This window comes from Strix aluco, chromosome 5 (genome assembly GCF_031877795.1).
Source record: "Strix aluco isolate bStrAlu1 chromosome 5, bStrAlu1.hap1, whole genome shotgun sequence".
Classification (NCBI taxonomy): domain Eukaryota; kingdom Metazoa; phylum Chordata; class Aves; order Strigiformes; family Strigidae; genus Strix; species Strix aluco.
This window is the reverse complement of record NC_133935.1, coordinates 29,271,794-29,343,882: the sequence shown is the minus strand read 5'-3', so window position 1 is coordinate 29,343,882 and position 72,089 is coordinate 29,271,794. Positions and strand designations below refer to the sequence as shown.

The window sequence follows — 72,089 nt, the reverse complement described above, 5'->3', positions numbered from 1 at the left end:
GGGCTCTGAGCAGAGCTCAGAGCTCTCTGGCTTGCCACCAGCCCTGTGTGCCATCAGGCAGCTGCTGGTGTCCCTGAGCAGAAACTCTTGCCCTGAAAAGGGGCCTTTTCTGCTCACCCCTAAGAAGTAGTTTATACTTGAGATGGAGAAAAGCCGAGGCTTCTAGCAATCATTAGGAAAGCACTGAGGCATATAAGCTGTTGGGTTGTTGGTCATTTGGGCATTTGTGTGGATGGGAGGGTGAGAAATGTGCCTTACACAACATATGTAAATGGCAAACAATTTTTCTTTTTTTTTTTTCTTTTCCTGAGTGCAAAAGGCCTATAAAACAATTAGAGCTTAAAATTGGACTCCTGGCAGAGAATGAGAGAGGGAGTTTATGCCTTGTTAAGTGTAATCAGTCTGGTGATAAGGGGACAATTTCAGCTGTGTGAGATGTAATTACATCATAAACTCCACATTACAAACAGGGCAAGCAGAGGTGAAAAGGTAAAGAGGGAATAAACGATGATGCCCTTTGGGGACGTGGCAGAGGAGACTTTTCTGGACTCTGTTTCCCAGAGAAGCTTTTCCAGCTGGAATGGGAGCTGTGAGCATGCAGGAAGGGCATGCTGGCACCTCAGGGTTAGCACGTGCCCTCCTTCTGCTGGGAGGCTGGACAGGGTGCCTTGCCATGGCTACACCTGAGGTTTCACATCTGCCAGCTGGAGTGGGATGTTACTTTGGGCAAGTTAAATAAGAATCATGTCTCATAAAATAGACAAACATGTCTTTGTGGCCTGAAGCTGGAGAGTGTCTGCAGCCATGCTGCCAGCTGAATGTAGGATGACAGCCAGCTGCAAAGAAAAAGAAGGCACAAATAACCCTCCTAGGGCTGAGGACACATCTTGTCTGCAGGGAGAGGGGATGCAACATAGCTCAACACCACGCTGCAGAGGACATGGCTGCCTGAACAGGTGTGGGCATGCTGGTCTGGAGCCCACTGCACACAGGTCCTAAACCTTGAACAGGACCCTCAAGATGTCCCACCAAAGGGGTGGTGGTGCAGAGCTAAGCACCAGCTTGTCCCTCTCCCAGGCTACCTGTGGCAGCAGTGAGAAAGGGTCTCCTCCCTCCATGTAGGATACCCCACCAGGCACAGGGAAGGGGCCAGGCACATGCATGGGGCTGGCTTGCCCTGGGGACCAGCTCTGACCCGCTTCACCTGGGAACGCATTTCAGAAAAGCTGCTTAGAGCACATGTGGCTGCTTGGGTCTTACCAGGAAAAATGAGAAACAAATATCTGGAGGGGTTTAACATTTGCTACTTTAGGTAAATATTTTCAGATATGATGTTTTGAAATGAGCAGTAAAAGAGAAGAAACACACTGTGGTTTGTTCTTTGAGAACAGTTTTTTGAAATCCAAGATTTCTCAGCTTGGGGACTTGAATTATTGACAAAAGATTAAAATAATCTTGGGAAATTATTCTTCTATAGTTTTCTCTCTCAGAAATAGATGGACATTTTTTAAACGGTTGTTTCAGAAACTCTGGTCCCCATTTCTGGTTTTGCTGCTATAGACTGGTCTTACAGACTAGAGAACTGCATCTGGTTCTGGGATCAAGAGTGCTAGTCTTTTCTTGTCACTGACATGCTGCACGGTATTAGATAAGTCATTTAACCTTTCTATGACATACTTCCCCATCTGTAAAATGAGGTTGATAATCATATTTGCTTACTTCACAAAAGTGTTAGAAGAATGAATTATCGGTGTTTTTATAACCATTTATATCTCTCTCTCGGGCAAAGACTGCTTTTTTTTCTGTGCTCATGCAACAGCACAGGAGTCCTGCTCTGTAATGGATGTTCTTAAGTGCTATTATGATACAGAAAGATAAACATTAAATATAGCTTTTGACAATGCAGCAAACACAGTTTGTGAGTATAGCAAATACAGTGGGTTAGATTAAAAGAGCAAGGACTTTTTTGGTGCTGAAGAAATGATCAATTAATATTATAGTGATAGCATCCTGAAATATAACTCTACCTCAAATTGGGCAGTGTAACCCTCCTCTGGCAACCGCTGTTCTGTAAAGGACAGAGAAAAATTATTAATGTTTATACAGCTCCATGAATAGATTATTATTATTACTTAGATTAGAGTGCTTGGAGGCTTTAGACAAGATTAAGTTGTATTAAGAGCTTTACAAGCCTGAAGCTGAAGACAGTCCTCACTCTAAAGAGCTTGAAGTTAAAAGAGACAAAGTATGAATGTGTCTCTACTTCCCTTGGCAAACTATGTCAAGGGAAGTAGAGACACGTATGTCCAAAGACACACAACAGGTCACTGCCAGAGATGGGAATTCCCAGGCTGAATTATTTCAAGTCATTCATGCCACTGCCTCCACACGACTATTGCTCATGTTCTATTGTTCCTGTATTGCAGGTCACCTTCATTCACCCAGGTTTGGTGTTTTTACTAGGAACAGGCATGAAAATGCAGACTGGCCAATCTGGAGACTTAATGACCATGCAGGCAACTGAGGAAGGAGGGAATCAAGGAAGCTTGAACTGGCTTGTGGAGCAGGGATCATTACCAGCAATAGTCAGTGCAACCTCAGGTAGTGCCTGATGCTACTCTCATGGGAGAGACTTCCACGCATCTCTCAGGACTGATTCAGTTATAAGTAAGGAGCTCAGCTCTCACTGGCATACTACATTTAAAAAGACTGATTAGTCCCTCTTGCTGTCTACAAGGAAAGACTTAAGCTTAACACAATTTCACAGGATGGCAATGAAGCAGCCTGGATTGAAACTTGCTGTGAATCATTATTGCCACAGCTGCAGCATCATATAGGACTGATCACAAATACTCTATGTGAAGTCCAAGGCTGACATCATTAGGAATGTACTTGAGGCATCCCCCTTAAGACTGGCTCAGTCCTTCATACTCATGCATGTCTTTTTCTTCCAGCACAGAGGGAGGAAGCAAGGTCCATAGTTTATGGACAGAGAACTGCAGCAGGGGTAGCTTGAGGCTATGTCTGTGCTTTGGGACTCAGAAGTGCTTCCCAGCTTCTGGATTTAGTTTGTGGTGAGATCCTAAATGTATACATACCCTCCCCACTGCAGTTGGTTCCCAGTCATGGGGAGCCCTGGACTGGAGAGGAGCTCTGGTGTGCTTTGGTATAGCTCCTGACCAGACACCTGCAGGGCCATGGCTCTAAGAAAGGGCACCCACCCCCAAATCTGAATGTGACCTTGGTGGCTTCCCCAAAGACCTACCAAGAACACCCAGCTGTGTGAAAAGGAGAACTTGTGCAGAATTGCTGCTCTTGTGTCTAAGCTACCTTGTTACCCTCCCTTGCTTTAGGGAGGACAGTTTTTCTCATTTTCCTGAAATGGCAGGGCCATGATTTCCAGGATCTTTAGGGACCCTTCTCAGTTTGGCTTTCCAGAGTGTTTCAAGAAGATTCACACCCTGGAGGATAGGCCCTCTGCCTTCCCTGCCAAAGTCACCAGGGGTGGTAGGGAAGGGATGGAAATGAACAGCTAGGGTTGTGAGGAGAAGCACTAACCAGACAGGACCTCATGGAGTGGAGCACTGGACAAGCCTTGTCCAGTCTGAATGCAATCACCTCTGGACTGTGAGCTGTAGTGAGACCTGTAGGAAAATCCTTCGTGTTTGTTTGATAGACAGCCAAAACCCTGTTGGCCAGCCTCACAGTAATGAGCTATGTACCATCAGTGTTTCATGGCTAGAGAAATGTAAGCAGAGAGCAGGCTTAGAGGGCAATAGCCAGCACTGTTAGGGATGCCTGGTGTGGGATCCACAGTCTGTGAACAAGAGTGGGCAGTCCTCAGCATCACAGGCACTGTCAGCATCACAGCCACATTCTGCTCTGCCTTGGCCCCAGGTGCAATGCAGGGGCAGCCCACGGGATCCTCTCATCACCGAGGTCACTGCAGAGGACCTGGTGGCCACAGGATGATATGGCCTCAATGACAGCGTGATGAACCCTGCCCATGTCTTTCACCATCAGCAGGCGGGTGTGAGGGTGGAAGCCAAGCGTGAAGCTGTGAGGGGGAGAAGTGGAGATGGCAAGCAGCAATTGCACAGGTTGCCTGCAGTGCTGTCTGACCCTGAGGCAGGCTCCAGCTGCCAGATGAGGAGGAGTGGGTGCTGCAGGACCACATGGGTTTTCCAGTCATGCCACCCACATACAAAGTATGCCTGTATGCAGAAAATTTAAATGGAAATATTTTTGGTTGCGTGCTTGCAAAAAACCCCAACAAACCCAGACCCAACGCCAGTGGAATTTCACTGTATTTTTGTCACTTATAGTTCTTGCCAAGCCTGGAGACATCTCAGCTTGGCAATGTGGTGATGTCCCTGGGACAGTGCTTGCATCAGGATTGGAGACCCCTGCTGTCTACACTTCCTCTGCTGTCCTTTTCCACAGGGGAAAAAAACAAAGAAATGTGTTTAAAAACCAAAGAAATCTGACAGCAGCTGGAAAAGAGCCCAAAAAGTTGAAATCTGCCATCAGCATGGAAAAGGAACAAAGAGAGAAGTTATGGCACGCAGTCCTGACAGCCATTTCTTGAGTGTCTGTGCATCTCAGATAACTTCCCAGTGAAAGTAAGTGCTCAGTGGAGAGGAATGAGGAGCTTGGAAACAAAGGCCCCATCTTTCTGCTGACCCTTGAGGGAAAACTGATGTCCTCGCCACCCAGACTGGTACATCTGACCAGCTTGCCTCCCCACACTTTCCAAACCTCCCCATTGGTGGATGGGGAGCTCTGTCTCTCCACCCTGCTGTCTCAGACAAAATCCGTGGCTGTAGGAGGCAATGCCTCCAGAAGCAGAACTGAATCTGACAGTGATGCCATTGCTTTGCTCCCAGCACAGCTATCTGATGGTGAGAAATCACAGGCTGATACAATTGATTTCAGCTGGATATGCAGCCCTACAGTTGGCTTTTCGTGATTTCTAAGTCCTTAGCCACATTATCTGAGCATACTTGGTGCTCACCTGATATGTGTGTGCCCAGGCCTTTTTCATCCTTGGGCATGGAAAAAGTTGACATATTGCTTTGACTATAACTGTTAAAAGGAATCTGCCTTTGGGCTGAAACAAAACACCAGGAAATCCTTAAAAAAACTCCCAGCAGTGTCAGAAAAATGACAAGAGACTGAAGCAAGGGCTTTATAATGGAGTGACTCTTCCAATCAATTGGTGTGAGTTAATGAATTAATTGCTGCAGTTGCAATGACATTCCCTCTGGCTGAGTAATCAGGAAATCAGCCACCTGAGGCTCTTAGGGAGTTAATTGCCTTAAACTTTGTTAAAGCAGAGTGATAATACCATTTTAAAAATGCCATCAATGCATATTTCTTGTCTTTTGGGACCTTGCAAACCAATTCTTCATTTTGCGGAGAAAAACCCTTTAGAGTTTTACTTGGAAAAATTGAGTAACGGAGATAGATGAAGTGGAGAAACAGGGAGCAAACTGTGAAATACAAATTCTGTATCATCCGAAACAGGAGCTGTGCTGGTGAATTTGAAATACCCTGAAGCAATCTCCAAACTTTCAGTGTCCATCCAGACTCCCATCCTTTCTTAAGTGTTTGTTGTCCAGCAGGGAGTGGAGTTTCTCTACTCTCTTGGAGTGACTCTCCTCTTTTCAGCCTCCTATGGAAGTCCTTTTCTTTTGTTCAATTTGACTTTATCTTAAAGAAGTGTTGGCAGAAATGAGAGAACTATTCTGGGAAGAGCAGAAACCCTCCTTCATCCCCTTTCACAGCTACCTATTTCTCAGGCTGATGTTGAGCTGCTCTGTGCTTTAGACCTTCCTCCCAGGTGAGCTCTTTGAGACCTTTGGATGTCAGTTGGCCCTCAGTCAGTGAAAGTGGGTATTTCTGGCTAAAGCCCCTGCAGGTGTCCTTTTAAGGAGGCAAAGTGGAGGCCTTTGAAACATGTCAGGCTGTCCTGAGGCAAAGATAGCCCCGTCCTAGCAGTGACAAAATCACTGTCAGATGAGCAAAGGCTAAACCTGTTGTACATCTGACTGTCTGCCTCTCAGGCCATCTCTTGTGCTTTCCTTGCACACCTTGCTTGTTTGTCTGTGGCTGCAACACCGCAGTTTGCTCCAGGTGGATGCTTTTGCTTCTCCTGCCCAGGGCTCCCATCTGTAGCCTGCAAGGTTTTAACTCCCTGCCAAATGACAGAGCCAGGGAAAGAAAATTGCTGCTCAGACTTCAGCACTCTAAGGACTCCCTAGTCAGAGCCTGCTAGAAAAATTCACCTTTTCTTGATATTTCTAGTTGGAAACAACCCACAAAAAATGAGCTGCAAGAAAGAAACCCAAGGAAGGAAACAGCTTTGTCCCTCCAAAGTTTATCATGAGAGAAAGTTGTTGCATATAGAAGAAACAGGCATTGAGGACCCGATATTGATTCCCATCATTTTTATCACAGTTGTTTTACAATATTTTTTTTCCTTATAAAGCCCTAGACCTTTGAGTCCTGCTATTATAGCATAATGTCAGGGTTTGTTAAAAATGAAAAGAGTCTAGCCCTTCAGATGGTGGAGGAAAGCCTGAAATTGTTAGCCCTACAGCCTCAGAAAAGAGAAAAAAACCAAAAGAGACTCATGTTTTAAATGATACTTTTAAAAATTCCAGAGATTTTATAGGGCCAGTTTCATAATTTTCTTACTGCTTGAGGCTGGCAAAACTGGTATTTCCTTCCTTTACCAGCACGAAGAATTCCTGGTCTCTGAGGGCCTTTTGGGCAGGTAACTAGGGGTTGGGTGTCTCAGATCTCCCTGCTGCAGCCCTGACATGGGATCCCAGCAAGGGACACCACAATTCTCAGATACAAACTGCCATTTGTCCTTTCTATCTTATCTATCAGTCACTTTGTGTGTGAGCGCATACACATATTATTAAATATAAATACAAACCCCAGGCACACATTTTTATCCTTAAGTAATAAAATCTAATGGAGGAATTTACAATCATGGGTTATAAAGCAATAATAGTTGTAAAATCATTTAGCAGGGTTCAAATACAGGTGAAAGGAGAAGTTCAGAAGTTCAGCATCTAAACACATTTCCTGTCAGTTTCCTATGATAAACAGCAAATCCCCTATTGACATGGTACCAGTAATGAAAGCCCAGAACTGTTCTCAGCTGCTCCACTTGTATTTTTGAGTTCATGGCTTGTTCAGTTTTATTACTTTTTAAGCTCACTTTCCACAGGTCAGGTTATTCAGAGGGGTAGTAGTGAGGACTGACGGAAGAGGTCACTGCATAGACAAGAAGAGTCCAAATTTCTGTATGGTGCCCCTCCAGCCCCATGAAGAGGGAATCAACTTTCTCCTTGAAACATAACACACACAGTACCTCACACATGGAGACCACTGGCATTACCTGGAGGGAAATGGGTGGTGCAAGGAGGCCTGGGCACTATTTTTGTTGGCACCTAGTGCCCCTTCAAGTAGACGTAGATGACATTATCATTAAAATGCTTATGTGTGTATGGCTTATATTGCAGTTTCTGCCATTTCTAGTAAGTAGCACTTTCTAGCAACTACTGCTTACTACATGTAGCCATTCTAAGTTGGGCAACAGCTTTGCTAAATGCCTTCACCATGCCAAAGCATAAAATACCTGCTCTGTCCTTAAGAGATTGAGCCTGTCTTCTTGTGTCTCTGTTGCTTACTAGTTTAAGAATGAAAGCAACTAAAATCAGGAATCACATGAAGCACATCAGGGAGCTGACTCAAAACTCCAGGTCCCTCTTGTCATGTGGTGCCAACCCAAAGCACCAAGACAGGAACCACATAGGAATCCCACAGCCTTTGTTCGCTCTGCTTCTGCTGCTGCTACATTACTTAACGTCCCACCTGAACTTTGCCCTAATGATGGAGGCAGATAGTAAGTTATAAGGTTATTCACTGGATAAGAAGATAACTTTGCCCTATGCTTCATTTCATAATTATTTTTTTAAAAAGAGATGATTAGAAGGTGTGAGAGGTACTAATAAACAATTTACTTTCTCTCAATAAAAAAGAACTCAATTTCTTCAGGGAGCGTTTCTCAGCGGACTAGGACAAAGGAAATAACTATGATACGTGCAACATTAGCATTTCTTGGTCCTTGACACTTTTTAACTTAATTAACCTTTCCAATCTAAACAATCAAGGCTGTGCTCCCAAATAAGACCCAGCTACTGGCGTATCTGAATAAATACTGCCACTTCCTCAAGACCAATCAAACACTCATGTTTTTCCTGAGAATTTAAGAGGTTCCCTGTCATAATAGTGTGCATAAAACTTATATAAATGGCCTATGTTGTCATTGAAAGAGGCTGCCATTTTGTTGTTGTGATATTTCCACACCCCGGGATGCCTGCTGTGCTGAATCAGGCAGCCAAACAGCTAATCCCTCAGCAAACATACAATTAGTCCTTCTGCGCATACAAATGCATTATTATTTCCTGTGTCGTCCTATGCACTAACATGGTGGTGGGGAGCGAACTGCCCAGAGCAGCTTTCTGATGGGCTGCCAGGCGGGTTTAGAGGACACCATAGCCAGGCAGCAGCTCAGAAAGCTGTGGAAACCTTTCACTGGCAAAAGTAAGGACGGCATCCCTGTTCTGCTTGGGGAAGGCTGGAAGAGGCGAGGGGTTTCTCACGTGGCCAGGCTGTCCTTTTTGGGTTTGTTTGGAAGCCATCAGAGAAAGCTTTAGTTCTGAAGGCAGTTAACACATTGGCCGTTTTACTTTCTTTTGCCTGCTTTTCTCCCTCTGACTTTCCTCTTTCTTTCTTACACTCTGTGCTATTTCTTTCTTTCTTTAGTCCTAACTCCTGGTGTGAGTTGTTTTTCCTCTGTCCAACCCTTTCCTCAAGGACAGGTCACAGAAACTAAGCAGAGGATCACTGGGTGGAGAAAAAGGGCATCTCTGGACTTCCCCCACGCTGCACCCAATAGAGATCTCTTCTGGGAGTTTATGCAGTCTTGCCTGCAGAGAAATGGTGCTAGACACAGAGTAAGCTTGCAAGGCCAGTTCTTTGGAAGGCAGGGAAAGTCACCATTTTGGCTGCCTGGAGGGCCTTGGTCCCTCCCTCTGTCTGCCATCCTCCATTACATGTCAGTGCTTCTGGCTGCAGCACCTATGAGCCTTGTCTGGAGAGGATTATTGGCTGAGAAACACACAGTCTGAGAATTGCTGCCTGCCTGGGATGGGAGGTTGATGGGTTGGGCTTCTGGTGCAACAGACAGGATTGTCTCCTGGGAAAAGATCCTGAGCCCAGTTTTCAGGAGCACAAGCAGACTGAACCGTGCTGGTGCTGACAGAACTGTGTCCTTGCAGAGCAACAGAGAGCCTGGCCCTGCATTCATTGGAGATCTGATTAACCCCATAACTACGTGCTTCCTGACATTAATTACCTACCTGTGTTTTTGCCCTCTTTTTCTCATATATGCCTTTACCCTCCTTCAGTAAAAGCTTCCAGCTGGCTATAAGATTTCTCAGTGCAGTCAGATGTCCTGAGACTGTACCCTGGGAGAAGAAGACAAGCAAAGCCATCCACAATTTGCATCCCCCCCAGGATCTCCAGGTAGCCTCATTTCCCTGGGGGAACAGCTCTGCTCTCTAAGCACTACTGCATGAGGCAACTGGACAAAACATCTACAGACAGCAAGAAGCACCACATGCACGATGGCTCATGCACTCAGGGCAAATGTTTATAGAATAAATTTAGGACTGACTCAAGCAGATTAACAATTGGTTGCAGTATTTTATCCACATCCTCATTGTCCCCCAGGACATCATGAGCCAGTGAGTGAGCTGTTGACAGCACAAGAGATCAGACCTTACCAGCTCAGCAGTAGCTCTTATCACTGTGGATGTCAGAATCTGTAAGTGAAGATCAGCGGTGCATGCTGGGGCTACTGACATTGTTGTAAAGGCTTGTGGGGGCTTGAATTCCTAGCCCGGGAGATGGCAGCTACAGGGGGACAACACACTGGCAAGGAGAAAATGAGAAAGCATTATAGGTGGGAGAGCAAATATCTAATCCCCTCATCTGCAAGGATCTTTGTGGTGGATTCCAAAGGAAGCAATTTTTGATGGGTCAGTTTAGCCTACAAAAATTAGCTCTCCCTGCAATCAGGAAAGACTCTGTATAGGGTGGTTTAGAGCAGCTAAAATGAAGCCCATGTCTTTGCAAAACCTGTTGAGAGAACTTAAAGTTGTACCTAATACATGAGGTTAAGTACCAGCCACAGCACCCCAAAGGGTCCTGGTGTCCCGATACTTTAAAAATACTAGGTAGATGGATGCAAATAGCATCACACTTACAGCAAATGCTAAGAATTTATAAGGTGCTGCTTCTTAGGGAACTGAAAAAATTGCCTCTTTCTTCATTAAGGAAGACAAGAAAACTTTTCTTATTGTATAGACACAGAAGCAGAAGTTGGAAAAGTTGGTCAGCTGCTCATGCTATATTTTTTGGTCTGGAAAGGGGATGGTAAGTGTGGTAATGTTTCTCACTTTTCCCTGAAATGGTATAGCAGTGGTTCCCATTGAGGCACTTGAGGGTTAAACCTTTTCATGTATTTTTCCTTATTTAGCTCCATGCTCCATTTCAGCCCTGCCAACACCCTGACTGGTTTATGACCTTCCTCAAAGGAACTCCAGAGCTGTTAGGAGATGTCATATAATTGTAAATGAGTTAAGCTGGTCTGGAGTCTAATTGCTAGTAAATGACTCAATTGTTTTGTACAGCTAGCAGGAAGGTGTATGGTGCAGCACTAGGGTCATGTAACAGGTAGCTGATAAAAAAAAAAAAAGGCAAAGGCTGCTGGCCTGCCTGGTCAGTCAGATACCTGTTTCCAGCCTGTGGAGCTAACTAAGCTTTTTAATAAGTTGGTGTTGCTCAGTGGATTTGGGAGGCACTTACCTTCAGGAGCAGGGCACAGATGCCAGGCACTCCCTTCAGCTCAGCCATGCTCCTCAGCCTCTGTGGAAATCCACATTATTTGTATTTTGCAACCTTTATTTTCTGATACCCTGCCACTGCCAAGGAGCTTTAAGTGCAGCTTCACAAGGAGTGTGTGGCACGTGCAGATCATTGCTAAATTGCACTTTCTAATTAGCACCTGCTCTGCTGGCTGCTCTGAGAGGGAGCTGGGATCCTCCCGAGCTGGTCCTGGGAAGTAAAGCCTATGCAATGATCAATTTGATGAAATGAGCTCCCTGTTCTCCATTTTCTCACCTAATGGGCAGAGAAGGGTAGTGCTGTCAGCTACAGGAGCAGACACCTCCTGGGGTACCAGTGGGGCAATTAGCTGTCCAGCTTCATGCACTGACCTGTGTATCTACCCTTTTCACTAGAGGAAAATGGTAAAAAATTGCAGGATTGATGCCAGGCTCTAAGGTAGCATCACAGCTTGTAAGTGGTGCTGCTCAGGGAACGTAAAAGCAAGGACTGGTGGGGTGTATATCATGCATAATGCTGTTCCTGGCAGGGCTCAGGGTATGTGATTTTGCACCAAACTTCCCCAATGACTGCCAGTTCCCTATAAGTGTTCTGCTTCACCAGCTGAGATACATAGGAACAGCGTCTGTTGAGAGGTAGGATCACTCTGGGCCAGTCTGTGTTTGGCATGTGTTTCTTGGCATGTGAGGAGACACAGATGCATTGCATACAATTTCTGCTTCCACTGAGGGGCAAATACCAGACTGAATGGCCTTTCAGATGGCAGGAAACTCAAGATGTGGGGCAACACATGGTAAAATATTTATTTTACAAAGGAAAATTCCATCAGTCAGAAGACAGTGGTTTTGTTTTATTTCTCCTTGGCATTTTTGTCTGGCATGTGAGCATTGCCACTGTGGTGGGCAATGCATCCATTGCTCAAAGCAAGTGTTAAAGTTATCAGGGTTTTTAGTTGAATTTTGGCACAGAGGGAAAAAAAAGTGATCTAAAAAGTAAGATAAAACTTTAGTCTGTAACAGAATCAATGGGGCGATGCTTAGATTAAACCATATTACCAAAACAGCATTGATTCTGGGTGGGAGAACTGCATGCACTTGCAGAGCTCCTCAGTAGGAAAGCAGCTGTGATGCCTTCAGTTAATGAACACATTCCTACTGTCATCAGCCCAGGCACTGCCTCTACACTACCTAAGTAATAAGGGAGAACAAGGTTGCATTGAGTTTTTATAGTTCCTACCTAATGTGTAGCTTCCACCTGAGTTTGTCTTTGAGCATCAGGCATTTTTCTAGCCTCAGAAGAAAACTCAGGGGTTTTGAAGCCATTCCTTCTTGGGGAAAAGAAGCCATTATCAGAGTTTTGTTCGGGAGCTAGCACTCACACAGGGTGGTTGCATTCTGCTCATTGTGATGCTGCGAGATGTTGCAAGATAAATCATTCTAATCACAGAGCCAGCAGAGAATGTTGCTTTCTCCCATCAGATTTCCAGATGACCCAGGTATAACAATGAAAGAAATAATCCCTTGAAAGGACTTGTAGCTGCTTCAGCAGCAAGATTTAGTACACCATAGGATGGAAATATATGGGAAGCATCTGTCATGTGTCAGCGTTTTAAAACAAAGAGAGGAAAAAAAAATAAACAACAAAAAAAGAAACCCCCAAGTGGACAAAATGGAGTCTGTCTGAGAAAGACCATCCAGAAAGGACATTGTTTTGCTTTTGCTTAGGTTTCTCAAGCCATAAACTTCCTTTGTTGTCTCCTTGTTCTGTGCTAACTCCTCAGTGCAGGAGACTCTGCCTGAAATGTTGGAGGTCAATTTACAGTAGGGCAATTCCAGGAGGCTTTGTAGGAAACCCTGAAAGTGCCCTGGTGGGTTTCAGGTACTTCATTTATTTTCCTAGGTGAGTCAGTTCTGTGGAGAAAAGCTGAGCTGAAGCAGTGATGTGTAAGAAGGCACAGAGGGGTGGGTGGTAGTCTGTGGCTGATGTGCCATACACCTCTGGGGACCCCAGGCGCTTGGCAAATACTGTCCCCCATTTTCAAGGATCCTTGCCCATGTAGTGGTGCCAGAGTGACATCACCAGGAAGGGAACCCAGAATCCGAATTGTGTAAAATATTTCCAAGTTTGTGTAGGTAGTTGAGTTTCTTGGTTGAATGTGGACTGCGTTTCTGTAGGAAAGAGCTGGTGGGGGAAAAACTTCCCAATATGCCCACCACTCCCTCTCTCAGCCTGGAGCTTGGATGTCTGGTGAAAGGTGTCCTTGAACAGGGGGATGATGTCCCATGAAAGTGAATACAAACCTGTTGAGAAGAAGTAGTTAATAGACCACAGTACAGCCAGTTACTTCTCCTTGGAGTATCTGCAAAGTAACTTGTAACCCTGTAATATCTATATACCAGATACTCATCTCTTGGGCACAGTGGTTGCTGGCATTTCTGAAGAAACTTTTGTTTTCCTAAGTTTATCTAGATGATTTCCTCTGAATCTTCACCCGTGAGCAGGATGCAGGTGACCAGCCTGGTGGCTGAGAAACAAGAGCCTTTGGGGATCAGCCAAGAAAAAGGACTTTGGTTTCTGTTCAGAACTTAGTGTGGTCTGGACACCACCGGAAGGTTTTCTGCTTGTGTTGTGTTTAGGCAGCAAAACTCATCGTTGTCAACAGAGAAACTCTGAGGCCTGCCTGACCTTCCCAGAGTTTTCTCAAGTCAATCTTTATAGGCACATAGATCTCAGAATTGATGGCCTGTGCAAGGAGAGATTTTATTCAGTTTAAGTACGGGTAGGAGGGGAGTAAGAAAGGATGTATGTGTGACATAGGTATGCACAGGCAGTGTCCAGGAAGCCATCTGTGGGCCACCTGAGTCAAGGGGAGGATACCTTTGCTCAGGTGCAGCTCCTGGGTGAGTGTGCCTAAGCAGCTTGCAGGCTGAACCTGGTTGGTGTCTCACCAGGTTGTTGCTCTGCACTGGCCAAAACTAAGCATACATCAACTGTCACATCAACGTACTGTGAGGTGACATTTAGCATGATCAGTGCCTGAGCTCCATGCCATGTAAAAATGTCAGCATGCCATTTGGCTATTTTGGAGATGGAGGAACAGGTCCTATCCCTGGGAGATGTAATCTATTTGATTTATTTAGCAGCTGTGCTCCTGCTTGTAATTTTTTTTACACTGGGAACTTGTAATGAGTTTAGTGAGTTAAAATCAGATTTTCAAGGGTGGCTCTCCACTGCCAGCAAAAGAGAAAAAAAATCATCAAGAGTTTCTTGTCTACTGCTAGAAAATACTTTTCATCACCCCTAGGGAACTGTGCCTACTGGAGACTGCAAGTGATTCTGGAAGAAGCAGGCAGGCAAATCACTTATTTTATTAGCTATATTTTTCAGCCCAGTATGTTTGTACAGTAAATAATATTTTGCATAAAGTCAATGGCTGATACTGTGCTTTTTATCACGGACTGCTATTTTTTACAGCTGCTCTTTTAAGTGTCAGCACTGAGCATTTGTTGGTGTCATCATCTGCACTTCACATTGCTATGTGCGGCGATATAACTTCCAAAGCTTTGTATTGTGACAGGCGTGTCACAGTTATTTGGGAGAGATGGAAACACACTTTGAACATTTTTCACTCTTTGCATGGCCACATTTATGGTGTTTGTAAAATTCTGTGCGATTTTATGGCATTTGTAAAATAGCGTCATTTTATGGCGGTTGGGAAGTGCTGTGATTTCAATGAAAAATGGACTACACTGGTTTCAGTGGAAGAGTTTTCCAATGACACTGAGGGATAAAAAACACACCCAAACTTTCTGAGCATAGCAGAAAACTCTTCTGAGGACATCAGCAATTAAAGTGTTCTCTGCCTTTGGCATGTAAGTGATTATTCTTTTTATGGTAAACAGTATTTGCTGCTTTGCATGATATATATGAGAAAAAAGAGCAGCAAGAAAACCTCTGTAATTAAGACTTTTAATAAAGTAGAACCTCAAGGAAATTATGTATTTATAGTCACACATATATATAAAGGAGTAATCATGTTCAAAGGCTGCTAAGTCCCTTACGTTGATAATGGTAAAATCTAGCTCTGTGCAAAGGGCCAGAGAAGGGGCTTTGGGGCTTGTCTCTGCTTAGTATCCTCCACGTTAATTTGCCCCTATCTACAGGATGTTAACGCTCCTGTTTGTCAGAATTAAACAGGAATGTCATTAAATACCGCAGTCATTTTATTCTTTGCAGCTCTGTAACCTTCAATAACTATGGACAACTCTCCCCACCTCACCTCCCCTTCTTGCAAGCTTCACTCTTAGCCATAATTGGAGAAAAATCCAGAGAGGGGCTGGAGGTGAGGTTTGTTAGAACTGCTAATTAGCTGAGACCATCACATCAGAATTAAAATCCAATTCCTTGGAGGACTCCAGAGCCTCTTCTCCCCAGCTCTGAGACACATGCCAAATTTACCCTGAGAAAACAGGGACAGATGATTAGTGCTGACACCCTCCAGTTCCCTCACTGAACAGTCTGGCACAGGGTGGTTGGTTTAAGGGCCTTGGCTGGAATTAAAGAGTTTTCTTTCAAAAATGTGTTGGTTGGTTGGTTGTTTTTTTTTTTTTTTTTTTTTATTATTAAAAAGATTCGCAGACTAATTCAACTGATTGTGAAATTTGATGAGGGAAATTTCCTCTCCAGAGCTTCTTATTCTGGGAGGAAGGGAAAAACAACAGCAGTTCTGCTGATGATAAAATTCAATTAGGGTTGAACTACCATTGATTGTTTTGATGTCATTTGTGTTTATCTTTTAATTAAGCTATGCTCATCTGATTTTTAATTTTTTTTAAAAAGATTATTTTTGTCCTCTTTCTTTATATGTGATTCAGGAGCAGGTGTTCTGTGAGCCTGAATGAAAAGGTATAGTGCTGCATCCCTTATTTACTATGCTGGATGGTGAAGACAGCCTTACAAGAATGTAAGTATTGTTAAGATATATATTTGTTATATTGAGGACAGTATCCAGACCATGTCTGATTGAGAAACCATAGTTTTATGGCCACATCTGGGCTGCCTGAATCAGGTAGTCTCCCTATAGATTCTATGGAGAGATTTAGGCATGCTTGAATTCCAAAAGCCCCTGCCACTTAAACATGGTACATAATCCATCTCAGAGGTGGGAGTAGCCAGTATCACTGAGGGTGTCTGCCACCACTAGCACTGAGGGTGTGATCTTTACCACTGCTGCAATTTCCAGGCAAAAAGCCATGGCTGGACCTCAGACATACTGATTACAGCTTTTATTCACCAGGATGTGTGCCCTAACTTTTCTCTGCCTGGGCGAAGATGGGATGCACAGCACTGGTAGGGGGGAAGAGGGTAATAATCCCTTTTCAGGCTGGGTCATGGTGCAGGCAGGAATGCAGAGGCTGTGGGGCCAGGAGAGCAATCATCAAAGAGCCTAGCCAGGACCTAGTGGTCAGGGTAGTCTGCTGGGAGAAGCAGGACTGGCGTTTATCTCCCTGATTCAGCATCCTTCCCACGGAAAATGAAGGCACAAGATTAATTTTATTTCTAGTAAATACTTACACTAAGAACCAATTATTGCATAACAGTGTGATAAAACATTTCCTGGGCTAGTGCTGTATGCTGCAACAGATTCTACAAGAGCTGAGAAGACTTGACTTCCCAGAAGGGGAGGAACTAATTTTCATAGCTCCTTCAGCACTATTGTTCATTGTAACATGAGTACAAATTTTACTTTATTAAAGCAGCATTTCCAAGGTAGCTTAGCTAAAGACAGAAAATATGAGATGCCACCATGAGTTGTTGTTTTCATAAGGACAGCAACTTTAATATTGGAGAGCAATAAATTACCTGGAATGATATTAAGTCCTGGAATGCTGTGCTAATGCTGGTCTGCACTTGAGTAACTCCCAGTGCAACATATATGGGCCTCTAGCTGTGGTTTTGCTCAGTGAGTAGGTATTAGAGGTTTTTTTTCCAACATACACCAATCTCTGGTTCTGCCAAAGATGGTGAATGTTTTCCTGTTTTCCTGTTGATAACAACAGGCACTGAACCAGACTCCCACAGTCAGACTCACCATCCTTCCTGCAGCCTTCCCTAGCATCCAGTTGCAAAGAGCTGAACAGCAGATTTATACAGGAAGCACTGTTTGCCATATAGCACCCTACTCATTTTGTGATTGGTCATAGGAAATTACCTGTTTTATGTGTAGTTTGTGGGTTTCAATAGTTAGCAAAGGCTCATGACACCTGGGGACCATTTTGGATACTTGGGTGTTGAAAATATATCTGCTTTTCGCATAAGACACCTTGCATCCATCTCAGACTTCAGTCAGTCCTCAAAGAGTCTGAGTGAAAAGTGGGTGGACTGTGACTATGCAGGGAGGCAGGTGCTTGTGCAGGATGATGAGATACTCTATGTTTTTGTTCTGAAATAGACATAGGGAGGAGGCTGTGACTGAGTGTTTTGCACAGAGGAGGAAAAGGATAGGCTCAGTCATGGAGGGTTTCTGGTGGCTGGGGAATCACCACAACTGTCTCACTTGACACAATTCTCACAACTTGACATCACAAGATGATACCAAAGACAGAGAGGCTGCCATTGAGAAATGACAGCATGTTGGGTTGTTTGCCTGAGCTGGGTGAATGCACAGAAATAACCTGATGCACACAACACAACGTGGAATAGTACATGCCAAAACCATCCAGTGCTGATCATCTGAGCACTCTCTGGTACTAGGCTGGGTGTTAATTTGGAGTTTGATCCAGTGTGGCTGTTTTTGTGTCCTTTTGTTCCCAGTTTCTATAAAATAAGCAGTTTTATCAGTGGAATTTATCTTTTGGCCCAGTAGACTCTAAACAGTTTCATTCAAGAAATGCACACGTACGTATACCCCCACATTTAAAAACACACATACACTCATCAGATATAGCTGTCTATATATTATTCTATTGCTGCCTTTTAGTAATGTATGATATAATTAGATAATAAAATGCCTTCTAGTGTGGTCAAGTTTTTTCATCAGTCAATGAGAGTTTATAGCTCTCTGCTCTGCATGGCACAAAGGATTCTTACCCTTCTCACCATTCAGCCCTCTCCAGTGATGCTCTGCACAACACTGCAGGCAAAAGCTAAGTAAAGAAAAAACTATCAAGATAGCTAAACTGGGCACTGAAAAGCGTAGGAAACACCAAGAGGGTGGAGTGAATCCTCAGCTCTGCCCCCTTTTGTGCTTGCATTGTGACAGAGTCCTTAATTAAATGATTGCACAATGTTCTTTTCCCTGTGGGATCAGACTTCATTGAATACACAGGATGGAAGGACTTACTGAAAAACAGGCCTTAGGTAGGACTTGTTTTATTCTCTTTATTATTAATTGTGAGCTTTCAGGCCTTAGTTGCTGCCTGTTCTGGTGTTAGAAGTATTCCCAGGCCACCTTGGGGGTGTCTGAGTCCCACAGACTCATGTTTTGTAAGGGTATACAATCCCTGTATTGTAGACAGGAACTGGGGTACAGGCTGGGAAAGACTGGGAGCACTCCTGAGCTTGGCACGCCACTGTCAGATTTTGGGGATCTTATTTTTGGAGTCAGGCAGTGCCAAATAGTGCTGTAGTGTGATCCAGCCAAGCCAGGCATGTTGTAAAGGAGCCCTGCATGAGTGAAACCTGCAGTCCGAGCCACTAGCTGAGCATCCCATAGGAACAGGTAGGGCCAAACCTGCCCCTCAACCCTGCCTCAGATCAGCTCTTTGTCCCTGTGCAGTCCACTGCTACCCACCCTCCCTGGCTCCGTGAACCCACTGGCATCACCTCCAGTTCCACCTCCCTGACTCCCCAGCAGAGTCTCCTCGCCCAGCCAGCTGCTTCTGCCCATGCTTCTCCAGTCACAACCCCTCCCTGCCGTCTCACCTTCCCTGGGGAATGTGCTCCCGCTATTAGGATTGAAGAGGTTGCTCCATTGTAGTGGTCCTGTGATTGAGGTAGTGGGGCATTCCGAAACAAGTGGAAAAGGGCTCTGGTGGCTACCATGAGATTCTGGGCTTCGTGTTGTTCACAGCAAGCCAAGAACTGAGCTTGTGAGGGAAATTATGTTGACCCATCAGAATAAGCATTGCTAGGGAGCACTGACTCCACAAGGAGTGTAATTGCTATAATCTGAGGGACACAGAATAAACCTGTGCAAACCAATACTTTTCAAAGACTGATACTTTGCCCAGAGGACGGTAGTTGATGACAATGATGGCAAAGAGCACAATTAATGGAAAAGGCCACCTCCATGACAGATTTCAAGCTCCTGCTCCAAGTACTGTTCTCAAAAGGGTACCAGAATTTTGTCACCATGAACAAAAGAATGCATTTTCCCCATCCTCAAGGACTGAATTGCTTAGATTTAAGAGGCAGACAGATAACACAGAAAAATATTAAATTTTGAAAGTTAAAACATGGTAAAATTTGAAGTGTCTGAGAGCAGGGGAATTGCACTGAGGAGTGCTGTAAAATGCCATCAATAAAAGATTACCCAACCACCTGCGATACAGGCTGAGATATAAGACCCCCAGGTGGGGACCTGCTTTTCCTTAACTATAAGAAGGATAACCCTGGGAATCATATGGTAGACCCTGAACACCAGATGCCTATCTATTCCTCCTCCAGGCAAATGAAGGAGAAAGCCTCTCCTGAGTAGCTCCCTACACCAGCAACCATTTCATGGCCGTGAGGAGGTGCTTTGCCCTGCCTGGTGCCCCTAAAAGAGTAAACACCTATTCCTGCCTGGGAAATCCTGGTAGCATTGTATGGGACAGCCCTAAATTCAGAGCAGCAAAAAGAGATTAGTCGAAGGAATAAAGCAAAAGTAGCAGTAGCATTTGTTCTGTTAATGTATGGCAGAGACAAAAGAAAGGAGAGGGGGAATAGCAAGGCTTCAGAGAGTGGAAAATTAGTGACAGGCAAGGTTGATATTGCTGAGAGCCCTAAGCATTTTCCTAGCTTCAGCAGTCACAAACAAAGCAAAGGGTACCATTCCAGAGTCAGGAACATGCTTCCTGCAGAGAAAGAAATAGAAGCATTAAATTGGCTTTTTGTATTGTTGAGGAGCAAACGAAATGGCCCTTTTCTGCTATTGGAAGAATTTGAAACCATTAAAAGCTGACAAGGCCCAGGGTCTATAAGGCTGTAAATAGCAGCATCTATATTTAATCAAAGATGATGAAGCATTCAGTGAATTTCTGTCCTGTAAACGTGACATCAGCAACGTGAAAAAGACAAGGAGCGCAATGGCAAAGAATGTGACTATGAGACTTCTGAAATGCAGAAAAAGGGGGCAGCTGCTATGAATCCCTGGCACGCAGTTTCTGGCTGGTACTCTTTAATTCCTTAACAGGCTGCAGATCATTCAGGTGTCCAACACATTCTGCTTGATATGCTGGTCCCAGAAAGAGTTGCAGCACCAATGCAAGCTACCCCATGAGGGAACATCCTCTCCTTGAAATGCCTATGAAAAAGGCTGTCAGAATAATGAATCATGTGCTACTTTGAGAGATGGATCTTTTTTTCTTTGAGTGATTAAAAAAAAAAAATCTGTTTGGGTTTCCTTTTAAAGCATTTAATCTAAACTCACCTTCTGGCTTTGACACCAGGTTCATTTTTGATCAAAATCCAGAGTCCTTTCAGAAGGTCTAGGCTCTGAAGAACTGGAATAAAAGGCATTTTCTCTTCCTGCCCTCTCCATTCTGCTGGAGTTCAGGTGGTCAGGGGGTGAGTTTTATTGCTAGACACTTGAAAATAAAATTAGTCTGTGCAGTTATCTTTGGATGGACACTGTAAATGATGGATTCCAGCAAAAGCAAGAACATGTCATGGAAGTGGAGCAAAAACTGGCCCAGGAACAGAGCAGGTTTGCATGAAGACACAAGCAAGGAGGAAGTGCCACAAGAGGCCTTCTTAGAAGAGCTAAGCTCTTATGGATAAAAGCCCACCTGAACTTCACTGACCATTATATTATGAATTAAGCCCTTATTTAAACCCAGTCTTTTTGGTTGATCTGCCTGAGATGCACAGATGTGGGCTCATTTGGTCCCTGAGCTAGACGTGATAGTATTTTCTCATAACATAAAAATACACCAAACTACCAAGGGGCAAAAAAGGGAGCAGAGCAAGAAAATTGAAATAGGTGCTTAGGCAAGACCTGTAGTCCAGGCTAAGGGGAGATGTGAGGTAATGGAGGAAGAATACTTCACAGTTGCTTAGCAAACTCAGGTCAGAGCACAGAGCAAGGAAGGAATGGAGAGCTTGGTCAACAAGCATGAAGAACCAGCTATTTGGCTGCTTTAAATCACAGATTTTTTTGACCCAAGGTCTAGTGTGTAGCTGTTTGGAACTGCAGAGCAGGCAGCACCCTCTCTGCACGCTATCTTTCTGACTGTGATCAGAGCATGTGGTAATCACAGGGAAAAAAAAAAGAAAAACAAAACCTTTAAAAGTAAACAACCCCCTCCAAACTCCATCTCTCTTTTCTAACCACCCCCACAAAACAACAGCAGCAACAATAACAGAAAAGCTTTCTAGAGACCCATGGGCTCTCTTACTGTGTGTACTGGGTCTGGCTGAGCTGGAACTGGTTTTCCCCTATAGCAGCCCTCATGGTGCTGTGTTTTATGTTGGGTCAAACCACCACACTGTGGTACAATTAAAAGCCATCCAATCTGGAAATTCCAGTTAAGAGTAAAAAATACCCCCAAGATGAGCATTTGATCGGAATATCAATCATTGCACACATGACTTCTTGCTCTGCCCACTGGTATACATTTCAGTCTGATATGCAGCAAGTTTTCCACATTAAATTGTCCAAATAAGAGTCAGGTAGCCTCATCATCCATTTTTTATGTGGGATCCTTTTTAAGCTGAGATTTTCTCCTGTACAGCCATGCCCTCTTTCCCTTTCAGCAGCACAGGGCCCCTTCTCCCTGGTAGCTGATAGATGGGCAAATCCGGTCCCAACCCTGTCAACCTGCCATGCTTCCCATCCCCTTCTCCCCAGTGAGTATTTACCACCCACTTTGGACTTTGTCCCAGTCGCCGCCCTCTTGATTGGTGCTAATATATGTCAGTTCTTGGACCTTGGTCATCCATCCAATAGTTTTTAATCCAATTGAGAATTTTGCCCTCAATATCTATGTCCCAGAGGGATTGACAAGGAAAGATTAAGGACAACAGATAGCTAGGTTTGCTAAAGGACAAGCCAGGGCTGTCTGAGGGCTCAGAGGTGTCTGTGGTGTGCAAACATCATTGGCAGGATCATGTCTTCCTCGTGCTGAAGAGGACTAATTTCCTTGAAACCAGTGGCCTGGTTCATTGAGAAAAGTCAGTGTGAAAATGGAAATCACGGCCATAAGCTGGTGGGAGGAATTGTTCAGGTTACAAGGGGTTTTATGGGGGACTAAAGGATGAAACTGTCATATGGAAAATGTAAGCAGTGTCATGGAGAGCTGCGAGACTGCAGAGGGTCTCCCCTGAGGGGGCTGTAAGCCCTGTCATTTGAGTCACTTGAAATTAGGTGAGGCAAAACCTCTGAGCATCTACCATAAATAATGGCCCTGCATTTTTGTCAGAGACTAGGACAAGATGGGGCTCTCCCATCACTTATTTCTGAGATGCTATTAGGCTAACGTGACCTGATCCAGTGGACTGTGGCAACAGCCTTCCAGAATGTCCATTGACAGGGAGCGCGTAGCTCCACGCTGTCCCCTGTCATTGCTGCTGCCTTGGAGAAGTGCTTCAGATGTGCTGAGGGAACAAAATGTTATCATGACTGGATTTGAGCCTGACCAATCTGCCAGGCCCTTTGGATAGAGATGATAACCACACATTTTTGTTTGAGAAGTGGGATGAGTCTGCTGAGAGGTGGTCAGAGTGTTTCTGGCTGGGACATGTGTAGCACGTGCTGGGAGATCAGATGGACTGGTTCACTTCGAGGCAGCACAGCTGGAGCCATACACTGGTGGTGAGAAATCTGATTCCTTTTTTTCCGAGTCACCTGCTCAGGGAATACCACAGACTAGTACTCTGAAGTTAGGATGAAACTATGACTGCATTTCTATACACAGGTCTTGCTAGTATGTGGTCAGCTTCCTTGAATGACTTGTTCCTATAACAACCCTTCGGCAGGTTTAAGATACACTTATGCCCAAAGAAATCCTATATGTCTGAAGGACTGTGGAGTTTAGGGTGTCCCAAAGACTGGTGTGCCCAACCTGGCATTTTCTGGAAACATCAGAGTATAAAACAATGCAAAAATAACATCCTGAGGACCAGCACAGACATGAAACAAGTGGACTTCCTTACTTGTTGCTTTGAAGATAGGTAGGGGGTGCAGAGGAAGGGAAAGATGCCACTATTAGATGACATGGGATGAAAACTTGAAGATTAGGAGGTGTTGGGATTTAATGAGATGGCAATGCCAGAATCTGTCCCACTTGCTAACTTGTTTTGGCTGCACCTCAGAATAAAATTAAGAAATGGTGGAAAACAAGGCAACAGTATTAACTCTCTACGATTCGATCAACTGCATATAAATGGAGATGCTACATATATTCTGAAACCTAGATTTGCTGTTCAGTGGAAAATTCTGAAACGTCATAAGTAAACAAGAAAGCCAAGCAAAATTGTTCTACATCACAACAAACACTCCAAGTATTGAACCTGCTAGCAAAAAAGGAATTATAAGGCTTTGATTTTTCAAGATGAAGTTGATGATGTTTGCTCAGTAGCTCTGCTTCTCACCTCTCTGGTCCAAATCAGGGCTTCTAGAGGACTTCGGAGTCATGAAGCAGAGCTTCCAGAATCTGGGCAGGCATCATGATTGTGTAGAACCCTGGCCATGGGGTTATCAGACAGACATGTGGAGTGGACAGAAAGTAAGCAATAACCCTGGGAAGCTGCTTGGTTTCTATTAAAAGACTGATGAAATTCGAACACTCCATATCCTGACGAAGAAAAATGGTCACGTTATGATCATCCCAGAATCTCCCTCTATGCTACAGAAATATTCCTGCAGGATAAGCTCTCCCAATGCCCATACTGGTTTGCAGCCCTGGTCTACTTGTGCAGAGTCATGCCCCCTTAGTTTTAGATTATTACAATGCCAGTGTCTATATTCCAGCTAATCATTGCACAGCAACAATTCGCACCCTGGAAACTGCACTGATGTGTGGACTTCACTAACCTAGAAACCTTGGTGTGATCCCTTTTTTTTTGTTTAAAGTGAGCCCAGGGTCCTTAATTCAGGTGTGTGTGGCTGCAATGCAGTCACCTAAAGATGCATGAGGTAAACACCATAGTTAATTCCTGTTGATTTTAATGGTTTAAACCCCTTTGTTGGAGCTGAAGTTTAGTCCTGTATCTGACTGGACTGTCCTTCAGATGACACATAAGATGACAGGGATGAACAGGGTATAGGGTAAAGGTCCAAGCAGGTGGGAAAAAGGTCTTGTGTAAGATGTATAAGAGGAAGAACACAGTATATCTGACTTCTGCTGAATAGTTGTGGCCTGGAGAAATGAAACCCATATAGGGTAGGATTTATCTTTCCCCTGCAACAATCAGCTACTCCCTAGCTTACAGGTCTCCCAAACCTGAACTACATGGAAAGCTGGTAAACAAGAAGAAAGCTATTGACTTACTGTGATCCACTATGTAACTAACAATTAGTGGCTAGAAGAAGGCTGAAGACCTGGCAGCTGCAGTCTGGCCAGAGGGATTTCTTAAGTAAGCAACCTATTCAGAGTCATTAACCTACCTGCACTTGCAAGTGCACAGGACAGCCTCCCCAGCAAGGGGTCCCAATTTGCTTTGCTTTTGGACTCTGTCATAAATAGCCACCCTTATCAGTGTTATGTCTGGGATGGAGACCACATTTTAATGGCTTTGATCAGTAGCTTCTCCTGTCAGTGTGCAACATGTGCTGTTGCTGCAAGATGGTGCAGCCCTTTAAACAGTGCTTTCCAACAGTGCTTCCCATAAAAGTCAGTGGAGACATTAGTGGAAGCAGGATCGGACCCTGAATAAGTAGGGGGAAAAAAAGCACCATATGCTGGAAGGAGATGAATATTATGTAAATAATAAGACATACAGACATTTTGTAAGTGGGCAGGCCAATCTCATTATTGATCTATAATTAAACCAAAGTGTGGGGTCATACCATCCTATTATGTCTAGCAGATTAAACTCAAGCTGTCTTTTTGTTAATGTTTCTTATGGAGTTTTGGAGCTTTATTAATTCAGGTGAAAAAAATAGAGGCTTCTTCATAAGCATTTTAATTAACCAGCTGAAGAATTCTCTTGCCCCCAAAGACTCACAGTACCAAATCCAGAGCTCAGCACTGCTGCTCCTCTCAGACTGCCATATTTCAGCTCAAATTGTCTTTGTGTCCTTTTATTCAAGTCAAAAACACAAACAGCAAATCAAACCCGCCCCCCTCCATCATTGACTACTTGGGAAAAAAAAAGTATCTTGAAAGTTTGATTTTTAACCAAAACATGTTCCTTGCACCCCCCAGTGCACAAGGACCAGAAACTATGAGGAAAGCTACCTAAACTTGCAGAGAAAGGCTCTTTTGGCTGGACCTTGGGGCTATGCACTCCTCATTGCAGGCATCTTGGCTGCCCCAAGCCACCAGCACAATAGGGTCATCCAGTGTTGTCTCAGGGCTGAGTAAAATCCTAGTCCTTTCGCAGGGCTGCTGGGTGCACTGTCCCCCCAGGGAGAGGCTCTCAGCTGAGCGGCTGGGTTTCTACAGAGCATGCTGCTCCTCAGGCAGGTGGGGAGTTCCTTCCTGGTCCATGGTGGTTCTCACCCACATTCTCTAGGCTGCAGTGACTTGTGGTGGCACTTCTGCAAGCAAGCTGACCTTGCACCACAGGCCATCCATCGTCCTGGCAGGCTTGTCAAGGAGAGGAACTGCACACCCCCAAAATGGTCATGGGTGAGAAAAGTGTGCCCCCAAAGACCCTCACTCCCCCATATCCTTCTCTATGTGGAACTGGCGCAGATACCGCTCCTTTCCAACTTGTGGGGTAGTGGCATGCTGTAAGGGGGGAGGACATTGAAGAGCAAGTACGGTTTTGGGAAGGGCAGCAGCTCCAAGTGGTGGGGGATGAAGGAGAGCGTGCTGGGAAGCCAGGCAGTTGTCAGCTGCCCTTGCAGCGGTGAGTAGTATCCCACGGCAGGGATGGTAGCAGTGAGCTTTCTTGGCATCAAGCTAGGAGCCTTTCAAGAATAAAAATGCAGTCTCAGGTGAATCAATACAGACTTAGATACAATTTACGATCAACCTTATTTGTTTCCCTGGTGCTCAGTAATTAAGAAGAAAAGTTTAGAAGAACAGACTCCCTAAAACCCAGGCAGCAAGGCAAAATACCCTTTGTTCTAGCTAGGGAAAAACTTGTGACAGGGGAAGAGCCTGTGTGCCAAACTAGATAATATTAACTGTCCTGGACTTGGCAAGGACGTGGGTCAAGGGCAAAAAGCACTGGTCAGCCTAACAAGGCTAGATGTTGTAAAGATATACTGTCTATAAAGAAACATAGCTTTGTGGCTGCAAATATCATATTTCTTCCTGTTCAAGAAATTTCTGAAGGTAAAGATATTTTGAATCAAAGTATGATTTACAGGGAAGTGATTTAGAAGTAAGATGGGGAAGTATCATCCTGCAAGAGATACCTCAAGGCATATTCACAAAACAGGTTTAATTTAATTTAAAAATGTGTTATTTGCCCATATTTGCTGGGATTTCTTTTCATCATATTGCCGTTTTTGTATTTTCCAGTCCTCCTTCTCCAGGATAGTCCCATGTGAAGAGGTGACCTGGTGAAGGATAACTATGTATCCCTCTGTGGCTTTACACATACTCTCTGATACTCACTGTGATATCTGACTTGGGAGCAGGGATGAAATCAACTTCTGTTAGATGCTGAAGGCCACCAAAGTTGCCAAATTTTTCATGTTTCCTCCACTTTGCTCGCTGGTTCTGGAACCAGATCTGGATACAGGCAAGAAAGAAAAGGCACAGAAATGAACAGGAGATGAAGGAGAAGCTGCTCACATCCAACTACTTTCCCTCCTCTCTCTAAGTGAGCATAAAAAACATTGACCTTCAGCTCAGCAGAACCAGGGGCTGAATCTAAAGGAAAACATTGGGTTTGACACAGCACCTTTCACACTTTGCATAGCATGTGGGATCTCTGGACTATCATCATAGCCTCTTTTCTCTTGCAGCTCACAGAAGAGCTAGGATCTCCCTGTGCAAGGAAAGACAGTGTCACAGGGTGCAGCAGGTATTCCAGGACTCTCCTGGGAAAGCAGATCCTTTTTCAGTCAAAGCTTTGCAGCAGTCAAGGCACATGGCATTCTGTTTTCCCTAGGAGGTGTGATTTGTTGCACAACAGGGCTCTTTCACCCTGTTCCCAAGTGAATAGACTGGGAAAAGACCCACCTAGATGTTTTGCTGCGCTGCAATAAAAATGTGTCACCAGTGGAGATGAAGTAATTCTTCCTATATTTAGCTGGTAACATTTTGAAATTCATATAAGGGACCTAAGCAAAAGACCCAAGGGGATGAAAACTACTAAATCACTCAGCAGTCTGAGTATGTTATCTGCCATCTCTTTTGCTTTGGCAAACAGACAACTATTTTTTTAAGGGGATTTTCTTTCACTTGTCAACTGATTTGACCAATCTGGCTTCTGCCTGAGGCACACAAGCGTTTATTGTGCAGCCACAGTAGTGCATCTTGCTGCATTGCTGTGAAAAGTTGAATCCCCCTTCCACTGTAGTTTCTAGCTGGCTTAGGAACTTGCTGTTTGAATGTAAGCAAGTGGTGCACATGAACACAAGGTGTTAGTGATCAAAACCAGATGCTACTGGATGTAAATATATATGTTTTTTAAACCAAATAGTGAACAGCTCAATTATTTCTGCATCTCTTGCCCAGAAAGTAATGGGAATATCAGGAGCCCTCTGCTATATTGCTGATAGTTAGCAGTATCTGAGGTTACTGAAAGGGCAGCTTTGTTTATCTGGGTTTGCATGTGTTTGAGAACTGCTTAGTCTGTATGAACAGATCCATTCCCTTTCTACCATGCAGGAGTTATATGGTGAAACAGTACCATAAAAATGTCTCCTCTTTAACACCGACAAAGTGATTGACAGAGGGGAAACTAAAGACAAAATTCAACCTCTAAAGTGCTCCTTCCAAAGTCTGCATACGGGATAAAGTCCTCATTTCAGGGATTATTTTTTTTTTTTTTAATAAAGGCAAAGCTGTGTTCACAGACCGAACTGCTCTTTTTTGCCCAACCAGCTCTCCAACACCTTTACCCCTAAAATGATTTCTCAATGACCACCTTGTATTTCTTTTACTGGGATTTAGACCTATTCCTCCATGCTTTGTCCACCACAGATACCAAGTTACTGATACAATTTATTCTCTGCATGCTACTAACCTTCAGTTTTCCAGTGTTACTGAGCTATGGCAGTGAGACAGAGCACAGTGTTCCCATGTCTGTTCATGAAAGTCACACCAGTGCTAAAGCCAGGGATGAGTGCCTCCTTAATACTGCCTGACATTTCACAAAAGACTCATTTGCCCTCGCAGTGGTCAGCAGGTTATCCAAAGAAACAAAAACTAAAACAGAGTGCAGAGGGAGGGTGGCGTGCCCCATGTTGTAGGAATGGCTTCTATTTGTTGCCCTGTAAGATTGTTTGTTGTTCTCTTGCAGACACATGGCCAATGATCCAGAGCTTGCTGTAGAATCAGCCTTTTCATTATTTTCCACTCCCCTAATCTTCTTACCATTTCATAGCACTATCATTAAAGATTTTACTGATTTTGTAGTTCAAATTCACCTTTGTGTCAGTAAATAGTTCCTATGAGAGACCACCTTCAAAATGTCCTCATTGGTAATCAGACACCTGTTGCAGACCTAGCTTTTTGTCTCCTAGCATATGCTATTTGATCTGCTCTGTTTTCTTAATCCAAGCAGGACACAGGACCAAGGCAAGGTACTTACAGTGACATGCCACCCATGTAATTACGTTTATCAACCAAATACATGGAATCATAGAGTCATAGAACCATAGAACCATAGACTGGTTTAGGTTGGAAGGGACCTTTTAAAGATGAAGTAGTCCAACTTCCCTGCTATGGGCAGGGACATCTTTCACTAGATCAGGTTGCTCAAAACCCTGTCTAACCTGACTTTGAACACTTCCAATCATGGGACATCCACAACTTCTCTGGGCAACCTGTTCCAGTGTCTTGCCATGTTCACTGTAAAGAATTTCTTTCTTATATCCAATCTAAATCTACCCTCTTTCAGTTTAAAACTGTCACCAATAATATCATAAAAAGATGAGTTTGACAACACCTATTTTCCATAAACCAGTGTTGATAAGTATTAAATGTATTACCCTTTCTTTAATTCTTCATTAACAGAGACTCATATCGGCTTTATCACTGTTTCACCAAAAATCAATGTTTGGCTAACAGGCCAGTCAATATCTGGTTGTCCTGTTTACCCTTTAAATACTGACACAATATTAAATTTCTTCAAGGCCCCTAGAATGTCTTTTGTGCTCCAGGACTGATTAAATATCAACACTGATGACCCAAAGTGCTTCTCAAGCAGCTTTTTAAGAACTACTGGAGGTAAGTCACCTAGATGTCTGGATTTAAAAATATCTGTCTGTAGCAGCTGCTGTTCAACATTGTCCTTATGGAAAGTGTCTCATCATCATTGTGTGATACTACAACCTTACCTGACATATTTCCAGGGATAGAGCAGAAATTATGACTGAACATCTTTGTCATTTCTGCATTATCCTTGACAGTTCCACTGCTTCTATAAAGTAACAGATCAATATAATTGTTCATTTTTTTGTTTGTTCTTAATGGACTTTTATTGAGTTGTTCTGATGATCCTTAATTTTTCTGACCAAAGCTTTGGCCTGTATCCTTCTGCCTTGTTTATCCATTTTTTATAATTTCTTGTTTCTAATATCTACTCATCAGCATTCTTCTTTTTGCATTGCATGTAGGCATGCACACATACAGGGATATAATTCCACCTATCCACTTAAACTGTTTCACAGCAATTATCCCTTTGCTTCTTGATTGGAGGACACAAGTTCTTTCACACTTATGAACTGTTTCACTTGGTTACCCAATGGTTGCTCACTTGTTTTCCCCCAGTTAAATTATCTCTCTGAGGTGATTTGATAATACTGCTTTTAGCTTTGTCAAAACTATTATTTCAAAGTACCAAGATCATATATGAATTCTCTGCAGTCTGTTTTGTTTATATGTGGCAAATGCAATCAGTCAAAGTTACAACTTGTACTTAAGTTACTGTTAATTTTTAGTTCTGTGGCCAGTTTCCCTTTATCAGCCAAGATGAGGTCAAACTCAGAATTTCCTGTGTTGTGTAACACTGTCTGAATTGGGAATTTGCCATATGTAATACATACATGAGGGGCTTTTTACTTCCTTTGTGTACATCTCTGGTTGATGTTTCCCATGATAACTATTTTATTTTTACCCCTAGAGATTATAAATAAGTTTTTAAACAGAAGATCGCCCTGTTCTTTCATGTGATTTGCTGTTCTGTTGGGAACACTGACTAGTACCCAGCTTGTGCTTTATACCATTGGAAATGCATTGTGGGTGCACTGATATCGCTACTGGGCATATTATAGCTATGCTGTTCTAATTCTCCCTGTCACTTAACTATGAAGCAATATCATCATGGTTAGTCGATAGTCCCAGGCATGTCATAGTCAATAAACTGCTCTGTATTGAACTTTGATTGTTAGAGTGGGATATGTGCATAGAAGTACACTTATGACTAGCATTACAGCAAGTACAGAAACTGCCTTGTGCAAAAATTGTCACAATAGTGCCTGGTAAACCAACACCAAATGCCAATACACAGTGGTATGTATATTTTAATGTAGCAGATTTCATAAGCAGTAAACATTTGAGGTCAATTTTGAGCTCAGTCAGTGAGACTACATTACAGCTGGGGGGAACTGGATTAGTCTCTGTGCACTGAAATTACAGCCAGGGCATTTAAAGCCTGTGATATCAAAATACAGAAAGAATTTTCATTTGGGCAGTTATTTTCACTTTTTTTGAGACCCTGTAGAAGATGGATGTGGATGACAGTTTGTACGGGATGTACATTAGTCTATAAAAGGTTGATAAACGATTAAGAAATATTTTAATAAATGGCTGCTCTGTTGCTACAGAGTCCAACAGGTTGTTCATAATCATCTGTAACTCCTATTTGCTATGCATTTAGTATGCTTAGAGCTCCTGTTAACTCTTTGATTAATCCCATTTGGTTAGTCCCAGCTGGGTGACAAATACTTTTTTCCTTATTTGTAAAAGGGAAAAGAGTGATACTGGCCTCCTCTTTAAGGTAACAGAGAGGTCACATATTTCATTAGCGTTGTCACCCAGGCATAAACTATTAAAAATGTACTCTGAATAAAGAATTGGTGCAGTGAGCATAGCCTTTTGGAGACACAATGTACCTGAACTCTGGCTTCTGGGAGGTTTATCTTTGCTGCCAGTTGATTGCGAATATGGACATCTGGATAGTGAGTCACTTGGAAAATCTTCTCCAGTTCTTGGAGCTGCTCAGCTGTGAACGTTGTCCGGATTCTCCGTTTCCCTTTCCTCTCAACTGTGCAAACAAGGAAAGTTGTATCGCATTTTACAGGAAAAGGCCACAGACCCACAAGAAGATTCAGATTCAGAGATACAGCAATTTCTGAGGATTGCTATGCAGCTGAGATGGCACCTCCAACACCTTCTAGAGGTGTACTTACCATAGGTGACTGTCTCCTGACCCAGCAGTGGATGTGAATGAGCTCCTTTATTCAAGAAGTGAGTCAAAAGTCGCTATTTGCAGTGCTAATTCCATGGATCCACAGCTACAAAACCCTATGTATTTTAACCACGCTAGCCCTGTAGTGGGTTTGTCATCAAAGTCCTTTAGTGTTGGACCAACCTTTGACCCCTTTTTGCTCCTGTCTGTCACATGCACCCATCTGTGGCTAATTTATAATCACTTATTAACTATTTGTGAAGAAACCCTTAATGTAAATGGAATGAGAGTAGATACTACATCTTGTCTTGGAGCTGTTCTGATGCCTGTAAAAAATCACCATCTTTCTTTCAGCTCACAAATTTTCCATCCCTGTTCTTTCCTGTCATATGAGTCTTACTAAGCTTTCCTCAAGTTCCGAGGTATTATTTTACTCTATTGTCACTCTATCGATTTTAATTTTCTCTTCCTGTATGCAAGATCAAAGAGTACCGAAAATGCATGAATGCTGTGGAGGAAAGTCAACTGTTCCAGACTGACTGACTGCTGCTCTCTTCCCATACCATTACTTTGATAGTATTTAGGGATAGCCAGCAGTTTCACTGCAGTGTGACAGTGGCATAAAAAATGTTACCTTACACAGAAAAGTCATGGTATTCTCCTGACTGTGCCATTGTGGTGTGGGGATCTTCTAAACAAGCTTAACCTTAAGAACTACAAGGCCTTAAAACCCATGGAGCAGCATATGGGGAACTCTGGGTGCTGTGAATTCCGAAGGGGACTCTTAGACTGCTCCATTCCTTCACCTGCTGTGGTCTGACCATACTAAAGACTTCCCTCAGCACTCCTACACTGTTTTGGAAATGCCTTCCTACACCAGGGTATTTTATTTAGATCATGAACTTTCTAAGCCACTTGGTGTAGGTTAGAATAAGGTCTAGGTTGCTCTGAAATGATGCTGATGGACTGATGTCTTGCAAGGAAGAAGGAGAAAGGAGCAGCAGAAGTGAGCTCTAAAGGCAGCTGATCTGCAGAATGTGGAGTTCAGCCTCGTCCCAAGGCTTGAGTCCTCCCTGATGCACAAATGGAGTATCTTCCAACTGACACTGAATGACCAGCACAAAAAGCCATGCCCCAAGCATTGTGAGTCACGGGGTTTTTTCTACAGAGCTTGGAAAACTGCAGCCTGATAGGAGCATAAAAATTCTAATATCACTAGTGACTCTGATGAACTTGCTACTCAATGACCTGAAGTAATTGGCAATGACACCATGTTGCTCAAGAAAATAACATTTTTGAATAAACGCTTTTGGTCTTCCATGGTCTGATGACAACTATCAATTCATACTATGTAACTAGATGCACACACTTCCTAATGGGAAGAGTTAACCAGAGGTTTGCTTAGTCCCTCAAAGAGTCTTTGTATTTTTTTTCCCCTTTTGTTCAACCATTAGCATAAACTTCTCCTTTTGGGGGCTAAAGCAGTGAAAAAGGTAACTAAACATCTTGGCCAATATAAATTGGGCTCTGTGTCAACCAGAAAATGACATTTTTCATTCTGCAATCAAAACTTCATTGTGACTCTGTTGACACAGAAAATAAGGAATAAAAAATTCTGTCCATTGACTTGGTAAGAAGGTGACTAGGACATGGTATCTGGGGACCAGTAAGTGAATATATTCCATTGTGCATATTTCATCTTTTCTAAACCTTTCAGGTACTTTGAAAGGAAACTAATCATGCAAGAATAACCAAGGAGTGTCACTTGTCATAAACACCGTCAATACTCCCATATCTCAGAAGCAGCCTAATAAAGCTGATGTCCAACACAGTTAGATCCGTATCATTAGACTTTTCACTGGCCTATCAAAGTACTCCTACTCATTAGACTGCAGCGCTGGCTTCAGCCCCAAGAGAAAAATGTTATTTACATTGAATCTTGCTGGCACTACTGGGGCAGAGATCTGAAATGAGAAATATTTTTGTGCAATTATGCTGAAGATAGCAAGGGGCACCCTCTCTCCTAATTACAAAGTTGCATCTACTGGAACCTTCCCAAAAGATGTCTGTAAGGGGGATTTATTGCTATATGGATTAAAAGAGAAATATCAGTGCTGAGAATATGAATCTCAGGACACTACGTTCCCTGTAGATACGGTAAAGCTAACAGTTTATATTGGTGTCTCTTGTCTGGAAGATTTTCACCTCACACCTCTCTGTGGGGACTGGCTTCCATATCCTCCTGGGAGATACTGCAGACAAGTAAGATTGAGTACCAAGCTGATATTTTGTCAAGCCCATCATGTTCTGTCATACAGTATGATTCTCTCTGCTGTATTTTATCATTACAATGTATGATATTTATATTTCTCTAGCACAGAGCAATTCATATAGCAGATCCCTACAAGTGAAGTTTGTCCTCACCTTGTCATGGTCTCAGAAATTTGAGGCCTCCCTGAGATGTCCTGTACATGTCTCTGAACACTGAGCTGAGCTGAGCTCCTGCCTCTATCCAGGGTAAAAGACTGGCTCCACAAACCTTGGGAGAAGCTGCAGTCTACCTCCAGAGTGGAGCAAGAGATCCAGGTTCAAACTGTGACCACCTCCTTGCTCCTGTGGTCCCAACTGTACATAAACAACTGGGATTCTGGCAGGGCTCTTGTCCTGCCAGGTTTTGTATGCCCAGGCAGTCTATGTACCTTCTAGCAATCAGAAAACCTTCGGGAGAAAGAGAACAAACCTGTCTACGTCCTGGAAGATTTCTGAATTAGCAAAAAAATCCCAATGTACTTTAAAAAAAAAAAGATTAATGAAGTATAATTTCATGACTATACAAAACAAGAAAGAAACCATCTACATTTTAAAACCTAAGATGTCACATCAAATAAAATTAAAAAAAAGGTGGTTTTTAGTATTCCATCAGAATACAGCAAATAATGATTTAGTGCAATATAAACCCTCTGTCTCATACATTAACCAGACTCTGCAGAATTGAGATGACTGAATGGGACCATGATGGGATTGAAGTGACTGCCAAACACCAGCTGGATCAGACCTCATCGCAGGGGGCACCAGACAAACAGCAATCATTGGTTCTTGCCTGTAAGCACATATGATGACAGCTATCATCTCCTCTTTGTAATGAGGAATCAAAGCTAAGGCAAGACTTTTAGTGCCCAAACCAAGATTACTACCTGAGCTAGAAGTGAGTGGTTTACATTATTAGACCATGCTAGCTGCAGGACTTCTTCATACAGAGTATGTTCATACACACCAGAGACTATAATGTGGATATCTACCCCTGGCTACCAGCTTAAAAAGTTGTGGGTACTGGCAGGGCACTTAGTACAGAGTTCACTGGATTAATCAACCCAGATAGATTCAAGAAATCTGCTGTTACAAGCAATGCAATACCATCTCTACAGGGTTGAGGTGTGAAACAAACTCAGTAGTGAAGATCTAGAAGTAGCTGCAAAGTCTACCTGACAAAGAATATACAAGAATGAGAAGACAAAGGCTGTAAGTTTGGGAAGAAACTCTTAGTTGAGCTGAGATGTCTTATGGTACCTGAGAGCTGTATCCATTGTCTTGAACCACACATTATTTTAAGCTGTGCTAGAGATGGGATGGGAAATAGATCTGCCAGATAATCTTACTGTATTCTGTCACACTGGCAGCTAAAAGTGTCCAGGACTAGAGAGCATGGCTTCAGAGAGAATAGGCTCATGAGTTGCTGGTGTCTCATATCAGCTTCTTTGGTATGAAAATGACCCAGATAACTTGGTGATGGGCAAAAGAAACTCTCTATCAGTTCACTCTTATATCCTCCACATTTTTCCTTCTTGAAAGGTAAACTGTTCTACAGACGAGACTCTTACATAAGGGAAGGGTCTAGACAGTGCTCAGAATTGTCAATCCTACTGAAACAAGATTTTTCAAAGCTGAAACTCATCAGATTAAACAAATACAATAGCATGAGGTCAGCTATGGGCCAGTAGAGACTGAAGGACAGGCTTTGATTTCAACTGGAAATGAAATTAAATTGCTAACGAAATGGACTCCTGTGAACTAATCAACGCTTTTGCCAGTAGGAAATTTAGAAGAGTCCATTTTTTCTATAAGTAATCAGTCATTCTATTTTTTTTTTTTTTTTAAAACCACTATAAAAATACAAAAAATCTGGGACTCTATGTTAACATTTTCTCTTGCACGATGAAACTTTCTCTGACTGTAGCTTTGATACTTCCCTTTGCCTTGGGACCTTAGCTTAGAGATCCCACAGCAAACAACAACATTCAGAATTACAGTCTAATAAAGAATGTGGGTGGAAGATATAAGACTTGAAAGTGTTGGAAGTGTAACATTGGCTTTACAAACATGGCTCTAGAGTCTCTGGGGAAATAAGACTGTCTGAGTTTCCTGAGCTATTTTCTATGTAAAAGCTGACAACATTCAAGTGTGCTTTTATGCTCTGTGAAAGTAATTTGCAGGTTAGCTGACTGCTGAAACCAAGCCTGAAAATACCAGTCAGCTAAATATGTCAGCATTTGCAGATGATTAGAGATACAGCTGTCTATACATTGCCTTACTGTTGACATTGGAAGGGCCAGATTCTTCATGCTGATAAAGCAGTATAGCTCCTTTAAATTCAGTAATAGGCTCCATTTATCCTCTGCAGAACTGGCTTTATTACTAGGTCAGACTTAGAGCAAGTTGAAGCATTTGAACTTTGTAGAAATACAGATTCTTCTTGAAGGTGAGCAGTGAAAGGACAAGATCAATGGGTACAAGTTGCAGCAAGGAAAATTCTGATTACATAATAAGAAAAAGTGTTTTCACCGTGAAGGTAGTCTGACGTGAGCCTGGAGCAGCTGAGACATCTCAGTCCTTGGAGATATTCTAAACTTGACTGGACAAAGGCCTAAGCATCCTGATTTAAACTTGCCTTGCTTAGAGTTGGGGTTGGACAAGATGGTCTCCAAAGGTCCTTCCCAACTTATTTTATTATGTGATCTCTGACCTCTAAATACCCACATGGACTGAAGCCCCCCCACCATTCCTTTCCTAAAAAGTACAGAAATTTAAGGCGTTAGTAGTATGTATAGCTCAAAGAGTCTCATTTGCAATTTCTTATTTACACAGTTTTAGTTTCGTGTATTACGGCTTATTTTGACTATTCAGTATAACACAGTTACAAGAGATGAGCAAATCAATACCAAAGACTACTGCTTGTTCCTCAGTTTACTAAGTAAATATGTGCAGCTGCAGCAATGCCATACTTGGGCAAATTCATTCTGGACTATAATCTGTAGTAGGCAAATAGCCTATGGCAGGTGTTCTCAACCTTTCCTTCACCATGGACCCCCTTTAAATACCTTTTGTGGCTGTGGACCACCAAGACTTAATTCAAGATTTAAAGCACTAGACTGCGTCAAATATTTATTTCAATTTTCTCATGAAGGGTCTTCAAATTTGGAGAGAAGGGGAAATAAATTAATCTATTAATGCATACACTTATTATAATATCTTTATTGCAACGATTCCATAGGAATTTAAAACAACAGCATCAACACTCTTCTCGCTCAAATGGCCCATTTTATGGTATTTTAACATGCTAATTCTGATGCCAATTTTTACATTAAAATTTGATGAAAAGTTTTTACAGTTCTTCTCACCTCCCCCCTTGTTTGTCTGTGTTCAGTCACCGTATATTTTTGTTTACAGGTCCAGGGCCACCACTTGCAGGAACAGATTTCAGCCCCATTGTGGCCCTAAAGAGGGCCGCTGGGTTAAGAAAATGTCTTTAAGAGAAAAACCTCCTCGTTAAAGTGGGTCTCACCAACCATACTAGCACCGAATATACTAGCATGTCAGGGCAGGTGTTTGGGTGGGGGGTTTGAGAGGAACATTGAGGGGAGGGGGCTGTGGAAAAAGGAGGTGCAGTGCTTGCTGTGGGCCAGACCAAATGTTTCTGGGCTGGATGTTCCCCGCCCCTGCTTTAAGCCTTTGCGGACCCCATGTGACAACATTGTGGCCCCTCAGGGGTCTGCGGACCACAGGTTGAGAATCACTGGCCTACGGTACACCTTGCACTGCTGTTTCTCAGCTGCCCTGCATACCTGGATCAGCTAGATAAATGCTACCTCAGGGACATCTCTGCAATTGCATCTCCTATTTGCTCTTAGCCCATTAGCAGGCTAAGACTGTATCAAGCCTAGTTGCTCTCATTACAAGGGTCATATACTGGAGGGTTAAGGAGCTAAAACCCCAAGAGAAGGGCTGGAAGTCAGTGCTGGCACATATTTGCTTTGGAGTATGTAATCTAGGTAGATGAAAACTGGTGGGATCAGTTTATCTTGCTGCAAACCTCTTTGACATTTCTGGACAGACACCCTCTCACAGTACATGATTTTGCTGCTTTGACAAGAAGAGAGAAGGCAGTTGCATAAGCAAGGAAGTGGTTTTAGCTACATATCCTCAGAAATATATTTTTCTCTGTGTAACAAAGTTGACTGTATCATTTGTTTCTCAGAAAGAAACTCAGGAGCATTGAAAAAGGGCCTCATTATATCTGGTTAAGTTCTGGTTTTCCCTTTTAGCCACTTTAAAAGAAGTTTCTCTCTTCTTTATAATTCAACCAATTACAGATATGTGGGTCTCCCAGCTGGTTCCTTCTTGTGGCTTTTCTGAACGTTGCTCTTTGTGGTGCCATTCCGCTCATGGCTGCCAAGCCCATAGCAAATAAACCAATTGCAACTTTATCAAAGAGTTATTACAGAGTCATGATGGCACCAGGACAAAACGTGCTTGTCTGTGTACAGAGATTTGCCCATGGCAGTCCTTCTCCTAGTTAAAGAGGTGGCTCACAGCTTTCAAAAGAGCTTGCACTGCAATATTTAGGTGGGAGTATGGCAGTGTGGCTAATTTTTATTGAAGTGGTTTTTCAGCCTTTGTTAAGGAGGACTGGCATAGCCAGCGAGACTGATCCTAATTGGATAGGTACAATGTGCTCTGGATAGAGCCTCCTGCTAGCAAAATGCAGCATTTAACATCCAGCTGCTGGTTGTTCAGGCATTGCTGAAGTTAAGACAGAGCAGCACGATTTGAACTTTGAAAGGCTTGACCTCCTCCTTTCAGTCCACAACTCCTTGATGGAGAGTTGCTTCCATCCTGGCGCAGAGTACAGTGCCTTAATCACCTGACAGCAAGGCTGAAATGCAGAGAGGTACAGACTTTAGGCGTTGTGAGCAGGAATGCTAAAAATACCAGGCTAGAAACCTGTTTAAGCAAGCTGTATGGTGGTGGCCAGGGGAGTTTCTTAGTCTGCTTGTCAGAGAAGTTGGCAAGGAGTAGACGGTATGTATGAAACTATTCCCGTGGACAGTTCATTGCCAAGGAGCTCACCATCAACCTGAGCCCCTGGTGAATTTAACCCTTCCCATCTGTCAGCAAAATTATGATAGTGTTTACAAATGCTGCTGCCCTGAAATGGTGGTGTGCATAACTCTGGAACAAGCAGTGGTCAGCAAAATACCTGGAGGAAGAAGCACTCAGGCCATGGTTGAGGGACTCCTACTGACAGAGGTGTGTGTTAGTTTCCATCACCTGATATCAGTTCTGTACCTAGGCTAAATGACCTGCACCTTCACGAACTCCTTCAGGTCAAAGCAGATTTGGAGTAGGTATATGTGTAGTTTCCCCATTTGGCTAAATCTCAAGGTTGAAATGTACGTTTTGTGAATGTTCAGCCGTTGTCAAACTTCACTTTAAAAGCAGTGGACAGCCTAATCCAGTAGCAGTTCCTAAAAACGAAAACGGGTTCTCCACAGCTCTTCCCACTCTGGGTCTCTGGTCAACCACCTTTGTCAGAAACCATCCATTTGCCCATGAAGAAAGCTGAGCTTACTGCAGATTGCACAGCCTGTCTTCTACTTTATTTTTGCTCTTTGTGGTTATTTGTACCTGCAAGCCTCCTGACATCAATCAGACATGTTTATTTACATCCCTGCCTCAGAGACTGCTCTCCCTCCAAGAAAGCATAATTCCATCATTATTTTAGTATGTAGTCTCTGCTGTTTCCCATTTCAGCATAAAGCATTTGCTAATACAATAGCCTGCTCTCAATTTCAAAGAACAATAATTAAAAGTACCAAATCTCAGGGATGTAATAAAAAGTTCTCAAACAATTAAGAAGAAGCCAATATGTACTCACAAGACCTTTGAAATAAACTTATCAAGATGTGCCATTAACTTTACAAGTGGTCACATTACACAGATTTGACTAGCAGGAACAAATTAACCTCTGGGTCCTGTACAATGTACCCTTTGGATCCAAAATTCCCAGGAAAGAAGGGGCTGCTCGAGGAAAGCATTGAATACTAATACTTGCTGTAACTAAAAAACCCCCAAAACCCACAAAGAAACAATACAAACAGAATTTATGATAATCCCCCAACTGCTGACAGCTTTGCTTTCTTCAGCGTTTGCTTGTATCAGTGAGACTTCTATGTGAATACAGTCTGAAGAGTGGGAGTAGAGGATTCAGGTTCATGCCTTTAATTTAATATCCAGGGTGTGATTGTACATGGTCAGTCTTCAAAGAGGGAGAAAAACAAAGAACCAACCTTCAACAACACCTCAGGTAAATCCACCAAAACAAGGTCAATTGTCTGCTGCATTTCTGAATGTATATAGGAATACTGCACTTCAGAGACACGGGGCTGCAGGGACTATCACACTGATAAACAGAAGACTGGCGAGACAGCTAATGGCAGCCAAATCATATATATAGGCATTTATTTTTTCCTCCTGATTTTCCTTTTCATTTAGAATTGTTTCCTTTTGTTCTGTAGGACAAAGGGATGTTTGTGCCCTTTCTTGCAGTCCCATTGGCGTATTCTGGGCAGCCGATATTTATCTGGGATTGTGATTATACACTACTTCATTGTCTCTTGGGTGTTTTATAAACACATTAAGATAAGTCAGCATATTGGAGAAAAGACTGTTCTGCAAGAGATAAACCATGCTGTTTCACAGGGGTACATGGATTTGACCATATTGTCCACAAATGAACAGTACAAATTAATTTATGACTTCAGAGAAAACATAAACACTAAGATAAAGATGCCTGCGACTGGCATCAGTACAGAGGGGACATGACTTATACTGGAAGTTCTCCAGAACTGTGATCATCTCTATATTTCCTGTTGTGTTTATGATAATTACCAACCAGAATTTGTCAATAAGCTTTGGGATCAAAGATGCTATCATAATAATAAAACAGTTTAATAAAAAGATTCCTGAGTGCCCAGTCAGCAATGTGCAGAGGATTTCTACTGTCGAAATATTTGGGTGATGTTGACTCATTCTGGCAGCCTCCTCTACAGTGAATAATGAAAACACGAGCTGCAGGAAATAACTTAGTCCAGTTTTTCCCATGGCCTGAAACCCCCAGTTTCTGGCAGACTTAGGAGCCAGCTCCATTTATTGAAGCCTGATCTATCTTGTACTTGAATTATTGCCCAGAGAAGAAATCCCGCAAGACTGGGCACCCACCAGCGTCTTGAGGTGATGCTGCTATCTGGCTTCTCCAAGGCACTGACTGCTTCCTTGCTGGAGCAGAGGACTGGAACCATTACCCATGTGCAATGCTGGGCACACTCATCCACTGCCTTTGGATGTAAAAAGTTACAGTGCACACACACAAATGTATACGATCAGACCCAGCATGCGTAAAAGACATGCAAAAGAATTGACCGTGAGGATCTGAACTACACTGGGATCTTGTACATGGCAGTCTCTGGCAGGAGCTGCTGTAGGTCAGGCAGGTGTGTGGGGGCATGTAAGGGTCCAGTGCTCTGCTGCTGTGAATTGGTCAAGTCCCAAGGGTGCCACACAAGAGCAGACAGAGGAATTAAAAGGAAACTGGGAGCTCAGCATTTAAATTGTGTGTTTACATGGACATGTTGCTGTGATGCTGACTGATAGCCACAAGAGTTTGCCCTGCTTGTTCTTAAGTTTTGAAGACCTTGGCAGTGGTGGTGGTTGCACATAGCAAAATGGCAGCAATGAATCATTTCACAGAGAGCTGGCCCAAGCAGAGTCTGTACCCACAGCTCCAAAGTAAGGCCTCTCTCAGAATGGTCTCCTTCTAAAATGGGTTTTATCAGCTTCGAAGAACCACGCTCTATGAAAAAGTTCTGCTGAGCTTTTTGTGCATAAGGCCACAGGTGAAAGCACCCAACATTCAGAACAAAAGCTTCCAAACTCAAATGAGGGCCTAGCAAAATTAAATGTCACTGTCAGCATGTCTCTAGCATATGAGGGCTTTTCTCTTTTTTTGCTTACAGTGCAGCCTCTAAGTGCAAAGTGCAAGAGGCATTGCTTCCTGTAAATGGTTTGTGATAAGGGCATAAATCTAGTTTAAATGACACTGCATTTCTAAACCGCTTAGTCGCAGAAGCCATTTTGTGGGAAAAGCAAATTTTAGGAACACTACAGTATTACAGGGTTTCCTAGAAATATGTTCTAAATTCACAGTCAGGGTCACAGCTGGGGTGCTCTTGGTATCTCAAACCACCTTCCCACGAAGGGCATATTGTCATAGCCTCCTCATCTTTCTGCTCCTATCAAAAAAACTACCAGACAAACCCCAGACCTCCCGCCTCCAAGGTGATTGTACAGCATGCTTGATTTCTTCTGCTCCCTGACAACTATACAGATGTGTATGCTTAGTCAGAGCCTAGCACCCTTCCTTACAAATTATGCAGGTGTTTTATATGGATAGAAGTGGGCTGTGAAAAAGAGGTGAGGGAACGCCAAGCCAAGGACTTCCGATGTCTTTCACAGCAGAAAGCTCTCCCACTGCTCAGGTTGGTGCTGTTCCCCTGGACACTTGTAGGCATCCTTGGTGTGAATGTGAGGAAGGTCCTGGGGACACCTCCATGGCATATGCTATGGGCATTTGGCACAGCTTATAGCTACCATGACAAAAGCACATCTGAAGCACCACAGAGTTGCTAGGCATGGAAACAGAAATTAATATGCCATCAGCTAGAGCTGTAAGGATTACAGACAGATTCCAGGGATGGTGCAGTCTACCTCTCCTTCAGGTGCTGCTGCTAACCTCATCTGGGAAAGGTGACTCCAGCCACAGCCAGAGGCAGGAGAAAAAAGAGCTGCCAGTTCTTCCCCCCCTAACATAAAGCAGAGGAAGGGAGGCTGCCAGTTCTTCCCCCCCTAACATAAAGCAGAGGAAGGAGGCTGAAGCTCATGATGCTGGAAAGGATTTTAAACCCAGGCCTCCGGCTCTCTGCTAAGAACAACACAGTGCATGAACGGGATCTGAAACATCATTGTTTGTGCACTGCAGGGAAAATGCCAGTCCAGTGCTTTAGGATCCTCCCCCTCCTTCAGCCAGTTTCTATCAAAGGCTTGGCAACTGCGGGAACCAGTAGCCTAGAAAATGGCAGATCATTAAACCTCTGCTTGGTTTCAAAACCCTACTGCCACCAGGGAACAGAGGGATTTTGTTTAAAATGCCTTTAAAAAATAAGTTGTCATTGAAAGGGCCTGCTCAGCTTGGCTCATTTTTGTGCAGATAATTACATGCTTCCCCCCACTGCTTTGTTGATAAGGCTGGTACCAACCACTGCGCTGGTCAATGAGGCTAAGTGCTGAGTTGGGACAGCCACCTCCCTCCTCTGTCACCCTGGGAAAGCCATCTCCCAGCTCTGGTGTGATCCCCGTGGCTGGCGACTCCCTACTGCATGAAATACAGTCCTTTTTAGCACTCACGGGCAACTCTGAGTGCCAGATACATACAGCCCTGGCTCTTTTGCAAGGAGGCAATGTGATTTTGCCCTGCTGCCATCAGCTGTGTCCAGCTTACAGGGCAGAGGTTAGCTAAAATATCCAGTTATCTTACAAGGCTTCTCTCGGCATCAAGACAGACGTTGTCTTATGCAGGAGGAGGAGGTGACAGCAGCTTGTCACAAGACTCATGTATACCATAGCAGCAGCAGCAGGAACAAGCCTTTTCTTTCAAATATACTTCACAGAAAGAAATGTTTCCACTACCAGCTTGTAGAGTACGGGCCAATGAAGATGTGTGAATCTCAGTGAAGCCACAATGGACTTCAATGGACTTAATTAAAATTGGTTTGTTTTTTCCTTTCAGAAAGGAGTGAATATTAACAAACTATGCATGAAACATCTTACTGCAGCTACTGAGAAGCTGTTTTCTGGAGTGTAGTATGATTTCTGTATTAACCTTTCCTAAAACTCAAAGTACTTAAAGCAGTTTTTGTCACATGCTACTAAAAAACTGCAGTCTGTCTGCTAAGAACTTGTCTTGTCCAGGTACCATGCATCCCGTTTAGATTAAAGTTTCTGTGCAACATATTGGCAAAGTGTATTTGTATTGTCCTTTGCTTTGGTGAAGAGGTAGACTGCTGTTTACCAGTGCTCACAACTAATGAAATTAGCAGACCTACCAACATGGCCAGGCTTTAAAATTGGGCCTGACACATTTCACATGCCAGACCTACTGCCCATCGACAGTTAGCCAGTATGCACGCTGATGACCTCTTCATCACCTGTACAGTGGGTCCAAGGTGTACAGAACACATCAAGCTGATTCGGCATGTTCAGCAGCCTCGTTCCCTGTGTTGTGCAACGCACATTTACCAGGAAACGGGCATTGCACAACCTGGGGAGCGAGGCTGCTGAACATGGTAACTCCGTAGACTGCCATCTCAAGTAGGAGGGCAATAAACACCCAAAGCAGTCCCTATCACTAAAATTGGTAGGGTTGGCAGCCTGACCTAGATCTTTAGCTCAAAGGGTGGGTCTCCATGTTTTCAAAGGCGAGACTGAAGAACCATCCCCATGACTCAGTCAGGAGCTTAGCAGGAGAAATCTTTGTGACATCTGTTGCTAGGTATTGCCATATACATCATTGTAAGATAACAGCTGTGGTTTTGGGTACTCTGGGAGAACGTCTGCATATAGGAGCACTCACCATGAAGTGGATGGGCCACCGGGATATCGCATAGCTGATCCTCCTCTTCCTTGTGTTTTCTTTTGCCTTCCAGGTGTTCACATCCTGTGTCCTCACCCAGGACGGACGCTGGGCTGTCAGTAGGTCTCCTGCAGTGAGTTGCCTGCACTTTCTTTGCTGTGACCATAGGTGCAGCGCATGTGGCAGGGAGAAGCATTTTGGCGAAAGGTAAGTCACAGTCTAAATGACTCCTGCTGCTGGAATCTGTGAAGGACACAGCACAAGACAGCTTTGAATAAAGAAACCATTGTTCAGTGCACCTTCCAGTTGGTGTGAAAAAAAAAAGCATGTGTGTGTTCTAGATACTTTACAATTCAAACCTGGTAATATTTAAAAAGGCCTTAATCCTTCTGCGCTGTTCATCAATGACAAGATGACCTCATGTTGCAGGGGCATGATCCTGGTGAATTTGACCCCAAAATCTAGCCTGTTCTCTGTTTCCTTCCACCTTAAAACTTTCAATGGTCCTTTCAATGGGAAATTTTCAAAAAAAGGACTGTAGAAGTAAGGAACACAACCAAATGATTAAGAAAGCTCAGCTTCCCTGTCAGTATCCAAATCGGTGGCTGCCTTTTCTGAAGAACTCAGAAGTACAGTAGATGTGGAGCTGCTCTGACCATCTGTCAGCAAGATTGCCATGGAATTTGCTGGATGCCAAATGCATTTAAAAATTTGGTCCTTTCTTAAATGTCTCTGTAGGCGCATCTACCCTATAGGACAATGGGCCAGAGAATATGCTAAAGGTCAGTGTCTTCCCTGATTCAGCTCCATTTCTTCTACATCCAGGCTGCCTGCCACTGGATAATTTTAAAGGCAGCCTTTTCCCAGGCTGTCAACATTTCCCATCTGCCTTTGTGACAGGCAACACTGGTGATATCTAGGAAGGTACTGACAGCCAACTCATCTTCATGAAATCACCTGCATGCTCTTGTTGACAGGACAAACATAAGAGAAGTGCATGTTGGTTCATTTTCATGAAGTGCAGCCATAAGGTTATCTTAGATTTGAGCACTGGTGTTATAAACAATCTCAGTGGGATCTGAAGGTAACCTCAGCAGTAACCAGTGGTGACATGCTAGGACACCTGACCCTGAGTGGTGATGAAATTGGTCACAGAAGCCACGATCTTTCTTCTGCTATGGTGTTGCCTTATTACTAATACCATCATCTCTGCCTGTAGCAGGGGCACTTTCAGGATCTTTCAGATGAGTTTTATGCTCTCATGAATGCAGTATGAGTCCTTACTCATCCTTGAAATGCCTGCACTGAAATATAACATGCTGGGAAGCCTCATGGTTCAAGGCAGTGGGCTGTTTGTGGCTGTTAGCATCCCAAGAGAGGTATACCAAATACTCCCATTCTCTTACCCACTTTTTTCCACATTAAAGCCTCATCATAAGCCCCAATTCTGAGTGCTTTATGCGCTGCCTTTGGCAGATGCAATCAAGGCTCAGGCTTGACTCTTCAGAGACAAGATAACTGGGTCTGTGTTGCTTTAATGGCAAACCTGGAATTTGATGTAGTTCTCCTCCATGCCTGGATTTCTCTGCTTGGAAAGGCAGAGTAAGAGGTAACATATTGGGGAATTTAGGTTCCATTGTTAGCATGACCCTGAATTGAATGTGACAGCACAGGTTTGTCTGCTATTACCACCAAAAAACATTAAAATCTTAATGCAGTAATGGACTGCATTCCTGAGCAGTCACTCACATCTAGGCTCTGGGGTTTGCAGCATCTATGGTTGTTCCCCTCTCCCCTCTCATATCTAAATAACAGCAGGTGTGAACTCCAACATGTTGTACTGGAAGAAACTCAATTTTTAATATATATTTTACTTTTGGTGCAGTAGCTAGCATTGACAAAGCACTTTTTAGACTTGTCAGAGTTTTATTTTCTGAACAAATAACAAGTTCTATTTGTAACCAGCCTTGGAGCAATGATAATTATAACATCTGGAGACAAAGTACGCAATTCTGCCCTCAGTAAATGCCGACAGAATAGTAATTTTACAGAGGGCTGACACTGACATGAAGAAAATACAGTTACAAAAGCTCTGGAAATTAGCCAAAGCCTCATGTTAATAAAGGATGATTGTTCAAATGTTATCTTTGTAAATTATCACCAATCTTCGAGTAAACTTCTAAACACAATTGCACGTGTGTAGCCATGCTGACCTTAAAAACCTCGTATGAGGTCCATCTCTCTGTTTGAGGCATATTGTACAAAACGGGTCTCATTTAATTCCTTTAGGAACAACTAGGTTTGAGTTTTCTGGTGAGAAAACAGGTGAGGTTTCGAACAATATTTGTGGGATAAAGGAAAAGGATAGACCTGGGAGTGGTCACTAGCATGGGGCTGGGCTTAAGTGATTCGCTCAAGAACTCAGAGCATATTGGTATTGGTATGGGTTCTTAGCCCAGGATTTCTATCTCAGTCTGCCATCCATAAATTAAGGACTAGTTGCATTCCTTTGCTAGATGTGATGCTGAGAAAATGAATATGTTAAAGAACTGATGGTGCTTATACCCTACAGAAATGCGGAACATAAGCATACCTGAGCAAGGTGCTCTTATGGGCAGTGATTAAAGCTTTCTAAGAATGACACTGGCATTTTCTAAATTATAGAAAACTTCACATGTCTTCAGCCTTCATATGCAACTTTCCTCCCCAAAATTTTTCTTTGAGGTGCTCATGTACCCCATTGATGAGCACACCTTACGTATGAACATGGACAGAATAATTACAGGCTGAAGAAGAGAAAACAGGGAGGGAATGGAAGACTGTCCTAGGCAGATGCGAAAATACCAATGTCCCTGTAAACTGGTAAAAAGGAGTGGGAGGATCAAAGAAGCAAATTAGAGTGGCATGAACCTTAAAGAGAGGCTGGAAAAATCAAGGAAGTTTTCTGGAGGCTAAGATTGAAGGTAGATGATACTGAGTTTAAAGCACATATCTGAGAGTTAGGAGCCCCAAGGTCTGGTCCTGTTCGTGTTGCAACCTCCTGTAGCACTTGTTGTCATGAGCAAGGGGACTGTCTGAAGTGTTAGCTCTTTAGGCCAGACAGTAATTTTTGGTGCATATTCATGTGACTCCAGCAGAGAGCTCTGAAAAATAGCTACGAATTGGCATGGGGTAAAATTTCCTCCAGGGAATGCAGTTTTCTTTTCTTTTTTTTTTTCTTCAGTGATGGCAATGGCCTGGCACAAACATGAGATATTTTGTTACTGTCATGCACAGAAATTACTTTGATTTGTGGCTCAAAATGGTCTTTTTCGCTTGACTTTCAATTACGTAGGAAAGCATGGGAAATTTCAGGCAAGATAGTATGACTTCTTTTTGGAAGCAGGAGGTTATTTCAGATGGCCTAAGTTCCATTTAAGCCTTTTTGTGTAATCACTGGAGAGAGAGATACCTGTTGTAGGCATAAGGCTTATGATTTTAGGGTCTTACTAAGGCTGTAAACATGGAAGAGTCTGTCACTGAGAAGTGCAGCTTTTTATTGTGCTGTTTTTCTCTTGCTTCTATACATCTTTTTTTAACCTTTTTTTTAGGAGACTGTTTTCCCTTGTAATAGGTGGGGTGAATTGGTGATACTGGCCAGGTGGTATCTGTTCAGTTATATTCTTTCAGCTGTTTCCTCTTTTGCAATAAAGCTGGGTGGAGTGTTGCTAAGGGTAAAGTAAACAATCACCATATTGACATTTGTGTGTGAAGTGGCAGTTGTGTTCTTATCAATTTGCATATCCTTAATATAATGGTGCATAACACAGGCAGAATGACAAAATTACTGTATCTGTACTGCTTTTGCTATTGATTTCCCATGTGTAACATCCTCATCCCAAGCTGTCCTTGACTTCTTAAAGGTTCCTGGTGGTGCAACCTCACTGGCAGAAACCAGAGGAGTAGTGAACAATTATTTCAGATATACTTTCAAGCACATTGAAATCAAGTTCCCAGGGATTTCAGAAGGATCTCTTCTGAAATAGGACTGCTAGTCTTCTCTATTTAAAATGAGAGTTGGCACCACAGAGGAGATCAGCGTTTGCTGGGTGTTTATTTGTGTCCCTTGCAAAGGCCATGGTTACCCTTTCTAGGCACTGTGACAAAAAGGAGAGGGAAAGCATAGATTGAATACAAAAATGTCTTCTTGTTCACTATTCCTGTTTTAACTTGGTATGAGTCTTTCAAAAATTCAAAAAACTCAGTAGACTTCATATCAACAGCTGCAGTTTCAGGTCATTTAGTAGTTGTGTTTGTGCAGTAAATTCACAAACGGCTAATATTGCAACTGGGAATTTGAACATTCCTGGGAAGACTGCATACTCCTTATTCCAAGTCCCACTGGAATTGCACTCACAAAAACCTGTGAACTTAGGAGTCAGACCCACAGTTCTCATACATGATCAAGTCCTGCCCCAGCTTTCTGTGAGAGGCTGACACTGTACATCACAACATCCTTTTTGTGAAAGAATCATAGAATAATTCAGGTTAGAAGCAACTTCTAGAATTCATCTGGTCCAGCACCCCTGGGTTTTCTTGGGAAAGGACTCCAGGGTAAGCTTTGTCCATATCCCTCATATGTGACATTCTGCATCTTCTGGTCCTCTGGTCCTACCCATCTCCTCAGCTCTTAATGGCTAGATTTAGACTTCAGGACAAGTGTGATGTTAGTATCTAGACTGTCTAGATCAGCAGATGAACTGGATGATAATTTCTGGCCTAGGTATTTACCTTATGGTAGCCATGAGTATGTGCGTGGTGGCAGTTTTTGCTCTTACATGGATCACGGCTTGGCTCAGATACATACCATATGGAATGTGGGAAATGTTCTTAAAATTCATAATAAGATATAACTCAGTCCTGACCTGTGGTACTTCCTTCTTTGCTGCTGCTGAACTGTTCTGGGAAAGCAGCTGGATTTGTGTCCCATCCTGGAATTTCCAACAAGTTCCCTAGCTCATTTCAGTTTCCTGACCTTGGCCAGCACTGAGCCAAATTAGATATGGCTGACTATTTACACAACTTGTTTAATGCCAGTGTTATATGGCATGAAGTTGAATGACTTTGATGAAATACAGCTATTATCCCAAGATGTACAGCATAGGGTATTGCACTTCTGAAATAAATAAACCTTATCTGGAAAAACTGGCAGTTCTGCTGGGAAAGCAAAGGGTAATAAGCCTAGGTATCTCTTTGTTGTTAGTAAGAAAGCAACAGTGAAAAAGCTTCATTTTCATTCTCTTTTTTAAACATCCATGATCAACTGAAAAAGCAATGTACAACATTTTGGAATATCTCTACAGCTTTCCTGTTTTCCCAGCTCCAGTGACAGTTAAGTGAATCTTCATGTGTATATACTATTTTCATTAGTTAACATTTTACATTGCATCAAGTATATTAATTCAACCTTGCTTTCTAGCAGGGGAGAGAAGAGTAACCATATTCTCTTGCTACAGATACAGTCTCTCTCTGGCTAGGTGATGAAGTGAAGTCAAAGGCTGGCTGTTCTGCCTGCATTGCTTTCAAGGTGAAAAACTGTACTCTCAGGTGGAGCAATTTGGGATGAGACAGTACTGGCAGTGCAGTAATGCAATCCTAGGAACCCACCACGTCCTGCATACAGATATGTCAGACCTTGTGCTTGGAGCAGCACATTTAGCCAAGGCACACAGTGAAACAGGGCTTCAACATATTGATTGCCAAACAGACTTAATACAAAAAGGTCCAGTCTCTCACACACTTCTCTGTTCCCAGAGAAGAGTCTCATGGTGTTAAAATGCAGTTCTAGAGTCCATGTTATGAACAGCATTGACTTCATTTTCAGTGGTGTATCTGTCTCACTTTGGATCCAGTGGCACAAAGTGACTGCCATGGGCCCTGTGTAAAGGACTTTCAGCTCACAAAAGCTCACTCCCACAGAGCTCACACCAGCATTTCCCCCTCTTCATAACCTGGCACCTGGGCTCCTTTGGCACATGGGCCCCATTACACTTGCACCAGCATCAGCTATGTCACTGTCCACCCCTACAAACTACCAAGCTCTCACCTGCTTCAGCACCATATTTAAAACATAGCCTGGGTCTGCTGTTGTTCAGGTCCAATCTGCACTGGCAGCTTTAGGAAACCTCTAAATGCTGCAGTCCTCCAACAGTACCAGTGGTGAAACAGTCAAGCAACACTAGCCATGGCCTTCAGCACCCTTGTCTATCTTTGAAGCTGCCCTTTCTTTGAGCAGCAGGGTGGACTTCCAGATGACCTCGATAGGTCCCATCCAACCTCAATTATGCTGTGGTTCTGTGAAAATTCAGCAGCACGCTATCCCTCTTCCCCTTTCTATGGAAAGTCGCAGGTACTGGCACAAAGGCAGTGGGTGTATACTCAGCCCCAATGCTTGGGGCTCCCATAACTGTGAGACATGTTGTGGTCTGGCTCTGCCCATGATCAGGAAACAAACCTGTGAGCTGTGAGGTCAGTGAAGTTACCCTGTTCCAGAGTTGAACAAGAAAGTGCAGATCTTTTGCAAAACATGGCTGAGAGGCAGCGTTAGTGGAACCAGGCTGGAGTCCAGCTGGTGACTAACATTACACTTAACTTCACTGTAGTTTCCTTCCCAATTTAGGTCTTGTTTGCTTTTTAGTTCAGGTCAGTATCCAGTTTCATCATAAAAAGAGTGTGAATAAGCAATGGTTAACTGGACTGTGAGGTTTTTGGAAAAAGACTATCTCCCTTACTACTGGGTGGTTCCTCCAGTGTCCTGGGAAATGGGGTCTTGATCCATGAAAGGATCTCTCTGTTGCAAAAAATAAACTGTAGCATTAAGCTTTGTTGAAAGCAGCTGAGCGAGAGGTGAGTGAAAATTTTCTGTTAAAACTACAGCTAATTCTTCAGTTAAGTGGATGTGTTTGTATACATAAAACATGTCCTTTTCATGGAAGATGTAGATTAAAAAGAGAAAATACTACATCCAGAAAATGTTGGCCATTGTTCTTTGTTTAAGGAAAAAAAAAAGACAATTTCTGTGGGGGTAAAAGTTCACTCAAGGCCAAATTAACTAAACTGAGGAAATAGAAGTCAAAAAGGCTAATGCACTTGCTGGTTTGCTAAGAGCGAAGTCATGCTAGTTTTCTACTGGCTGGTTTTATTTAGTTCATGAAAGAATCTAGTGTCCATTATGATAAGGAGAAATGATTAAGCACAAATGCTTTCTCTTTTCTTTTTCCAGCAGTTGAGTTCTAACACTCCCTAGCTACCATTACCCTTACAGACCATCTCTCCTGCTTGAGGATGAGGGTTGGATGTATCAGAAAATGGTACAGATACGAGATTTGGCTGTAATTCCAGACAACAGCCAGCTCTTGATATAAGTGAAACTCCAACAACTTCATTAACTTGCAGCAGTTTTAGGCTAGATTCCTGACTTTGAATGCCTGTCCTTCCTTATGACAGGTGATTCTTTTTTTTTCTTTTTAATAACAAGAGTACTGTTTTTTAAAGAGAACGATAGCAGGATGTATTTGTTTACAATAAGCACTTCTCACTGTTACTGAAGAGAGCTACCTGCAATAACTGCTCAGGTTACATATCCACCTCTCCAAAGACACTGGGGCTTCATAATGTACAAAATCCCACCAAAGTCTGGCAGTCGAGCCCAGTCTACTGCAAGGTTGAAAGCAAGTATTTTTTAAAGATTATTTCTGTATATGTAATGAATGATTTGTACCTGATTAGGGAAATCCCAGATTCCTACAAAAGCTAAAGAATAAGAATTCTACATAATCAAACAGGGTAGCTTTAGAGGTTAAAAAGAAAGGAGTATTTTCATTGTCATACCTGGTACTTACCAAAGGCCAGGGGTGATCCTGCTTTTAAGGCTGGAGGTCTCTCAGTGTAGTTACTTCTGTTCCTGGTTTCACTGCGTAGGGTGGTGCTGGCAGAAGGTTTCTTTAAGATTTCCTCAATGGAGAAGGACAGGATGGGCTTCCCCTGGCCGGAATACACCTGGGGATCTGTCATCTTCCCGCCAAAGCAGCCACGGGGCAGAGAGTCCTCTCCTGCTCTCCCAGCTCTCGGTGCTCTCCAAGAAACATGCAGCTGGGAAGGTGCGTGTCTCTCCCCACCTGTGCCCAGCCGACCTGCAGGAGTGCTGAGAGGAGAAACAAAGGCAACCCACGAGTGAGCACACGTACCTGCTCCTCTCTGCTGATCAGCTTGGGAACAAGACTTGCGTTCCCGTATCTGAGGAAGACAGAAGTGGGGGTGAAAACTCTTACCAACCCCACCCACTGCCAAACATTCCCCAGCTGGTGTGGATTTACAGAGCTATGAACAACTGCATGGCCATCCCAGCAGGAGGTGCGCTCCTCGCAGACCCAGGTAAAAAATGTCTTGGGAAGGGTTGCTTCTTTCTGGTACATCCTGTTTGTGGGGCAGTTATCCTCCTTTTCTGTTTTCAGGCTGAAATCTGTGACAAGCCCACTGGATTTTTACTATTATGGAGTTAAGAAAATAATCGACAGGATGAATACTTGTCCCTTGTGCCGTTTACTATCAAGAGAGACACCCTCTAAACTTCTCTTGCATACAAAGAGGTGTCACTCATGGAAACCTCCCTCACCAGCAATTCCCAGGTTATCCTTCAGCCATCCCCCCCAGCCATTATCTTTGGATCAGATTCTCTTTTCTACTACTTTGGAAACCCTCTGAACTTTCCAAACAGATGCTTTTCAAATTCACCCCATCTTATCAGTCACAAGAGAAAAAGAGATGGCCCTTGCAACATGCTTTAGAATAGGAATTAGTGTCCTCTACTCCCCATCTATACTCCTAAAGATAAAACATTATGTTCTTTCTCTCCTGAGCTATGAGACAAGCTAGCCTGATAATCATCCCACCAATCACTTGCACCTCCCAGCCAGATGTCCACCGAAGGGGGAGAAGATTTCCCGGATAATGTGGTTGAATGCCAGCTATTCCTTTCCTGAACCTCTTCTGTCTTCTCGTTAATTTTTATTTTGGGAAGAATGTGTGGTTAGATACACTCCCATTCCTTCCCTCTCCCTTCCCAAGTGCCATTTCATGCTGCCTTGTGGGATTGCCCCTCACCTTTTAAATTGCTATGGTTGTGTCTCCCTCTCCTGCTGATTCTTCTCTGTGCCTTCCTTATCAGACTCTTATAATTGTATTGGCAGGCTCTGCCTTATTTGACCAATGAACTGACAATTCTTGAGCCGATATCCCATCATATGACCTCTTCATGGAGTGGAGACCAAAATTACTGTATAACCAGGGGGCAATAAACCACACCTGATAAGATGAAAGGATTTCGGCTTTTTTCAGATTCAAGATACTGGAAAAGTGGTGGGGGCGGTGGGGAAAAGAACAATCAGAGACGTAAAAAAATGGTGCAGCCAGTCATGATGAAGACTATTTAATTATCTGATTTTATTAATCAAGCTTCTCCCCGGGTGACAGGGTAGACAGGCGAGTGCCCTTCACACTGATGAAATGCATGGGGTAGAGAGTGGGAAGTGCTTTTCTTTGCTCCCTTTGCATCCCTCTGCCCAGTGGCTCAATGGAGCCGTTTTGTAAAGGAGGATCTTGTGCATTCCTGGTTGTGTGATGAGGTGACAGCTGTTGCGTGGGTGCAAAAGGTCTTGTAGCCCTTTCCGTAAGTAGAGGACATTTCAATGAGTGCACGCAGAGGGATGCTGCTCTGGCCAAGCCGTCCTCTCCTGCTTTGTTGACAGTGGCTGTGATTCTGGCTGGGCACACAAAGAGGGATGTCTTCCCCTTCTCTGCTTAGGTAGAATGAGGGAGTGGGTAATTTATAGGCTAAGAAGAGTATGCAGAGGGAAGGGAAAGGAATATGCTCTGAATCTGCACCCTCTATGAAAACTGCCCTCTTCCTTGTGATTCCTGATGCAACACCCATGAAAAAGCACAAGGAGAAACCTGGTGCATTCTTTTACAAATGCCTTACTTTCCCTACTCAGCTTGCCTAAGGCACTAAAAAAGGGGCAGATCTTGCTTTTACTGGCTTCCTACAGAGCAATGGCTTCAAATCTTACTCACTTTCCAGATGTCATGAGTTGAATGTCCTTGACCCAGCCTTCAGTGTATTAATTTAGCATATATGACAGTGTCTGGACTCTGATGTTTACTGTGCTACCTTTTATCTGAAAGCTTCCAGGCACAGGGCAACCAGCTTTAGGGACCAGGAGCCTCTGTTTTTTAAGCCTCCCCTGCTGTCCTTTTTTCTGAAGGCTCTATGTAGGTGCAGGAGTGAAGCCCATGGATTTGTCTGCTTCAGTTGCCAAGTGAAGCCCAAGAAAGGACACATTTTCCTTTGCTGTGGAAAGCTTTGGCTTTGGTTTGTTATTAAAGCCTCTTTGTGTTCAAGTGGCTAATTTCTTGCTGCAGGGGGAGGAGGAGGATTTCACCAGAAAGTCTGATAAGTCCCAACTTTGGAGATCACTGGCTGGGTAAATTAGCCTAGAGACTCTCAGGGCAAAAAATACACCTCCTATTCCTCCTCTTTGCTCCAGCTCCATTTTTGCTGAGTTAAATACACACCATTCTGAAAGGAAGAAACGTAGCCTTCTGGCAGTTATGTCTCTATGAACACTCACACCAGCTCCCAAAGAAATACATGTACCTCTGTGTTAAAAATTTTCTGAAGAAAAGAGAGCTGAGACAGGCACACTCCAAGTTTTCATCTCAGTGAAATACCTTTATTCAGTGATCACACTGACAACATGTACCAAGTGAAACCAGAGTATCTCCGTATTCAGAGAGTATACGCTGCCTGTCTCCACCACCACCTGCTCACTGTGGGTAGGCACCTGCTGAGACAACGCTGTAGTTGCATGTCACAAAACCAAACCATGCCTGTTTGTATAACTATTCTGTCTTAGTCTGCACCTTCAAACCTCCCTGCTGCTCACAGGGACAAGTTGATTTTCTGTGTTTGTTTAAATGAGATGAGCACATGCAAATTTACAACTTGAAAGCTTCCTTGTGAAGGCTTTATTTTTGTTGTGTCTTATTGTATTGTTCTTTTTATTAAAACTGAAGGCAATGCCGACTGAGAAATATATTTTTGTTCTTCTATACAGAAAAACACAACCAGCACTAAATCGGGAAATAGGATGAATAAGAGACAACTCTTGAAAGAGGATTAGAAAGCAGCAGTGTAATGATGCATAAATCCCATGTTTTGCGTACAAAAGTTTCTTCAGAAAAAAAGGCAGATTTGTTATCAAAATGTTTAAATAATACCAAAAGACTTGAACATTTAAATATTTTTTAATAAAAAATTGGAAGAAATAGTGGTAAATACTATTCCATTAACTAAAAAAATTAAATACTTTCTTTGGAATGACTGGTAGTTTGGAATTTCTTTGCTTTGTATTATGTTAAAATAAAGATGAGCGGCAAAAAATAGAAGTTTGAAATGCAAATGAACATTTTGCAAATTAAAATAGTTCAGTTGACCCCCTTTTTCAAAGGATTGAGTTGCTGAAATGTAACAAATTATTTATGTTCAAAACAATAAATTATTTACTTTTAAATTACCACAGAATGAAGAAGTTATTATTCTGTCAAGTTCTAATATGATGGCTTTTGTAGGGTAGTTTGGGGATATTTTTACATTTCTGCTTGACCTGGAAATGCAGATGACTTTCATTTGTTACAATTATTGTGCTACCTGTCTAATTTAGTCTATAAATTCCTTGAGGCAGGAAACACATCTTTCCCTGGGGTTGCTGAGCTCTGAAGGCAACTCTTTACACCAGAAGGCAGCTGTCTAGAGCAAGATCGTGCTGTGTTGATTTTCTCAACTCATTCTGCCTGTGCCAGGCAAATCTAGAGGTCCACAAAGCCTGTGAGGTTTTTAAAATATGGTGTGCTTTCAGAAAGTGAAAAATCCTGGATGTGCAGACTCGAAATCAACCTGGGATCAATACTTGGGAGTTTTTTGTCCTATATTGCCTGTCTTGAAGAGGAAGAAGAATTGTATTTATGCTGCCAGTCAGAAAGCATGACCATTCCTGCCCCACTGGTCTCTTCCTCTGGATAAAGATGATAACAGGATGATATTCCACCTGACGCCTCTGAAGCATCTCCTTTAAGCTCTGAGTCTGTATGTGACTCAGAGTCAGAGCTGTCCAGTATTTATGCACAGCATGGATGCTGCAGTTCACACCACATCCAAGGGCTTGTGCTCAGTCATCTGTTCAGAGCAAGTCTATGAGCTCAGGCAGTCAGAGGCACCAGTGCACAGGGGCACAGGCAGTTGCCAGTGATGGTGCGGCTGCAAATTGCCCATGTCATCTCTGGAGCCTAATGTCTTTGTAGGTTGTCTTCCATCCTTTATGCTTTACTGGACTCTGACAATCTCCCCAGTGCTAGCTGAGCTGCTCTGATCTTCTCAAAGTTCAACAGCTGGCAGTGATCTAGCAGAAAGCCCATGCAGCATGCCTTCTGGAGTCCTTTTAACCTCAGATTTATTAGCCCTGTTGTCTCCATAGATTTCTCAACAAGCTCATAAATTAGAAATATTAATAAAAGGGACACTGTAGGTTTAAACTGATAACATTTATTATGGGTTTTTTATGGCACAATTATTATCAATTGACATTTAAAATGGCATCAATAAGCCATCAAGGTGAAATGGACTCAGAAAGATATTTCTCCCAGGCCAAAAATAATAACAACAGCAGCAGCAGCACGGCAAGAGGAAGCACACAAAAGTTTGAGTCCAGGTCACTGATTACAAAGTTTGGTGGTGGTTTTTTAGCAACTTCCTCTGTTTAATCCATTCTTCTATTTCATAATGCTGCTTCTCCCCTGCCAGGCCCCTCAAGCCCTTTGTAGAGGTTTTTCTATCAAAAATCTTTAGTTAATCCAATTATGGGGAGCCTGGCTCTTTGCTTGGAACAGAGCAGGAGCTGTTACTTGTGGGAAGGGACGGACAGATCAAAGGTTGTGCTTTTCATAGCATTTCAGCCTCTGACCAGCAATTGCCATGGAGAACTCTCCAGCATGGCTATAAACTAGCTTTAATCCGTCTGCTGTTTAGCTGACAGAAAGTTTAAAATAAAGAAGGAATGTGCTTAATGTAGGCCACCCTTGCAAACATGGGAAGCACAACAATTCTCCCCACATACTGAAGAAGGCTACAGAGACTACATGTACAGAAATAAAACCAATTCTCCAGGAAATTAAAAAAAAAGTGCTCCAGGAACAGGTAATAGAGTAAAACAAAAAGTCTAAGACCTCTAGCTAATTATTTCAAATTAGTTGTAGCTTGGTAGTGAATAAAAGTCCATAGTGATGCATGAAAATGAACTTCCTGTGTCCCAGAACAGTTCTTCATCACCCAGATGTGGAGAAGGCACTGAATCCTCCCATGAATCACTAGTGCTACACTGGATTGCTGTTGTTTTGTAGTGGTATCTGCAGTTAAAAAATGAGGCCTTCACTCCATTTTCCATTATGGAGATGCCCAGCAGAAGATAATCTTTTAAACAGTGCTATGGCAACCTGTTTCGTTTTTGCCAATGGGGAGGAGACTGGCACTTCCAAATGGGCAGTCCAAACTATCCTCAGGTAAATGCCTGAAAGAGGTGTTCCTAACCTCCTTCAGGAAGTACTTGTGTCTACATTTTCAAGAGAGAAAGCTGCAAGAAGTAGTTTAATCATCTAAAAATTAAGTGCCTAGAGTATGGTAACCCGCCCCCCCACCTTCAAATTGACCATGCAATGCACAGGTTGGGAGTGTGAGACTGACCCTTTTTGTCCTGTGTTCTTAACCATGTGTGCACTGGACTGTTTTGTTTCAGTAGACAGCTTTTTTCAATGTGCTGATATGAAAAAAAGCACACACAATCAAAGGGAGCCTAGCATTAGGCAGAAGTCAGTGATGTTGAGCTGACCCTCAGTGTTTTGGCTGTATGGGAAATGTTTATGCTATACTAATGGGGTGGAGCTGCCAGCTACTGTCCCATTCCTGAGAAGACTGGTCTAGAGTCATTCACCTCCTGTGTACGGTTTCATGGGAAGCAGCCTTCTTGTGCTGGGAATATTCTGAGAATTGAAGAGATGCTCCTACACCAAATCAGAACAAAAAGTCAAACTCTCAACAACTCAAAAAAAAAAGGGATTTTTTTTCCTTTCAATAGTCTCAGCTCAATAGAACCATTTCATTTTGATCATAATATTTTGTCTTGCTGTTGAACTTTCAATTATTTTTTCACCATAATTAATTTATTTTTAAATAAAGCAACCTCAAACATGGAAAAACAATCTTTTAAAAATTGTTGGAACAACATGTTTCAAGAATTTGAAGAATTTTCATAATTTTTTTTTAATGAATTGTGAATCAAATCACCAGCAGCCTAGTGGTGTAGTGCTCTGTGTGTACAGAGCAAATGCATGTATTTGCTGCTGACCCAGTGTCCTACATGGAATTCGAAAAACAGCTGTTTGCTAAAAAACATTCAGGAAGTTATATTACCTATGTTTTTCTTAAGGCTGCTGTCTGCCCTGATTAAAAGGAGGCATAGTTAACTACCTAGTCATATTATATTGTTAAGCCTACTTTTTTCAAAGGCTTTCCCCTATTTCCATAGTTATTTTTCTCAAATCCAGCAGTCCAGTCTGTGAGGTATTCTGAAAAACAGTTATTGCATAAATAATTTATATGGGCATAAAGAAATTCTATATTTCATGAATAGCAGGGCTTTTATCTGTCTGGAATGGTCACAGATTTCAGTGTGTACAAGTTTGCCAACCTTACCTTTCTCTAAAATTGCTTTGATTTCCACAAGAAAAAAGCATTACTGTGTCATAAAGTTCCCAACTGGCTCTGACACCCTGCATGGATTTTAACCAGTCAACACCTTTCACATGATGGGCTTTGCAAACAGTATTGTGAAACAGTGCTTTAGCTACCAGTAATGAATTCAATGTTCAGGCTGACAGAGCCAGTATTAGATGATCACTGGTTGAACCATTTCTATCTCTCAAAGACAAGCAGGAGAGGGCAGCGTGTCCTAGGGGACAGCACACGAGGGCTGCAACTGCCCAGATGGGGAAGTGAAAATTGTCTTGCATCCTTGTCTTCCACCTGAAGCTGAGTCATCCCCATGGTGAAAAGATGTCACAGAATGTAAAGTGATACTCTTATCCACCTGATTTCCATGCAAAGATTCTCCTGCAGTTACTTGACACAGTAAACCCCATGATTTATGATCCAAAACCAACCTTGATCTTTTGCATATATTGACTTCTGCAGCTTTGCAGGGTGGGAAAGAATTACAGGAATAGAATAGAATTACAGGAATAGAATAGAATAGAATAGAATAGAATAGAATAGAATAGAATAGAATAGAATAGAAGTATTTCAGTTGGAAAGAACCTACAATGATCATGTAGTCTAACTGCCTGACCAGTTCAGGGCTGACCAAGTTAAAGCATGTCATTAAGGGCATTGTCCAAATGCCTTTTAAACACTGACAGGCTTGGGGCATCGACCACCTGTCTAGGAAGCCTCTTCCAATGTTTGACCACCTTCCCAGTAAAGAAATGCTTCCTAATGTCCATTCTAAACCTCCCCTGGTGCAGCTTTGAACCATTCCCACGTGTCCTATCACTGGATACCAGGGAGAAGAGATCAGCACCTCCCCCTTCACTTCCCCTACTCAGGAAGCTGTAGAGAGCATATAATATCTATAAAGAAAGACAGTAAATTAAAATCAGTCAAAGGCTGGTCACTAAAGCCCCCTTTTTTAGGTGACTTGTTCTAGGAAGCACAAGAGAAACTGAGAGTTGTCCTATCTTCTTTAAACTTTAGACTTCCCAGCACCTAGACATGCATTTTTAAAGAAATTAGTAATGGGAAAATTGACAATCATTCATGCTTTTTCCTGTTGAATACCCCAAACCCTACTTCTCCCACAAAGTGTAGGGCCCTGCTGGGTCAAACAGCCTTTTACCTGATGAGACCTTAAGGGTGAGCTGGAAGCTGGGATGGTTTGTATTATTGAATTCCTCTGTAGGTCCTGAACAGGAATGGCAGGAGGGCATGAAGATGTGTCCTCAGAGCCATACAAAGGGAGTCCCAAGATGAGAATAAACTCTTTGTTGACAGAGGAGTGAGAACTAGACAAAAAAGTCTTTAAAACAGGCGAAGATACTGGGCAGGAGCAGTTCAGACTGGGAGATAGTATCCTTGCAACCTGTCCTGTCAACACATCATCTTCATCAGTGCTATAATTCAGGTCAAACTCCATGAAGAGAGAGTAAAAGAGATTGCACTGTAGTGATTCATTAGTTTTGCTTACAAAACCTAGGGAAAAGGTCACTTCCAAATTTAGACAATACATCAAAATTTCAACCTCTGCCAGGGACAGCCATGTCAGGCTGGCCAGAATGCAGAATGGCAAAACAAGCAAACAGTCCACTGAAGCCCTCTTGGGTGAGCACAAAGTATCTGTGTCCAGACTAGAGAAGGAAAAATACCACCTGCAGTACCACAAAGTAGACATTCATCCACTTACAGAGGAGATATGAACTCCTCTCCCCTGGCAGTCCTCTCCCCTCCTGAGCCAGCCCTCCCCAGGCTCCTTCCCTCCACTTCGATAGCATTGCAACTTTCCCTGTCCTCTTCCTGGGGATCCTAGGAAAATTATGAAGTGCACAATATTCCTAGGCTTTCAGCATTTTGTTTTGTTTAACATGATCCAGTGGGAGCTCCTATTGATCCACTCTAGCTTTTTTGTTGTTGTTGCTGCTGCTGTTTGACCCCTTCTGCCTGAGGCAGGTCATGAATTATGTGCCTGATGTTCTTCCTCACTCCTGGACTTCCCTGTGATGTCCCATGGGGGCCCATTAAGAGCTTCCTTGCTGCATCCCTCCAGAGGAAGGCCAAGTGCTGAAGTAGCAGAGGCAGTGGAAGAGAGAGGCTCTTGCAGCTCAGGGAATTACAGGATCTTTGAAGGGGAGCAGCAAGTCACTATTAGGGTTTGGATAAGGGCAGAACATCTCCAAAGCTACACAGACGCATGGGGGTCTGCTGGGGGTTTGAGTTGCATACTGGAATAAATTGTCTGATTACAGGGCAAAAGTATGGTTTGGGTGTTATTCCTTCTTAAGTTGCTCTCTGAGTCATGGTATTTCCACTCATGTAGCAGCATGAGAACTCAGACTTCAGGGAAATGGTCACTTCTGACCTGCAGCTGACTGCAGGTCCTTCTGTGTTCTGGCCCACAAACTATGCACACTTGAGCCAAAGTTTAACTCCAGCTGCTAAAGCTGCCTATGCCTTTGGGTAAGAAAAACCCTAGTTTGGTTCCCCTGGGTGACACCTAACACTAGTTGCTTTCACGCATTTCAAATAAATATCCTGCAAGAAGCCATCCCATGTTTTTATAACCACAGATATTTTAAAAATATTTCTGTATTTTCTGGTGTGCCTCTGTCACAGGCTATGAAAAGTCTGGGCTATATAGCTGGGTTTTTTTCTTTTTTCCCTTGCAGTTCATAGTAGTAAAGCAACCTTTCTGTAGTTGTGTGCCAACCTGACCTCTCTTCAAGTGCACTGTCTGCTTTTTATCCATAAAATCACATACCGGAATGTCTGTCTGAAGAACATTATTAGCTGAGGCTGCAGAGTCAAGTACTGGAAAGCTAAGGCAATGCCAGACTTGAGATTGCTTCTGCTTACACATTAAGAGACAAATGCATTAGGACATCATAAAAGCTTTTGTAGATGGCTGGACTCCTGCAGAAGATGGGAGAATCTGTCTCACAGGCAGGACTAATGAATTACCTGAAAAGTGACTCATTTGCATGTATTCTTTCTTCCTCAGTGGTGGCCCCCAACCCCCTTCCTTCTGCTCATTTTAATCCATTGTGTCCTTCGAAACTCCCACTAGGTACTAAAACCACGGTGGCTGTGGCACGTGCCCCAGCACTCTGCTGAAGACAAGGAAAGTGAGGCAGGTGGCAGATGAGGATTGTCTGGTTCAGACAGCCACTGAGAGGGACAAAAGGGCATTTTTCAGCCCAGAAGGCAAGAGATGGGAGCTGCTAGGTAGATCACCCCTCCTCATAGTTTGTTCCTGGCTCATTCAGCCTTCTCTGGTGATGAGCTGTCAGCCACTGGTGAGGCACTGAAAAGGGCTACAAAAGTAGTGCTATTTTCTGATCCAGTTGATGTTTCTATGGCCCATTCTGAGGAGAAAATGAAAATTTATCCCCACCGCATGTCAACGGAGTGCAGAGCAGCTGAGCTGTGCATGGCCAAAGCAAGTCACTGAGAAGCCCCCTTGCATAACCAAATAGAAATCTAGTCAAGGATGGGTGAAGGCTGTTAGGGGCAGCTTGTGCAAGGTCTCTCCCTCTCTCGCCAACCCTGTCTACACTAGTGGTAATGTAACAGGGCTGTGAGTCTCCTTTCTGACTGAATACTGAAGCTTATTCACAGTTTAGGTTGCCAAAAATAAAAGTAATTGGCTGAAATGTTCCATTTAGTTGTATTATTATGGGAGCAAGTTTTGAAAATGAAAACGTTTTCAGATTGTCAGTGCTCTTTTTACGAAATTCATGAAAACAGCATTTTTTAAAAATGAAAAATATTTTCTGTCTTCTTTACTTATTTAGGAAAAAAAAAAAGTCCCTGTAATTTCCCTTTAGCTTTAGGTACAGCCCTTCCCTCTGCTCGATGCTGAAGCAGATTCAAGCAGATGTTTCTCTGTGACATGCAGGTTGCCGTTGCCAGCTTTCCTTCATGGCCAGGAGGGCTAAAAGCATTTCTCAATATTGAAAACAGAGATGTTGCTGTCCTCAGAGCAGAGTGGAAGCCCCAGACATATGCCTGTGCATTAATCTGTCCTGGGCATCATGCAAATTTGTTCCTCTGTCTCAAAGGCAGGTACAGACTTGTATGTGCTTTATCTGCAGGAACTTCCCTGCAGACACCACATACTAATTGCCATCCCTATACTGTTGACATGGCTAGGTGAATACACAAGACAGCCACTGTCAGCTTTGGTGGGGTTTTTTGTAAACACTTTTCTAAATTTCATTTACATTCTAGTACACTAATGGTAGAGATAAGATGAGGTTAAGAATCGGTTTATAATTACCCATCAATCCATATTTTAAATAATAAGTTTATTTTACTCCTTTGAGGAACTATGAAGAATATGGAGTGTAAACTCACATTAGTTTTAGATCTTGAAGTCTGTCACCTTTAAATCAGTGCTCAGTTAACAATACATGTAATCTGTCACTTGACTAACAATAATGACACAGGAAGTACGTCTAGATCCCATTTCACATTCTGGCATTGGTTATTTAGAAATTGTACTCTAAATAAACAAAAGTCTACTGCCAAGGAATTTGAATGCTGCATTCAAGCATCCTCCTGCTTATAACTGAAGATTTGTAGTTTCACTTAAACATTGAAAAAAGGTGAAACACTGCATGTTCAGGGCTCAACTTGGCTCCCATAAAAGTCAAATAAAAAGTTCCTTTGATTGAAATGGTGTCTGGATCAAGCTTGCACCATGTCACCTAATACCCAAGTGTTAGAACTACCAAATGCATCTGAAATATTAATTTTCTGAGACTGTATTTTGAATTCAAGAGTCCTGAAGATGCACATTTTGGACTTGAGGCTTATAGTTCATAACAGAAATACCACATTACAATAAAAATCCACCTCAAGCATAGCAAGCTAAATGGCTAAATGTTCAGTTAGCTCCACCTTAATATGTCCCAGTTACACAGCAGTAAAAAAATTGCACATGCACACATAAACACAGAGTTGTACATAGCCAAGTACTGTTTTCTCTTGACAATGCAAGGTAATAGCGATACAGACAGCATAACACAATTCACAAAAAGCAGTAAGAGAGCTGGCACTGAATGCTTTTGAAATAAGGTAGAGAGCATACAGAGAAGATGAAATAGAGAAGAGGATGTGATGAGAGACCATGTCAGTGTGGACATGTTCCAGCCAATGTCCAGCAGAGACAATGTCCCATTTGGGACCGTGCAGCACTATGCAGATGTCCTCTTTGGATGTGGAAATAGCGTAGCATCCACAGGTGACTGCACAGTTAATATCCAGCCTGGATAATGGGCATACAGAGAATGAAGGAGAGCTGCAGCTTAATCTTTTTATTTCCTGCTTCACCCTCAAAAAAGACAAGTCTCTGCCTTCCACAAAAATCTTCCCATTAAGAACTTTTCACGATGTGTAACTGAGCTAGCCAAATGCAGGATACTTTAGTCCAAAGAGAGTGCAAGTGTCCTTAGCCTGTTGACTGTGCCAGACTCCACTTTTTTATAAGAAAGATTAATCCAGCTTGCATCTCTCTTCTATTTGCAGCTGGAGCAGGGAGAAAGATGGGCAAACAACATCTTAAACCTCATGTACAAGCTGGTTGCTTAACCTGACTCGTGCCTGCCCAGTTTGCAGTTGCTCTTCAGTGTTAATGGTTAGCTTCTCCTCCCCCTTTTGTCTCCACAGTGAATTGTTAACAAATCTTCCTGGTGACCTTTTAGAAGACCAAATACATAGAGAGTGTTTTAAAGACACAAAGAGAGAGTGAGTTTGAACAGCTTGTGGCTGTGATGAGGAAGCTGTGATGAGTGCAGCCTGAGAATATTTTTATTTGCTTCCTGAGAGAGAATGACAACAAGCATTTCCTTAGCCACCTTCTGCATGGCAAAACATGACCCAACAAATGATCTGTGTACTTTTTATGATCCATGCAGTCAAGATTCCTGCCTGGGATGCTGGCTGAGTATTACTGGACCACAGCTCAAGTACTGGACTTCAAGTGCACTAGAGACCTTTAGTGTGGAGGAAATAAGGTTAATGCACTTTCTACATTGCTTGTATAGACTTAGTTCATGGCTGAGAAAAGCACTAGGGTTTGGCTTACACTAAATACAGGGAGCATTTGGAGGAACAGACAAAAGGAGTGAAGCCATTTGCAATTTGTGCAATGTACCTGATTCATGTGTTGGCTGGCCTGGAATATTGATCAGATGAGGTTTTGCTTTTTGTCTTACAACTGTTACAAAGCCTTCTGATTGAGGATGATTTAATGCCTCATTTGTCATCTGAAGTTTCACCCAGGCCAAAGAGCACAGGTACTAGGTCAGAGAAAAAGGGAATGGCTCTGTCTTCACAGGTCTTCCTTCACATCATGGCTGCACTCAACCTTGCAGTGAGTCCTCTCCATGCAGAGTCCAAGCATGTAGCATTCAGACCGATGGCCTGCAGTCACAAATAAAGGTTGGAAGCTGCAGGCTTGGAAACATGCTCCAAACTGATGCAATTTTCTACTAATGCGGGGACTGTCGTCATATTATTCACTGAGTTTGCAGTCGGTGGTTGCTTAATTCTCTGAAATGTAGCTTCCACCTGGACTTCTCAGGGCACTAGACTGAGTTTACAGCTCACCTCTCCTTTAGCACCTAAGAATCTCCTTGTGCTAGGTGCTTGTAAAGGTATTGAACAAGGAGACATTTCTGTAAGATGAGAGGTGCTCAATTAATGTAGTGATCTTATGAAAACAAAAATATTATAAAAATCTTGTTATGTCTTCATACTGCCTTTGCTGGAATGGGCTGTACTGAGATGAGCTAAACCATGCCTGTAGTTTAAGCATTTGTATTTGAACTTCCTTCTAGGTGCATCAGGGCATGTCAACACAGTGCAATGCAGAGATGTATGGGCTTGCTTCAAACATGCTGGTTCCTCCAGGTAGGATTGTGCTGAACATTGCTGTACTGAGATGCTGCATCTAACATCCATGGAACTATGTAAGTTAACACAGAGTCCCAAACAGGCTACTTTATACTGTTGCATGGCATGAGCCTGATGAGGTAGTTATCTTTTACAGCACTGGCTTTTGCATCAACACAAAGTGCTGCCCAGAGTGAGGGAGATGAACCCTCCATTCTCAGTGCTCTCTCTCTGAGCAAGTGAAGAACTAACTAGAAAACTACATCTTTCTCAGCTTTTCTCAGTCTGCGCTCTACAGTACACACAGCTAGTCTGCCAGCAGTTAGCAGCATGCTAACAAAAAGCCCTGTGCTCTGAGTTATGGCAGATAAGTTCCCAGGTGAAAAGTACTACCCTGGTAGTGTCCTGGGCTCCCTGTTCATTAGCAATTCCTCTTCAAGAGCTCCAGTTTAATTTTCTTCTCTCACCTCCCTTCGGGGTAGATGTGAAGAGAACAGCAAAGAGGATTTATTTCTTCTGCTGTAAAAGCATTCATCCCCCACTGTTGCTGGGACGCGGTGTGACGGTGCCATGGCTTGGGAAGGACTATAGCAGCGAATGGAGCAGGGGATGACTGGCAGTGCTAGCAGGAATCAGGGACTGCAGCACTAACTCCTCTCCAAAAGCTTCAAACTTCAAGTCCCGTACTGCTTCCTGCACTTCCCGTGCAATCTCGGAGGTTTATCATGCAGCCACCAATCAGCCGCAGGCCTGGCAGCCTCCCCTGCCTCCTTCCTGCCGAGTACTCTCGTTTCCCGCTCGCCCCCTAAGCAACGCCGAGGCGCCGCGGCGGTGCCCACGCAGGGCGGCCCGGCTGAGGGGCCATGCAGGGCGGCCACGCCGGGCGGCGGCTGCCAGAGGGGGCCTTGCGCAGGGCCGGGCCGGGCCGGGCCGGGCCGGTGCTTTGCCGATGGGCTCGCCCGCGCCAGGTCCCGCCGAGCAAGGGCACTGGAGGCTCGGCGTGCGCGGAGGGCTGCGCTCGCATCAGGGGCGGGAGGAGCTTCTTCAGGCGGGCTGATCGGGAAGCGAACTGTAACTCTGCTCCTCGCCTCCCCCCGCAGGGTGGAACGGGGAGGCGTGGCTCAGGGAATGGACAGAGGGAGTTTTGGTATGGGGAGAAGCTGTGAGTGAGCGTGGGTCTCTGGCAGGATCAGGGGAAAACCACATGGGCTGGGTCCCCCTGAGATATAGGGCAGTTTGGAGACCTTAGAAGACAGGGGCAGCTTCACAGAAGAGGGAGGTTGGTTGTGTAGTCCCACAGGCACAGAATGCTTGTAAATACTCTCTTTCGAAAAGAGGTGAATAGTGAATTGGCATAGCCAGATGGTGACATCACATTATTTATAGTCAAAGATAAAACTGTGAAGGCTTGCAGAAGGAGCTCGAGAAACTAAGTGATTGGGTAATAAAATGGTAGATGAAATTCAGTGTCAATAAATGCAAAGTATTGCACATGGTGGAGAACAACCTTAACTAAATGTTCATAATTATGAACTCTAAATGAGCTATTACCATTCAGAACAGATTTGGGAATCATTACACATAATTCTTCAAAAACAGTTCAAAGCCAGTGGTCAAAAAGACAAATGGAATATTAGAAATTATTAGGAAGGAAATAGCATGATAAAAGACATACTTTTTGTTACCATGCAAACCTATGCTGTGCTCATATCTTGAATGCTATCTGCAATTCTGGTCTCCTGGAAGAATAAAAGAAGTATGAGGTAGGTGTGGAAAATACAGAACTAGAAACTTCATGAAGAAGGTTACAAGGTTCACTGGAGAGAGGGAACAATTTATTAGACAGCGTATATAAAAGAAGCACTGTAAGCGTTCAAGAGACAACGGCACTGAGGAACTCATTGCCACAGGACATTTTGAAAGCCCAAATGTAATGAGATTAAAACAACAACAATTAAATCTGTTGTCATTAGGCCAAACAAAAGTTGTATTTTTTGAGTGATGTAGACACAAGTACAATCTCAGGAAATAACATAAGTTTCTAACTGCTGGAAAGGCATATGGGGATGGGGATAATCACTCTATCCAGCCTTCCTTCTGACACTTTTTTTAATCTGTTGGACTGCACAGACGTTTGCTTTTAACCAGCAAGGCCATACTTACATGATTATACTAAAGAAATATTTTGGTCCTAAGGAAAGTCAGTGTCAGAATCCACTGATTTAAAGAACAGGGAAATCAGTTCTGCCTCTAGCTGGGTCATGTCTCACTGTGTGAGGTGTTGCATTGATTGAAGCAAGACTGCTGTCACAGCATGCGCAGCTTGTAACAGGTAACTTTTAGCTACCCAGAAAGTAGCAGTTACTATGAGTGGGATTAATTTCAGCTAACTTTAGCTGTGTTGAGAACTAGGTGCTTATTCTTTAGGCAACTGAGGTAGTTCTTCCTGTCACAGTTTCCACGGTACCAGGTTTGCCAGAGGAAACAAGGACAAAATACATATCATGTTCCCAGAAAAAAAAGCAACTAAAACATCAGGAGCATAAGTCACTGTGCCTGCTCTTGAGCACCTGAAATAGGAAGTGGAGATGATGGTGTTTGGACACCTTGGGGTAAAGACATGAGAATTTAGTTTCCCTGAGGAAAATAAATGTGATACTGTTTGCCTTTGGGATGTAACCGAGTACCCATACCTTTCAGGTGTCTCAGTCACAGAATAAGTAAGCACAACCCAGAAATGGTATTTGCATTAGAAGTATAAATATTTCTGTTTGGTGCAGGATTATTGAATAGGGATCCCACTTTAGGTCATTTGTAAACTGCTGCAGAGCTGTAACTGCTTTGTCTAGCCAGAGTTTTATCTCCTTCTATTGGAGAAAGACCTTCTACCAGCACCACTCCTTGGAACTGTATCCTGACTACCGGAGTAAGCATGTTTTAGATTAATAGTAGGCAATACCAAAGAAGAATATTGCAGAAGGCAATACAAATGAAAGAATACTTTAAGCTCTATGTTTTAGAAAGGCAGGAAGGAGGGAACTAGGTTTGGGGGAATTGTCCCAGTGATATAGATGATCTCTCTCTTTTTTTTTCCTAATTGCTTATGTAACAGCCGGTTTCCAGTTCTTCCCCTTGCACTGAGTCTTTTTCTGTTTTCAAGAGAAAAGCTTAATGGATCAGAGACTTGAGCAGTAATGAAAACCTAGTATGTTTGTTCCAGAAATAATTTAAAAAATGGAAGACACCATTTTAAAATCCTGAAAATTTCATATGTTAGGAACATTCTTCTCATTCTTTCCAGATCTCAAGCCTTATATACCTTATTATTAAATGGTCAATCACTGAAATTTTTCTGTGGAAAAGAAATATGTATATACACTTATGTATGTATTTATAAGCAGAGAGAAAAATAAAGAGCTAATAATCTTTTCAGAAGTGGGTACATAGGGCCTGCCAGTCAGCTGGTTTCTTTGGTATACACAATTAATTCATATTAATTATCATGTATTGCAGTGGTGCTTAGCAGCTGCCACTGAAATTGAAGCTCCTTTGTGCTGTATCTGCACAAACACTAAGGAAGAGTCCTAGCCTTGAAGCCATCAGTGCTTCAGTAGACAAGAGAAGCCATGGCAAGAAAGAGGAGACATCTCCCCTGTTTAATTTCTCTAACTATCCTCGTAATTTCTAAAGGAACATATATGCAAAGCAGTGCTTGGTTACAGATCTCTGACCAAGCTAGTGCCTTGAAATGTCCCAGAGCAGTACTGTGCATAGACCCTAGAACAAGCCCCGGATCCAGAAAAGCCTCACAGATGGGGTGCTGTGCCTGTACCACAGTCTCTCCTCTGACCCAGGTTGGTGTGGGAGAGCTGACAGACTGGTGTGGCTTCCACCTCCACAGCAAGCCTGTGGAGCATTGGCAGAAGAGCCATCACTCATCTTGCCTTCAGTGACAAACGTACCTAAAGTGGCTTAGTTGATGGCACACAGAGGGGAAGTACTAGAATAAACTGCAGACCTGCCTAAATCTTCCAAATGAAGAGCTCCCAGTCCAGCAAACCTTATCCATAAGTGTGGTCACATCTAATTCCATGCTCTTTACTATACTGTGCATGACACCTTGTCTCTGGGAAGAAATGATATGTTTTTGCGGTGCATGTCAGTTTTGGCTACACCTACTGTTTCAATGTAGTTTCTGGGTTCTGCCTTTTATTTGTTAAAAAAAAAAGTTGCCATTAGTGCTCAGTGTTATTTCAATATGATGTTAATGCGTGCATTAAAAATGCATAGGTAGATTAGATATTTAACATTCAGTTGGAGTTCTGGCAGAGTCTGAGGGCATGAACTGTAGCCAAGAATATATGGATTCTTAAAACTGTTTCCTGTGCTAAATCTCGGCATCAGCCTGTCCATAAGTAAAGAGGAGAAGGATGATGTAAAATAATGATATTGTTAAACCACTGTCACCTCTCCCTCCCCCATATTTTTTAAAGAAATATATTGCAAAAAATCCATAATACACTTGGACATCGTTCTCATGTCTGTCTTTCTTCCTCATCCTGATGTTATCAGTGCTCTATATTACTCCTTAGATTGAAGAGATTATGGCAATCTTCTCTGTTTTTTCATTAGTTGAGCTGATTCTGTGCAAAAGCTGTTTTAAGATTCATGAGTGATTTTGCATCTGCAAAGAATAGGAATGAAGCTGAGTTAAAAAAAAAAAAAAAAGGAGAGGTTTCCTATAGTCTAGTCTGACCATGGGATGAGAAATATGCACACAATTAACTTGAAATAAAATGGAACTATTTCTTCCTTCAGTACTGCTCCCACAAACTGAGGTGTGCCTAGCTTACTCCATCCAAACCATTTGTGTCCTCCCTCTTGTGCAGACTTATGTTGCACGCGTACTCCTGCTTTACTGGGATTCTGCAGATCCATAAACTCCCAACAATTATCACAGATTTTGCTCAATCTAAGAACTTTGAAGTCTGTGGTTTCTGTGGCCAGACCCCATTGCTTCAGGCCAAAGTTTCTTATTTTCTCACACCAGAAGACTTGCAGATGGGGCAAATCAGATTCTGTTGGCCATTGATCCTGAGAAGCTGGAGAGAGACGAATCCCACCCCCCTCTGCCCACGGATCAGCTATATATGCCATTGTGCCTGGTGCATGCTGTATGGGTTGCCTGAACAATCTGCCAGACCCTGGCAAAAGGTGAACTTGTGTTTAGATAATTCCTAGGCTCCACATCTGTCTGTAATTCCCACTTCACACCTCTCAGTGGATGCAGGGATCATTTTAACTAAGTAATTTTAGGCTGATTGTCATAGATATCACAGGACGAAAAGCAGAACTAGTAACAGGTTCCCTGCT

General features: G+C 43.0%; 1 protein-coding gene across 1 annotated transcript; it reads right to left on the bottom strand.

The window, feature by feature from the left end:
* Positions 1-25,696: 25,696 nt before the first annotated feature.
* On the bottom strand, positions 25,697-52,960 carry ISX (intestine specific homeobox). Its single transcript, XM_074825869.1, has 5 exons — positions 52,789-52,960; positions 44,909-45,151; positions 31,592-31,743; positions 26,922-27,038; positions 25,697-26,266 (listed from the first exon to the last, which is right to left on the bottom strand). The coding sequence occupies exons 1-5, from the start codon at positions 52,958-52,960 to the stop codon at positions 26,030-26,032; spliced, it is 921 nt and encodes a 306-aa protein (XP_074681970.1). The 3' UTR covers positions 25,697-26,029.
* Between the last annotated feature and the right edge of the window lie 19,129 nt (positions 52,961-72,089).

Excerpts from the sequence above, each read along its gene's own strand:
- ISX (XM_074825869.1), bottom strand. The coding sequence starts at position 52,960 with ATGACAGATCCCCAGGTGTATTCCGGCCAGGGGAAGCCCATCCTGTCC. Across the intron at positions 45,152-52,788 it reads AGGATCACCCCTGGCCTTTG|ATTCCAGCAGCAGGAGTCAT; the intron begins GTAAGTACCAGG and ends TGTCCTTCACAG. Across the intron at positions 26,267-26,921 it reads CTCCCAAGTCAGATATCACA|GCTCCTAGCTTGATGCCAAG; the intron begins GTGAGTATCAGA and ends TATTCTTGAAAG.